Source organism: Nannobrachium achirus (genome assembly GCF_963921795.1).
Source record: "Nannobrachium achirus genome assembly, chromosome: 15".
Classification (NCBI taxonomy): domain Eukaryota; kingdom Metazoa; phylum Chordata; class Actinopteri; order Myctophiformes; family Myctophidae; genus Nannobrachium; species Nannobrachium achirus.
In genome coordinates this window covers 55,702,218-55,774,306 of record NC_137822.1, presented here as the reverse complement: position 1 = coordinate 55,774,306, position 72,089 = coordinate 55,702,218, and the positions used below count along the sequence as shown (strand labels likewise).

The following is a 72,089-nucleotide window of genomic DNA, read 5'->3' as shown; positions in this document are numbered from 1 at the left end:
CTAGTATAGAGCCCTGAGGGACTCCACTCACCCATATGGGGTTTAAGTGGTTATAATCGAATCGTGCTTGATTCCATGCTCTTGATTATAATATTCATTTGGTTAATAATGTTATGGCTGTTCTGATCTCAGGTCCGACTTTTGTTTGTGATTGAGTTTGAGATTTATCCATATGCAGTCTGATGGAGACAATTAAATAAATCTGTTTATTATAACAGTTTGTAAAAAAATATAGCCTAATAGTCATTTTCTATAAAGTTTTATATCATTGCATATTCTATTTAGCATACCATTGACAGACAAATTGTTGATTTGTGGCCGTGGGGAGAGGTTGCACCAATTCTTGGCCATCTGGCCAGTGATGCATATCAGACCAGTTACCCATATATGGAGACCCCTGTTACCCATATATGGAGATCCATGTACTGTATATGGAGATATGTGAGAGCCCAAACATGCTTACTCAGTTATTCGTTTTGTGAAAGTCCTATGATGTCTATGACATCTGACATCAAACCCTTTTATGCCCATACATGGAGATCCCTGTCTGTAGAACCATCCGTTTGGTATGTGGCCGATTTGGCCTCCATTTATGGGCATTCCCATATGAAGTCCTGTTAGATATGGGATTAAGATTGATGACATCAGGGAACTCCATATATGGGCATAAAAGGGATTCTGTTAGTGTGACATCACAGTGAAGCCAGAGCATGATGTCAGAGCGGCAAACCCATTCTGTTAAGATTGGTTCCCCTGACATCACAGTGACATCAGAGCATGATGTCAGAGCGACAAACCCATAGAACCACAGTGTCAGTGTCAGGCGTTATAGACAGAGATACATACATACATACATACATACATACATACATACATACATACATACTATGTATGTGGGGGGTATTAATGGAAGCAGAGGACACATGCTACCTGTTCGTTCAGTCATTTATCATTCAGTGGAGGGTACAAATTACTGTTTTTTTTTTATAGATAACAAACTAATATTTCTTCTCCCTTACGGGGGAAATATTTACTCTCTTTAGAATGGCACTGTTTCCCCTGATAATTTTGACAGCAAGAAAATTTACTTTTACATGCAAAAACATTTTGTGAAAAAAGCATGTTTTCCACAGCACTATCAGGTCCTCTCCGTCATGGCAAGGGGGAAATTCAAGGGGCTTGAAAATATAATGGTCACATGACCACGAATGTGTTCCATTGCCTACAGTCTCAGTTTACCCCGCTCTCCCCCTACATGATTTTCTGATTATTCTTCATTTTATTTGTTGTTGCTATTAAAGACAGAGTAGCAGAATAACATCTACTTTGTCCCAATTTAATTGTTAGGTAGTTGTGAAAATATTTGACATTGCAACCATATAGTTATCTTGACTGTTTTCAGAGTTGTATTCAGACGGAGATTCTAACATCCTACTTTTTCAAAACTCCTCCTCCACGAGCTCGGGAATGGCCGTGCAAAATCATGACGTCTGTAATAAGATCTACATCACGTGATCCCATTGAAAAGAATGGGGAACATGCCTTGGGAATTATAATAATAATAATAATAATACATTTTATTTGTATGGCACTTTTCATTCAGTGAATCTCAGAGTGCTACATACATTTCAAGGAGAACACATACTAAAAGAATAAAAAATTATCAAAGTCAATAATAAACATTAGCAGGTGGATTCAATAATCAATAATCAAAAAAATCAAAAATAATATAATGTTATATGACGATAATATGCAGATTTTAAAATACAAAGATAACTTAAAACTATAAACTAGAAAAGGCCTTCCTGAATAAAAAGGTTTTTAGGCCAGCTTTAAAAGAGTCTAGGTTCTGTGGTGCTCTCAGCTCTATGGGGAGGCTGTTCCACAGGCGTGGTGCTGCCGAGCAGAAGGCCCGGTCCCCCATAGTGCGTAGCTTGGTATCAGGGACTTCCAGGAAGAATTTGTTTGCTGATCTGAGGGTCCGGGTGGAGGTTTGTGGAGGCTTGGTAATTAGTGACTGTAGGTAGGGGGGGCAAGTCCATTTATGCAGTTGTGAGTGATGAGGAGTATCTTGTAGTCAATCCTGGCTGAGACGGGGAGCCAGTGCAGTGTGAAGAGGATGGGTGTTATGTGGTCGTATTTACGGACTCTCATTAGGACCCTGGCAGCGCTGTTCTGTATATACTGCAGCTTCTGCATACTCTTGCCAGGAATCCCAATAAAGAGCCCGTTACAGTAGTCCAGTCTTGAGGAGATAAAGGCATGGACAAGCTTCTCTGCGTCTGACAGGGTTAGAAGGGGGCGGAGTTTGGAAATGTTTTTGAGATGGTAGAATGCGGTTTTGCACAGATGGTTTATGTGGTTCTTGAAAGTCAGTTGAGGATCGAACTTGACACCAAGGTTTGTAACTGAGGGGGAGAAGGGAATGACCTGGCCGTCGAAGGTGAGATGTGACATGGGGCATGACTGAACCTGGTGTGGTGTGCCAACAAGAAGGGCTTCGGTTTTATTGCTGTTTAACTGGAGGAAGTTGGTGCTCATCCATGCCTTTATCTCCCCAAGACAAGAGGTGAGACTTGACATGGCTGCAGAGGGGTTGGGGGATGTTTTAATGTACAGTTGGGTGTCATCAGCATAACAATGGAATGATATTCCATGTCTGCTGATGACACTACCAAGGGGCAACATGTATGTTATAAAAAGAAGGGGGCCGAGAACCGACCCCTGCGGGACGCCACAGGTGACAGGGAGCGATTTGGACTTGCACTCCCCCAGTGCAACATATTCAGTCCTACCAGAAAGGTAGGACTGAAACCACTTGAGAGCAGAGTCTGATAGTCCAATGATGGTGTGTAAACGCTCCAGGAGGATGGAATGGTCCACTGTGTCAAACGCAGCCGTTAAGTCCAGAAGGATAAGTAGCGATGGTGATCCATCATCAGCTGTCATCAACAGGTCATTTGTTACCCTCAGCAGAGCTGTTTCAGTACTGTGGGCTGTACGAAAGCCTGACTGAAATGTCTCGAAAAGGTTGTTATCATTCAGATGTTCTTGGAGCTGAAAAGCAACCACCTTCTCCAACACCTTTGACAGGAAGGCGAGATTGGAAATAGGCCTGTAGTTGGCTAGAACCTCTGGGTCCAGGGTGGGCTTTTTGAGAAGGGGACGGATGACAGCAACCTTGAGAGCAGATGGGACATGGCCAGTTTGAAGGGAAAGGTTAACAGTTTGTGTAATGAGAGGACTGAGGATGGGAATATGTGATTTTAGCAGAGCAGTGGGAATGGGGTCCAGGGCACATGTGCAGGATTTCATTTTGCCGAGAACTTTCTCTATGTGGCTCTGCTGGACCTCAGTGAAATATGAAAATGGCTGCACACTCACCGGTAGGTTGTTGGTGGCAGGAGGAGACAGAGGAGAAGAACTGGGCATCAGGGAGCGAATGCTATCGACCTTGGATTTAAAAAAGTCAATAAAACGGTTACATTGCTCCTCAGTTGCCTCAGTTGAGGAGGATGATTGTGGCTTCAAAAGGTGGTCTATGGTGGAGAAGAACTGTTTAGCATTGCCGGGGTTTCTATTTATTAGGCTGGAATAGAATTGTGATTGAGCATCCTTAAGGGACTGAGCATAGGCCTTCTGATGGTCACGGAACATCTGTTTGTGTACAGTAAGCCCAGAGTGCCTAAAGCGTCGCTCCAGGACACGCCCAGCTCTTTTCATCTTCCTCAGTTCCTCCGTGAACCAGGGAGCGGAGCGGGAGAATCGGACCTCACGTGTCTTTACAGGGGCATGGAGGTCAAAGACACTGCTCAAGGACGTGTTGTAGTGTTCCACTATTTCATCTATTGATGGAGAGTTTGGGATGGAAATGTTCTCTAGGTCCATTTTCATGGCGGCTGGGTCAATGTTTTTGCAATTTCTGAAGGTCATTTGACGCTTGGGTCTAGCGGGGGGCAGCAGAAAAGTCAAGGCCATTGAGACCACCTTGTGGTCAGACACACCCAGACTGTAGACTTGCAGGTTGTTAATTGGAGCAGAGTCAGTGATGACAAGGTCAAGGGTGTGCCCCTTCTTGTGAGTAGGAACCTCAACATGCTGCTGCAGGCCAAGACCCTCAAGCATGGCCAGGAATTCTATTGCAGAACGACAGGTGGGATTATCGACATGAATATTTATGTCACCAATAATCAGTGTGTTGGATGACACAGTGCAGAGTGAGGTGAGTAGATCGTTTATTTCAGGGATGAATAATGCATTTGCTTTGGGAGGTCTATATATGAATTACAGTATTTTACACTCTTTCTAATAAAGTGAACTCATGACTTCCTTAATTGACATGAACAACAACGTGACTGCTATATACTTGCAATCAAACATATAATTTTCCAAACTCACTCACGCTCTAACGCTCTAACGCTCTAACGCTCACGCTTATCTACGTTTATCTATTCACTCGCTTCAGCAACTGATCCCAAAGTTCACATGGTATTGGCCATTAGCATTATACCAACGCTGACGGAGCCCGAATTTCATTTCTCCCAAATTAAAGCTGTTTATTAGCGTTTTCTTTGCCTGTTGTCATGGTTATGGTCCGTTCCTCCAGGCCATGGGATCTGTAGCCCCACACACACCCCTCTCTCACAGTTAGGAATGTGCATTCTCTCTCTCTCTCTCTCTCTCTCTCTCTCTCTCTCTCTCGCTTTTACCAGGTGCGTTTGATGTGTGTCTCATCTTCCAACGGGTATGAAAAAACTATGTGGAGCAAGCGCATTCATACTTCTATTCACCTAAATTTGCTGTTAAATTATTTGCATCATAAATATACACTCCTCCATGAGCTGCTCCTTACATTATGATGCTCCCACATATTCTCACGCACGCACCACAGTAACTTTCCCCACAACCCACACTCTGCACATATTTTGGAGCACATATCTTCGAACGGGTAAGGTCTAGTTTTTTATAAATAATCAACCAGTCGTTTTTTCCGTATCCATAGTAAAAATAATAAAATAAAAAACAAGCCTAGCCAGGGGGCGCTCCTCCAGCGAGTCACGGTGGTTCAGAAAGGCCGACAGATGAACGCTCGTCTGGGGTTTTAACCAGCAACGTTGTGTCGGTCCCTAACCTGGAGGAATTATATTTTTTCTTCTTCTCTTGATGTACTGTATGGGTTCTGTTATGATCTGGACCAAACATGACATTGGTCGTGGACATGTAGTTATTTATAATAAAAAAAAGGAAGAGTTAGCAATAAAAAATATTTTAGATTCCGCCTTTGGAATGGCTCACTCAAGCCACAATATGTGTCCCACTACTTGTCAGTATAACGCGGGCGGGGGAGGGGGGGCTGAACTGAACTGAACTGTTCTAAATAGTCGAGGGAAGCAGAGGGAAGTAGAGGGAGACACTGATTATAACTTCAAATGTGCCTATGTCTTTTGTGTATTTATTTATTTTAAATTTATTTGGACATCCTTAGGGGGTCTTTGAGAGATATGCGCCATTATTTAGATAAAGAAAGATTCCTGCTCCCCCTCCTTTAAGAATGATGATGATTAGCCTACACATTCATTTACAGGTCCACAGCAGATAAGTTACACTTTTGGGATAAGGGTTTATTTGACTGTATATGGTTGTCTCTGGCTATGCAGAGGACAGTGTCACTTGAGGACAGGAGATCAAGTTCAAACTAGATATTTGTTTGGCTAGGTAGCTTTTTAATGTGAAAGACTGAGAACATTCCTGTTCACTCCATGCCTGCAGTAGGTGTGCTGTACGGCAAGTCAAGGCAAGTCAATTTTATTTCCACATTTAAAAAACACCAGGGTCGACCAAAGTGCTGCACAACATAAAAATCAAACCTTGGTTCGAAGTGGAGCGGTGAATTTGAGCAGTTCCAGATCTATGTTTTTGAGTCTATGTGTTCTAGATCTATGAATTCTTTGTGTTCTAGATCTATAAAGTCTATGTTTTCTAGATCTGTAAATTATGTGTTCTAGTATTTTAGAATGATTCTATGTGTTCTAGATCTATATTTTTACATGCTAAGACGTGTAAGACTAAGACGGGACAAAAAGCTAAAGCTGTGTACTGTACTATAATTGCCGCGGCATAGGAATCATTGCCACGGCTGTTGTCGGCAGTTCCGGCGACGCTGCAGCAGGTGCCGGTGCCGGGAAGTGTATTCGCTCTTTCTGTGTCAGAGAGCTTATCTGAGTAGATCTCCTTTATAGCTGTAATGAATAAAAACTGATTTATGGCCATTCTAAAGATCTGTCCCCCGTAAGGGAGAAGAAATATTAGTTTGTTATCTATTAAAAAAAAGAAACAGTAATTTGTACCCTCCACTGAATGATAAATGACTGAACGAACAGGTAGCGCATGTGTCCTCTGCTTCACACACACAAAAGAAAGAACAGAAAAGACCCACATTACAAGTAGTGAACTTAAAACCTGTGTGTGTATGTCATACAGGGATAGATAAATTGCAGCTCAACAAGCTCACAGCGCAACAAGGTAACAAGCTCACAGCACAACAAGGTGTGAGCTTGTGAGACCCTTACATGTGATAATGTCAACATCATCAAATGGAAGGCAGACTGGAGGTTTGGGGACCCTCACTGGTCCAGTAAATCAATTAGAGAATGTACAAACATTTCCATTTTAATCAGAGTTTGACTGTTATCTGTTACGTCCATTTCTATGAATCGCACAGTCTGGGGTAACGTAAGAAGAACGATGAGTATCCGGTTAAAGTGGAAGTGGAGCCTCCTCCCCACTTCCGTTTTGTTTTTAACAACACGCATATTTATCCTAATATGAATAGAAATCATCTAAGCATATTTAGCTTGCTGCTTAGCAGAAATTACATTTAAAATATATTTTCATGAACGGAAATGCCAGTTCCCATTACTCGCCATTCAGGAGCTGTTAAAACAAGAGTGCTAGACAAGTCAAAACTTTTTACACAACAAAAAAAATGACACAACAACACACATAATCTGTGGAAGCATTGGGACATTAGCTTTTTAAAAGGCCAGGGAGAACAAATATGACTTTAATCTGGTTTTAAAAATGGCCAGGAAGGACGCGGCCCTGACGCGTGATTATGGATCCCACTGGGAAAGATGGATGGAAACGGCATAGAGCGCTCGTTTTCACAGTTATTATCCACGACACTGCAAGCGGCGCGAAGGCCAGCGGACCTTGGTCCTGCTCTTCGCCCCCGAGCGCCGCAGGCGCGAGTGGCCGCGTAGAGCGGGCCAGGGCCGCGCGGCCGGCGGAGCGCTGCGCGAGTTACGAAGCCGTGGTGAATGCAATCGTTCTATTTATGCCCAGGCCGTAAGGCCTGGGCAAGCGCACGATAAACGCAATGATAATTGGGGTTTGGTGCACCTCGCGCGGTCCAAGAGACTACAACGGAGCGCTCCCTACGTCCGGTTCAGCCAATCACAAGCTTCAAAATGAGTCCGGGCGTGGTTATCCATCTTTCCCAGTGGGATCCATAATCACGCGGCCCTGACACCCATAGGCTGGATTCTGGATGGTCTTTTTGTGCCATTTCACACCAGAAATATAGCTATAGAACTTAGCATGCTTTCTGGCTGTCTCAAATAAAGTCGTTTGCAGCTGCAAGGTTAACGAGGTGGGAGGGCACTTGAAATCTCTGCATCATAAAAAAAAGAAAGGAAAAATGGCAAAAGTTGGTGCCCAAGCACCCAAAGCCCCCCTCAAGTGGATTATGAATTTGACTGGCAGACAATGGAGGGAGGCTAGAACGGGGCAGTGCTTCTCAACATGTGGGCCAGGACCCCCAGGTGGGTCCCCAAATGCCAAATGAACGAGCATGATTACAGCATGTTGAGCGTGACTGCAGTGTGGAGAGAGGCAGAGAAGAGCACCTCTACATTAGGCTACGGTTTACCTCTACATTAGGCTACGGTTTACAATAATGTTATATCTACAGCGGACACTGTGTACAATGAATCAATGGCAATTTACTGTACAGTATTAGCTATATTTTGGCACTAAATAAATAAATAGAGGGTATGCAAGTGAGATCTTCATCAGTGAGCGGGCACGCCGGGCAGGGTTGGTGACGTGGTTGTGTAGAGGAGCTACAGCTGTTTAAGAACCTGTCACAGGAGGGACAGCAAATACACTTCCCGGCACCGGCACCTGCCGCGGCGTCGCCAGAAGTGCCGACAACAGCCGCGGCAATGATTCCTATGCCGCGGCAATTATACCTAATTCGCCACATAGGAAACATTGCCGCGGCTGTTGTCGGCAGTTCCAGCGACACTGTGGCAGGCGCCGGTGCCTGGAAGTGTATTCGCTCTTTCTGTGTCAGAGAGCTTATGAATGATAAATGACTGAACAAACAGGTAACATGTGTCCTCTGCTTCCATTAATACACAGCCTAGTGTGACCCCCCCCCCCCCCACCACACACACACACACACACACACACACACACGCACACACACGCACACACACACGCACACACACAAAAGAAAGAACAGAAAAGACCCACATTACAAGTAGTGAACGTAAAACCTGTGTGTGTATGTCATACAGGGATAGATAAATTGCAGCTCAACAAGCTCACAGCGCAACAAGGTGTGAGCTTGTGAGACCCTTACATGTGATAATGTCAACATCATCAAATGGAAGGCAGACTGGAGGTTTGGGGACCCTCACTGGTCCAAGTAAATCAATTAGAGAATGTACAAAAAAATCCATTTTAATCAGAGTTTGACTGTTATCTGTTACGTCCATTTCTATGAATCGAACAATGCCCTCCCACTCGAACAGTAAAGCTGGTGGAAGCGGACATTGCAGCGTGCGTTGAGGACACTCGCTCTGTAGTCTTGCGTGGCCAGACTGTTGACTCCGCAATTTGGAAATGCTCCCGTCATACAGTCTGGGGTAACGTAAGAAGAACGATGAGTATCCGGTTAAAGTGGAAGTGAAGCCTCCTCCCCACTTCCGTTTTGTTTTTAACAACACGCATATTTATCCTAATATGAATAGAAATCATCTAAGCATATTTAGCTTGCTGCTTAGCAGAAATTACATTTAAAATATATTTTCATGAACGGAAATGCCAGTTCCCATTACTCGCCATTCAGGAGCTGTTGTTGCAGACTCTATATAGCATTCGGAGATTGTGGAATAGTTGTCTGGCTACGCGAGACTACTCGCTCTGTGCCTTGCTCAGCCGCTTCCGGGCACTGTGATGGCCTTATTTGTTTTTCTTTGTTTTTAATGTGTTTAACTAGATTTTAAATGTTGAGTCTACAATCTATGGTCTGCATTATGCATGCCATGACACGGATAAAGGTGTTCCCTGTGCACTGACCATAAAGCATGGGGTGAACACTGTACACAGAAAACCATCCTATTGACGGGACAGTCAATGCCGCGTTGGCTGAGGGGACACAACTCCTGCTAAAACGAACCGTTTCCTAGGCCACCTTCACCCAGATGGCCATGAGGGCTTGAGAGACAGGGCAGAGAAGAGAAAGTGTGTTTGTTTTTCTTGCTTGTTGCATTTCACAATGATTTCGCAATCAGTTTCATTCTTACAGCCTCTCATAGGTAACAGCATAAAACATGTAGAAAGGTTTAAGGAAAAGAAAGAGCTGCTAAAAACAAAAGAGCAAGGAGAGAATAAAAAGAGCATCATCAAATCTACATGTGCATAATGAACATACTGTGTAGCTACATTCCTCAACACATGACCCAGCCTGGATGGTTGTTTGTGTTTTATCACCAGTAAGACACCTACGGGCGAAAAGCGACCTCACCCTAAAGGGCGAGGTCGCGCCATGTTTTGGCCATCTGGCCAGTGATGTATATCGGACCAGTTACCCATATATGAAGACCACTGGTACCCATAGATAGTCACAGATATGGGCTTAATATTGATGACATCAGGGATCTCCATATATGGACATAAAAGTGAGTTGGTTCCCCTGGCATCACAGTTAGCTTCATATCTCCATATATGGGAATACAATAGATTTGGTAACCCTGGCATCACAGGGATCTCCATATATGGGCATAAAAGGGATTTGGTTCCCCTGACATCACAGTGATGTCAGAGCTATGGAGATCCCTGTGATGCCAGGGGCACCAAATCACTTTTGGTTGAAGGGGTATAGCTCAGTGGTAGAGCATTTAACTGCAGATCAAGAGGTCCCGGTTCAAATCCGGGTGCCCCCTCTAATATTGGGGGCGGCCATAGCTGAATGGTTAGGGAGCCTGCCTGGGCCCTGGTTGTCCCTGGTTCGATTCCCGGCCAGGATAGCAATGTCGATGTGTGTCCCTGAGCAAGACTCTTAACCCCTAATTGCTCACTGCAGCTGGGTTGGGCTGTAAATACTGAATTTCCCCCGCGGGAGGAGTAGGTAACTATTATTATTATTATTACTTTTATGCCCACATATGGAGATCCCTGATGTCAGACCATCACCCACGCCATTCTACGTGTCTCTCGGTCTGCTGTGCAGTTAGATATCTCGCCACAGATGTGTAGTGTGTTGTGTAGCTACGGGGAGGGTCCTTATCAGCTGGCAGCCATACTTTGGTGTGCTCGTGCCCTAAAAGTACAAAAGCTTTATGAAAATATACTTTACTTTATTTGACTGTATATGGTTATCATAACAGGTCTCTGGCTATGCAGAGGACAGTGTCACTTGAGGACAGGAGATCAAGTTCAAACTAGACATTTGTTTGGCTAGGTAGCTTTTTAATGTGAAAGACTGAGAACATTCCTGTTGACTCCATGCCTGCAGTAGGTGTGCTGTACGGCAGTCAAGTCAAGGCAAGTCAATGTTATTTCCACATTTAAAAAACACCAGGGTCGACCAAATTGCTGCACAACATAAAAAAAAACTCAATAGAAGTTAGAGGCAATACAATAAAACAAGAGTGCTAGACAAGTCAAAACTTTTTACACAACAAAAAAAATGACACAACAACACACATAATCTGTGGAAGCATTGGGGCATTAGCTTTTTAAAAGGCCAGGGAGAACAAATATGACTTTAATCTGGTTTTAAAAATGGCCAGGAAGGACGCGGCCCTGACGCGTGATTATGGATCCCACTGGGAAAGATGGATGGAAACGGCATAGAGCGCTCGTTTTCACAGTTATTATCCACGACACTGCAAGCGGCGCGAAGGCCAGCGGACCTTGGTCCTGCTCTTCGCCCCCGAGCGCCGAGCGTACTTTACTTTATTTGACTGTATATGGTTATCATAACAGGTCTCTGGCTATGCAGAGGACAGTGTCACTTGAGGACAGGAGATCAAGTTCAAACTAGACATTTGTTTGGCTAGGAATAGCTTTTTAATGTGAAAGACTGAGAACATTCCTGTTCACTCCATGCCTGCAGTAGGTGTGCTGTACGGCAGTCAAGTCAAGGCAAGTCAATGTTATTTCCACATTTAAAAAACACCAGGGTCGACCAAATTGCAGCACAACATAAAAAAATCAAACCTCGGTTCGAAGTGGAGCGGTGAATCTCTGTGTGTGTGTGTGTGTGTGTGTGTGTGTGTGTGTGTGTGTGTGTGTGTGTGTGTGTGTTTGTTTGTGCCTGCACAACAGCGCCCCTCCTTTAACTTGTGTGGCCACTCAAGGTATTGCCAGGCTACAGACATACCCATCCAGCCAGCCACATAGCCAGCCAGCCAGCCAGCCAGCCAGCCAGCCACGGACATACCTGTCTATTGGGAGCGCTTTCACCGCTCCAAAAACTCAATAGAAGTTAGAGGCAATACAATAAAACAAGAGTGCTACACAAGTCAAAACATTTTACACAACAACAAAAAAAATAATACACAACAACACACATAATCTGTGGAAGCATTGGGGCATTAGCTTTTAAAAAGGCCAGGGAGAACAAATATGACTTTAATCTGGTTTTAAAAACGGCCAGGAAGGACGCGGCCCTGACACCCATAGGCTGGATTCTGGGTGGTCTTTTTGTGCCATTTCACACCAGAAATATAGCTAGTACATAGAACTTAGCATGCTTTCTGGCTGTCTCAAATAAAGTTGTTTGCAGCTGCAAGGTTAACGAGGTGGGAGGGCACTTGAAATCTCTGCATCATAAAAAAAGAAAGAAAAAATGGCAAAAGTCGGTGCCCAAGCACCCAAAGCCCCCCTCAAGTGGATTATGAATTTGACTGGCAGACAATGGAGGGAGGCTAGAACGGGGCAGTGCTTCTCAACATGTGGGCCAGGACCCCCAGGTGGGTCCCCAAATGCCAAATGAACGAACATGATTACAGCATGTTGAGCGTGACTGCAGTGTGGAGAGAGGCAGAGAAGAGCACCTCTACATTAGGCTACGGTTTACCTCTACATTAGGCTACGGTTTACAATAATGTTATATCTACAGCGGACACTGTGTACAATGAATCAATGGCAATTTACTGTACAGTGTTAGCTATATTTTGGCACAAAATAAATAAATAGAGGGTATGCAAGTGACATCTTCATCAGTGAGCGGGCAGTTGGTGACGTGGTTGTGTAGAGGAACTACAGCTGTTTAAGAACCTGTCACAGGAGGGACAGCGAATACACTTCCCGGCACCTGCCGCGGCGTCGCCAGAAGTGCCGACAACAGCCGCGGCAATGATTCCTATGCCGCGGCAATTATACCTAATCTGCCACATAGGAAACATTGCCGCGGCTGTTGTCGGCAGTTCCAGCGACACTGTGGCAGGCGCCGGTGCCTGGAAGTGTATTCGCTCTTTCTGTGTCAGAGAGCTTATGAATGATAAATGACTGAACGAACAGGTAACATGTGTCCTCTGCTTCCATTAATACACAGCCTAGTGTGACCCCACCACCACACACACACACGCACACACACACACACACACACACACACACACACACACACACACACACACACACAAAAGAAAGAACAGAAAAGACCCACATTACAAGTAGTGAACGTAAAACCTGTGTGTGTAAAAATGTACTTGTACAAAGGCATCGGCATCATTGATGAGATGATTGAGATTGTCCTTTATTAACTACATACAAGTAGCTACTAACTATTACAGCATACATCAATACCCTCAAGCCCCTGTTGGTGCAAAAAAAAAAAAAAAAAAAAAAGAAGCAGTCTACCAGTACTCAAAACAAAAGCGCACGGATGGGAAATTTTCATGGCTATTGTGAAATGATCCATTCCAGACTTGAGGAGAGAAATTGAAAGAGGCTTGTTAAGCATCAAAACAAAAACTACAGTGAACAAAGAGCTACAGTGAAGGGGGTGGGGGTCAGAACTAGAGGTTACACAGGACTAATGACAGTGGTGGGAAAAGTACTCACATAGTGTAAAGCCCTTTGCACACAGGCGCGTTTAACCGCACGGATAAAACGGACAATATCATTTTTTGAAAAGAAAACAATGATTCTCTATGACCTCATGCACACCGGCTCCGAATTAGCCGTGCGACGAGTGGCTGCCGCTGTGCGTTTTTTTCTTGATCGAACTCAGTTCGATTCGTGCGTCTTGTCGCATGCGTTGAAAAACTCATCACTCCTTTTATGACTCCTTTTGGGATCCGCAGCGCCGATTCCGCACAGCCTTGCACACCAAATCCAATGCGTTTTATTCATACAGCAAACGGAAGAAACGCAACTGTCCTGTGTGCAAAGGGCTTTAGTCGCCACTTAGAGGCCTGGGAACCACGTGGGCCAGCCCACGTCCAGCCCATGCCCTGTTAGCACACACACACACACACACACACACACACACCGCGCAGGCACACTAACACACTTTTCATACCGTCCGTCCTTCAAACAGAAACAGCAGAAACACTACCAGAAGCAAGTCGCCGCAGCAGATCAGCCGCAGCGTGTTGACTAGGCTACTACTAGCAGTGTGGAGAGAGGGTAAAAGTCAGAGTTGAACATATCCATGGATGGACATGAAACGTGTCGAAGTGACTTGTGTAAAACAAATTCTTTGATATTACTCATTCAGATTTTATCCAAATATCACGCAAATCAGTACACAGTATCTCTACAGTGATGTAATCACGATGGATTTGTTAGATATGTCATATTCTATCCTTATTGGATGACATTGGATTCCAGAGTTTGCAGGATTGCTAATTTTTAAACAAAACGCCTCAAATCATGAATGTAGCCTGCTATGTGCGTGGACATTCCCACTAGGTCAACGAACAGATGCCACCCTTCTCACATTGGCCTGTTATAGCGCCACCAGGAGGCCTGTTCTCAGAAGAAAACTGCTTCTAGTTTTTCTTTGATTTATTTTCCCACTTTTCTAGCTTTTCCTACTTTTTAGCTTTCCTACTTTTTCCTGGCTTTGCCACTTTATCGCTTCTTGCAGCTATATTTGTTATTGTATTTAAAACATATATTTTCCCAAAAAGAAAAAATTAAAATAAATGAAAACTGTAATTGAAAAATCACATCCCCATCACGTATTAGGGCAGTTATATGAGTCACCAGAACCAAGGATTTTGGAAGAATGGATAACATGGAGTTTGAAGTTCTATCTGGAAAAAAATAAAAGAAGGGGATGAATATCAAATTCTAAAATTACTAAATAGAGCAACTTAAAAGCCCTCTGGGAGGGCTCACAAAAGCCTGAGTAGATGATAAAATGACACAAATACTTTTTGAAAGTGAAATATCTTTTTATTGCCTTGCCCAGCCCACTTCTGAAGTGGACGAAGATAACTTCATTAATGTTATTTTCACCATCTGTGCTCATCACGTTACATTTCAGCATGAACTCATTAAAAGGGTTAACAGACTCCTCTCTATTGCATTATTGTGCACACAGCCTCCCTCATGCTCTGCCTCTGGGTGAGAGTTCTACCATTTAGCAAGGGATGAGTTCATATAGTCCCTCTCTGCCAAACACTGTACTTTCCTGGGCACAAATGATTTGTCCCAACCTGTTTGTTTGTGTTCTTATGGTACCGGCCCATGATTACAGATATCTTTATATCTGTGGCTGTTTGAACATGTTGTGATGAACATACTGTGTAGCTTCATTCCTTTCCTCATCACACGATCCAGCCTGGATGTTTGTTTGTGTTTTATCAGTATTATCAGGATAGTCAGGATAAAGAACAGTGAGGGAAGGACTTCCAAACTTTGATGATTTAAATATTAAAGAAACTGCCTCTGTGTAATGTTTTAATGTTTTGTTTTTAATGTATTTTTTAGGTAAGATTAGGAAACTGCATTAATTCGGGTGGCAGAACCCACATCTAGCCTAGTTGTTCATTGCTATATCCATCCATCCATCCATCTTCAACCGCTTATCCGGAATCGGGTCGCGTGGGTAACAGTTCCAACTGAGACCTCCAGATTTCCTTATCCTGAGCAACTTCCTCCACTCCCTCAGGGAATATACCGAGGCGTTCCCAAGCCAGTTTGGAGATATAATCTCTCCATCTGGTCTTTGGTCTGCCACGGGGTCTCCTCCCAGTGGGACGCGCATCGAGGACCTTCCTAGGAATGCGCTCGGGGGGCATCCGTACTAGATGCCCGAACCACCTAAGCTGACTCCTTTTCAAGTGCAGGAGCAGCGGTTCTACTTCAAGTCTCTCTCGGGTGACTGAACTTCTCACCCTATCCCTAAGGGAGATACCAGCCACACGTCTGAGGAAACCCATTTCGGCCGCTTGCACCCACGACCTTATACTTTCGGTCATGACCCACACTTCATGACCATAGGTTAGAGTAGGAACGAAGATTGCTCGGTAGACAGAGAGCTTAGCCTTCCGGCTCAACTCTTTTTTCTTCACCACAGTGCGATTTAGCGACTGCAAAACTGCCCCTGCTGCTCCGATTCCCCGGCTGATCTCCTTCTCCGTCTTCCCCTTTCTCTCATTCGTGAACAAGACCCCGAGATACTTAAACTCCTTCACCTGGAGTAAAGCCTCATTCCCTACTTGGACTGCACAATCCATCGGTTTCCTGCTGAGAACCATGGCCTCAGATTTAGAGATGCTGATCCTCACACTCGGCTGCAAACACACTTAAACCCCAGTATCCTTATTGTGGGGAAGGCTTTCGCAGAAAATAGCAGATCGACAAGTTCACAAGTAACGCACCGCAGCACGGCATGTTGTGAACTTGACGATCGGCTATTTTCAGCTAAAGCTTTCCCACAATAACAGAAAACAGAAAATACACTAGTATAGAGCCCTGAGGGACTCCACTCCCCCATATGGGGTTTAAGTGGTTATAATCGAATCGTGCTTGATTCCATGCTCTTGATTATAATATTCGTTTGGTTAATAATGTTATGGCTGTTCTGATCTCAGGTCCGACTTTTGTTTGTGATTGAGTTTGAGATTTATCCATATGCAGTCTGATGGAGACAATTAAATAAATCTGTTTATTATAACAGTTTGTAAAAAATATAGCCTAATAGTCTTTTTCTATAAAGTTTTATCTCATTGCATATTCTATTTAGCATACCATTGACAGACAAATTGTTGATTTGTGGCCGTGGGGAGAGGTTGCACCAATTCTTGGCCATCTGGCCGGTGATGCATATCAGACCAGTTATGGAGACCCCTGTTACCCATATATGGAGATCCATGTACTGTATATGGAGATATGTGAGAGCCCAAACATGCTTACTCAGTTATTCGTTTTGTGAAAGTCCTATGATGTCTATAACATCTGACATCAAACCCTTTTATGCCCATACATCCCTTACGGGGGACATATTTACTCTCTTTAGAATGGCACTGTTTCCCCTGATAATTTTGACAGCAAGAAAATTTACTTTTACATGCAAAAAACATATTTTTGTGAAAAAAGCATGTTTTCCACAGCACTATCAGGTCCTCTCCGTCATGGCAAGGGGGAAATTCAAGGGGCTTGAAAATATAATGGTCACATGACCACGAATGTGTTCCATTGCCTAGATACAGTCTCAGTCTAACCCCGCTCTCCCCCTACATGATTTTCTGATTATTCTTCATTTTATTTATTGTTGCTATTAAAGACAGAGTAGCAGAATAACATCTACTTTGTCCCAATTTAATTGTTAGGTAGTTGTGAAAATATTTGACATTGCAACCATATAGTTATCTTGACTGTTTTCAGAGTTGTATTCAGACGGAGATTCTAACATCCTACTTTTTCAATACTCCTCCTCCACGAGCTCGGGAATGGCCGTGCAAAATAATGACGTCTGTAATAAGATCTACATCACGTGATCCCATTGAAAAGAATATGCCTTGGGAATTATAGTATTTTACACTCTTTCTAATAAAGTGAACTCATTACTTCCTTAATTGACATGAACAACAACGTGACTGCTATATACTTGCAATTTTTTATAAAGAATCAACCATCCATAGAAAAAAACAAGCCTAGCCAGGGGGCGCTCCTCCAGCGAGTCACGGTGGTTCTTCTTCTTCTTCCTCGTGTCCGGACATCATCTATATCACATCTTTCCAGTGGGTGGCGCAGGCGAGTGCAGCGGCATTTGGCTCGGCCAGGTCATGTCCAGTACATTGTGGAGCATATCTACATCTCATGATGTGTTCCATAGTTTGTGGTTCGCCGCATGCACATGCATCAGAAGCTGCTAATGTCCATTTCTTCATGGATGCTTTGCATCGTCCTTCACCGACCCGCAGACGGTTTAATGTCTTCCAGACAGCCCAAGGTTGGTCAAGGCCAGTAGCGAGACATTCCTCTGGGGTGATGCCTCTCTCTGTCCACTGGGTTGTCCGGCTGCCCAGGCTGTTCCACTGCTTGTGCCACTCAGTGATCCTGGCAGCAGATGGTGTGGTCTCCAGTGTTGCAGTGGTGTCTAAGAAGCTGCTCCTGGACTTGAGTCGTTTCTGGGGGGCATAGTGTTCATGAAGTAGGTGCCGGTTGTCATTGGCCTGCTGTGGCCTACGGTGGTTCAGAAAGGCCGACAGATGAATGCTCGTCTGGGGTTTTAACCAGCAACGTTGTGTCGGTCCCTAACCTGGAGGATTATATTTTTTCTTCTTCTCTTGATGTACTGTATGTGTTCTGTTATGATCTGGACCAAACATGACATTGGTCGTGGACATGTAGACTAGTTATTTATAATAAAAAGAAATGGAAGAGTTAGCAATAAAAAATATTTTAGATTCTGCCTTTGGAATGGCTCACTCAAGCCACAATGTGTGTCCCACTACTTGTCAGTATAACGCGGGCGGGGGAGGGGGGGCTGAACTGAACTGAACTGTTCTAAATAGTCGAGGGTAGCAGAGGGAAGTAGAGGGAGACACTGATTATAACTTCAAATGTGCCTATGTCTTTTGTGTATTTATTTATTTTAAATTTATTTGGACATCCTTAGGGGGTCTTTGAGAGATATGCGCCATTATTTAGATAAAGAAAGATTCCTGCTCCCCCTCCTTTAAGAATGATGATGATTAGCCTACACATTCATTTACAGGTCCACAGCAGATAAGTTACACTTTTGGGATAAGGGTTTATTTGACTGTATATGGTTATCATAACAGGTCTCTGGCTATGCAGAGGACAGTGTCACTTGAGGACAGGAGATCAAGTTCAAACTAGACATTTGTTTGGCTAGGTAGCTTTTTAATGTGAAAGACTGAGAACATTCCTGTTCACTCCATGCCTGCATCAGGTGTGCTGTACGGCAGTCAAGGCAAGTCAATTTTATTTCCACATTTAAAAAACACCAGGGTCGACCAAAGTGCTGCACAACATAAAAATCAAACCTTGGTTCGAAGTGGAGCGGTGAATTTGAGCAGTTCCAGATCTATGTTTTTGAGTCTATGTGTTCTAGATCTATGAATTCTTTGTGTTCTAGATCTATAAAGTCTATGTTTTCTAGATCTGTAAATTATGTGTTCTAGTATTTTAGAATGATTCTATGTGTTCTAGATCTATATTTTTACATGCTAAGACGTGTAAGACTAAGACGGGACAAAAAGCTAAAGCTGTGTACTGTACTATAATTGCCGCGGCATAGGAATCATTGCCACGGCTGTTGTCGGCAGTTCCGGCGACGCTGCAGCAGGTGCCGGTGCCGGGAAGTGTATTCGCTCTTTCTGTGTCAGAGAGCTTATCTGAGTAGATCTCCTTTATAGCTGTAATGAATAAAAACTGATTTATGGCCATTCTAAAGATCTGTCCCCCGTAAGGGAGAAGAAATATTAGTTTGTTATCTATTAAAAAAAAGAAACAGTAATTTGTACCCTCCACTGAATGATAAATGACTGAACGAACAGGTAGCGCATGTGTCCTCTGCTTCCATTAATACACAGCCTAGTGTGACCTCTCTCACACACACACACACACACACACACACACGCACACACACACACACACACACACACACACACACACACACACACACACACACACACAAAAGAAAGAACAGAAAAGACCCACATTACAAGTAGTGAACTTAAAACCTGTGTGTGTATGTCATACAGGGATAGATAAATTGCAGCTCAACAAGCTCACAGCGCAACAAGGTAACAAGCTCACAGCGCAACAAGGTGTGAGCTTGTGAGACCCTTACATGTGATAATGTCAACATCATCAAATGGAAGGCAGACTGGAGGTTTGGGGACCCTCACTGGTCCAGTAAATCAATTAGAGAATGTACAAACATTTCCATTTTAATCAGAGTTTGACTGTTATCTGTTACGTCCATTTCTATGAATCGCACAGTCTGGGGTAACGTAAGAAGAACGATGAGTATCCGGTTAAAGTGGAAGTGGAGCCTCCTCCCCACTTCCGTTTTGTTTTTAACAACACGCATATTTATCCTAATATGAATAGAAATCATCTAAGCATATTTAGCTTGCTGCTTAGCAGAAATTACATTTAAAATATATTTTCATGAACGGAAATGCCAGTTCCCATTACTCGCCATTCAGGAGCTGTTGTTGCAGACTCTATATAGCATTCGGAGATTGTGGAATAGTTGTCTGGCTACGCGAGACTACTCGCTCTGTGCCTTGCTCAGCCGCTTCCGGGCACTGTGATGGCCTTATTTGTTTTTCTTTGTTTTTAATGTGTTTAACTAGATTTTAAATGTTGAGTCTACAATCTATGGTCTGCATTATGCATGCCATGACACAGATAAAGGTGTTCCCAGTGCACTCCCAGTGCAGTCTCAAAGCATGGGGTGAACACTGTACACAGAAAACCATCCTATTGACGGGACAGTCAATGCCGCGTTGGCTGAGGGGACACAACTCCTGCTAAAACGAACCGTTTCCTAGGCCACCTTCACCCAGATGGCCATGAGGGCTTGAGAGACAGGGCAGAGAAGAGAAAGTGTGTTTGTTTTTCTTGCTTGTTGCATTTCACAATGATTTCGCAATCAGTTTCATTCTTACAGCCTCTCATAGGTAACAGCATAAAACATGTAGAAAGGTTTAAGGAAAAGGAAGAGCTGCTAAAAACAAAAGGGCAAGGAGAGAATAAAAAGAGCATCATCAAATCTACATGTGCATAATGAACATACTGTGTAGCTACATTCCTCAACACATGACCCAGCCTGGATGGTTGTTTGTGTTTTATCACCAGTAAGACGCCTACGGGCGAAAAGCGACCTCACCCTAAAGGGCGAGGTCGCGCCATGTTTTGGCCACCTGGCCAGTGATGTATATCGGACCAGTTACCCATATATGGAGACCACTGGTACCCATAGATAGTCACAGATATGGGCTTAATATTGATGGCATCAGGGATCTCCATATATGGACCAGGGGCATAGTTCTGCCGATTTAAAATGACTCCAAAACGGAACTAAAACTTCCTATGATTGGCCGCTATCTGCGCTGTTTTCCCCCCCGGCCGATCACAAAAAGAATTTCCCACCATTGGATCCCATTCATTTTCCCCTTTCGTTTTCTAACCTTAATTAACATTTTCATGAATACTGTATGGTTCCTATCGCTAGTTAAAAAATGCCTTTCAATCACCATCATATTCGTTTTGTCGAAATGTGGTCCAATGTATTTTAAAATAAATGATAAAGTTGCGGGGGGGCGTGGCCAACTAAACTGATAGCAGCCGGCTGTGTTCTTCTTCGTGTGCTGTATTTCGGGAGGCTCCGACCACATTCTCCCATGTATCCCTGTGTTGCACGTGACCGTTGGCAGCTAATAGCATATCTGATGCTTTTACAATTCTATGATGGCGACACCCATTCCAAGGGGTAGAAAGGGCCATTTGCGCTGCATAGAAACCAATTGCTTCGCTTCGTCCATATCTTTCTACAGTCTATGATATGGACATAAAAGTGATTTGGTTCCCCTGGCATCACAGTTATCTCCATATCTCCATTTATGGGTATAAAATAGATTTGGTAACCCTGGCATCACAGGGATCTCCATATATGGGCATAAAAGGGATTTGGTTCCCCTGACATCACAGTGATGTCAGAGCTATGGAGATCCCTGTGATGCCAGGGTAACCAAATCACTTTTATGCCCATATATGGAGATCCCTGATGTCAGACCATCAAACCACGCCATTCTACGTGTCTCTCGGTCTGCTGTGCAGTTAGATATCTCGCCACAGATGTGTTGTGTGTTGTGTAGCTACGGGGAGGGTCCTGCGTGTCACTGGTTATTGGAAGAGAATGCGCTGCGTTTTTTAGAATCCGCTGGCTGCGCACAAAAAGGGTTTATCAGCTGGCAGCCATACTTTGCTGTGATCGTGCCCTAAAAGTACAAAAGCTGTATGAAAATATACTTTACTTTATTTGACTGTATCATAACAGGTCTCTGGCTATGCAGAGGACAGTGTCACTTGAGGACAGGAGATCAAGTTCAAACTAGACATTTGTTTGGCTAGGTATAGCTTTTTAATGTGAAAGACTGAGAACATTCCTGTTGACTCCATGCCTGCAGTAGGTGTGCTGTACGGCAGTCAAGTCAAGGCAAGTCAATTTTATTTCCACATTTAAAAAACACCAGGGTCGACCAAATTGCTGCACAACATAAAAAAAAAACTCAATAGAAGTTAGAGGCAATACAATAAAACAAGAGTGCTACACAAGTCAAAGATTTTTACACACACAAAAAAAGAAAAAAATACCAACCAGAATGGCAGTCTCACAGGCAGCACCAGTGCATGTGAAACAACTCAGTGTTTGATGTGTGCTGAAACCACCGTGAACAAAGACCATGTCGTAAATAACCGCACAATAAAACAATATAAAAGAAACACCGTCCATTTATCACATGCAAAACACTTTCTGTGAACACGAACTTCAGGTGCCCAATGGTACCCACTCTTCTGAGTGCCCACAATTTCCCTAGTGCCCACTCCTCCAAGGTGCCCACTGCCCAGCTTCCCCTAGTGCCCAGAATGTTTTGGTGCCCACCTTTTGCCTTTAGCTGTGGCGTGAACTCAATACGATATCTACTTGAGTTTCTTAGAACTTTTAAAACATATTTATAATTATAACTCTGTGTGTGTGTGTGTGTGTGTGTGTGTGTGTGTGTGTGTGTGTGTGTGTGTGTGTGTGTGTGTGTGTGTGTGTGTGAATCATTCAATTTATATTTTTTATGCTTTATGTGCAGAAATGGCATCCGCCAGCATTCTCCATTCTGAAGAGGAGTTCCTGTGTTCTATCTGTCTGGATGTGTTCACTGATCCAATCACCACTCCATGTGGACACAACTACTGCAACACCTGTATCAAAAAATACTGGGACGGTACTGATGTGTGTCAGTGTCCTCTATGTAAAGAAACCTTCTATAAGAGACCACAATTCTCTGTTAATAAAGTTCTATCAAAGATGGCTGATCAGTTCAGGATGTCAAAGCAGCGGAAACAAACTTCCAGCCCAAACCTGCAAGAACCTGTTAAAACACATGAAGTCTCCTGTGACATCTGTACTGAGAACCAGCTCAAAGCCACAAAGACCTGCCTGGTGTGTCTGATCTCCTACTGTGAGACTCACTTGGAGCCTCATCAGAGACTCACAGCGTTAAAACGACACAAACTCATCGACCCTGTAAAGAATCTGGAAGACTACATGTGTAAGAAACATGACAGACCTCTGGAGCTGTTCTGTAAGACTGACTACACCTGTGTTTGTCAGTTCTGCACTTTGTCAGACAGCTCAGACCACAAGACACATCAAGTTGTATCTCTGGAAGAGGCATATGAAGGAAAGAAGGCTGAGCTGGGAAAGACAGAGGCTGAAGTTCAGCAAATGATCCAGGAGAGACAAGTGAAGATTCAAGAGGTCAAACACTCAGTAGAGCTCAGCAGGAAAGATGCAGATAGAGAGATGGCAGGCAGTGTGCAGGTCTTCACCGCTCTGATCAGCTGTATTGAGAGAAGCCAGGCTGAGCTCATTGATGCGATTGAAAAGAAGCATAAAACAACAGAGAAACGGGCTGAAGGTTTCATTAAAGAGCTTCAACAGGAAATCACTGGGTTAAAGAAGAGAAGCTCTGAGCTCTCACACACTGAAGACCACCTCCACCTCTTCGAGAAGTTCACATCCATCAACACCCACCAAGGACTGGAGAAATGTCAATGTCCATCATTCTTCATATGGGGGGACGGTGAGGACAGCCGTGGCTCAGCTGGAGAAGACACTCATTCAAGAGACGGAGACATTTCTTAAAGACCTGAGGAGGATCCAGCAATATGTAGTGGATGTAACTCTGGACCCTGATACAGCACATCCTAAACTCATCCTGTCTGAGGATGGAAAACAAGTGAAATATGGGGAAATAAAGAAGAACCTACCATACAACGAAGACAGATTCTCTGAAGAGCATGTTGTCTTGGGAAAACAAAGCTTCTCCTCTGGAATGTTTTATTATGAAGCTCAGGTTAAAGGCAATACCGAGTGGTGTTTAGGAGTGGCCAGAGAGTCCGTCAAAAGGAAAGAAGAAATCACTTGGAGGCCCGACACTAGTTACTGGTGTATATATTTGGGAAGCAGTAATAGGTACGGGGCTTCTGGTGACCCTGAACTCCTCGATGTAAGAAAGAAGCTCCAGAAAGTCGGAGTGTTTGTGGATTATGAGGAGGGTCTGGTCTCCTTTTATGACGTGGAGACCAGAGTTCATCTCTACTCTTTCACTGGATACACCTTCACTGACAAACTCCATCCGTTCTTTAGTCCATGTTGGAAAGGTGATAGTAAAAACTGTGCTCCTCTGATCATCTCTCCGGTCAATCACATAGATTAGACTAATTTATTTGTTAACCAGTAATCACTAAAGTTCTTCTTTATACTTAAAGGGATATTCCACTTTCAAAAAAACTTTTGGTCATTTTATCATCTAATCGGGCTTTTATGAACACCCTGAACAGTTTTTAATTTGCTTCATTCAATATTTAGATATTTGATGTAAATGTTATCAGGCCTTCCTCCTCCAGGGCCACTCCACATACACACCCATTGTAACTTCAAACTCCATTTTAACCATGATAGATTCATTAAAAACACACATTATTTTTTTCTGGTGACTCATATTACCCTCCTAATACGTGAGCAGGCCGTGTTTTTTCAATAACTTTTTTCATTTATTTTTAATAAAATATTATTGTATTTAATTGTTTCCATTTTCCCAAAGAATTATTAAAAATAAAATAAAAAAGTTATTGAAAAAACACGGTCTGCTCACATATTAGGAGGGTAATATGAGTCACCAGAAAAAATTATGGGTGTTTTTAATGAATCTATCATGGTTAAAATGGAGTTTGAAGTTACAATGGGTGTGTATGTGGAGAGGCCCTGAGCCTGGAGGGCCAGATAACATTTACATCGAATATCTAAATATTGAATGAAGCAAATTAAAAACTGTTCAGGGTGTTCATAAAAGCCTGATTAGACAATACAATGACCAAAAGTTTTTTTGAAAGTGGAATATCCCTTTAAGCCATTTTAAATGGCACGTCTACAAGTTAAGAATGCACCATGCTGTGAGCTTGTACTGTAGTAGATCTGCTATTTTTGAAACATGGAGGAAAATATCAAATGATAAAAAATAAAAATAAAATAAATCTTTTCTGTTTGCCTATGATGACTTGCCTAAAATAAGAACACCAGCTAAAGTGGTTAAAATGTTATTTCCTCTATGTGATACTGTTGATATCTAGTCTACATTTATTTCTTGGTACAGTAACTTGATTGTATGTCATTCAAGTTTAAAGCAAACTCATCATTGAGTTCCTTAACGAGATGCAATAATGCCTAACTGTATAAGAATATTTACTTGAATGTAATGACTATAGAAGAGTTAATTGAACATAGGTATGCAATGATTGTGATGTTAATGATTAGTTATTTCATGTAGCTGCAATGTGATTCTTTAATATTTAAGAACTCATGTATGCCTGTTAACTGCTTCAATTTAACTCATTAGCGCAAAAATAAACTTTAAAGAATGAAAGGTATTAGTTTATTTATTCCTAGTGTGTAGCGTGATACATTTCAGATCGGTTTTAAAGGAGGGTAGGGATTTACACTCCTTTATGGGCTTTGGTAGGGCGTTCCACATCTTAGCAGTAGGCCCATAGCAGGAGTTTGAGCCGAATCTGGGTTGAACATGATCTGTGGAGCTGCATCTGGTGTTGTATTTGTGGACATTAGGGCTGTCACGATATGACATTTTACAAGACGATTAATTGTCACTCAAATAATTGCGATTAACGATTTAATTGTGTTTTTGTCGTTGATAATTACATTTCTGTTCGGCTTTTAGGCTTTGAAGTTGCACATGGTAGATGTGACACATAACCTAAATGTACAAAGAAATTACTGACATATTTGACAACTTTCTACTTAACAAAATAACATTGATAGATCTACAAGCACACAACGCGTCGCATCGCGACGCGTTGTGAGCTTGTAGATCGGCTATTTCCACTATTTCTGTAAGTGTATGTAAATGCATGAACATTTTTCAACATTCACGATTATGACAAAATATTTGCGATTATGACAAAATATTTGCGATTAGACGATTATGTAATAATTGTGACAGCCCTAGTGGACATCCTTGAAGTATTTTGTCAGGTACATGGGTATCTTAGTAGTGTAGTGTATCCTATACACCAGGCCCATTGTAAGATGCTGTACACCGTCATCTACTGTGAGCCACCCCACGCTTGAAAAGTGATTAGCGGTGAGATGAGCCCGAACAGGAAGGTTAAGCAGGACCCTAAGGCCGGACTCACACATATGCGTGAAACACCTTCTCCGTATCGTCTGAGAATGAGGGGGGGGGGGGGGGGTAGTCCAATGGGTCACCAGCGTCTTCGCCTATAACATTTTCGCCACAACACATTTGGTCTTTTCGCGTGGCACTTTCGCCGTGGAGGAGAATCTTTTCACCAGGCCTGTCTGGTTGATTCACCGCTGTTGAAGAGCCATTTCACCTACCCTCAGACTGTCCATGTTTGCATGCCAGTGGTGTTAGGTCTACCTGTCAAACAACGGTGACGGCTATCCTATGCACTGCCACTCCATAGAAATCACATTAATACAGATTAGAAGTTAGAACTATTGGAATCATTATGGCTTTGCACAGGGCAAAAAGTCCACAGCCCGGTCCTCCTAAAGCACAATGTTATTTCTCTCTGATGCATCCTCTCTTTGAGGTGCATGCAGAGCACAGACTGGGCAGCTCAGAGCGCCAGTGGCGTCAGTTCCGAAAAAGCTAAGGTATGGCAACATGACTGGTGTTACACCAGTCATGTTGCCATACCTTAGCAACAGGCACGATGAAAAGTACATTTTATTATGTCTCCCTGTAGCCAAGGTATGGCAGCTGCCATAGCTTGCCATACCCAATTGACGCCTCTGCAGAGCGCACCACTCACTCGCGTTGATACAGGCAGCAAAGACAGAACAAATGCTGGGCTTGTATTGTAGTTTGATAAAAGCTAATGAATGCCGTTTTACCCACCTACAGCCCCCGTCAGTCACTGTTTATTTTGTGTCGGCGCTCCTTCGCTTAAGCCTACAATCAATCCAAAAACTCTTTTTTTTGCCGGTCTTTCAATCCGCTTATAGGCCTAAAAAACGCACCTATAGTGCATTCCTGATACGCAGGCTAAAAGACCGGCAAAAAGGGACTAAAAATCCGAAACTAGCTGATCTACAAGCTCACACCACGTCGCATTTGTGTCACGTTGTGAGTTTGTAGATCAGCCATTTTCACCACGCATTTCCCCCCTCCTGTAGGTTATGCTATATTTTTTTTTTTATTGTTGTACAGCACTTTGTAACTTATGCAAGGGCTATATAAATGTGTTACTATTACATTGGCTATTTGTCCAGAAATGTAGAATGAAAGTTTATTCTGTTCAACAATATTTAGCCTATTTTTTATTTTAATTTTATTATGAAGAAAAGAAAACAACGTTCTGTCACAATAGGGGTCATCTGGCTTGTGGACATTGTGTCAAGAACTAGGTCTGTAACTGGGTGCCAACCAGTGGTTCTCAACCTGTGATCATAGAGGGTATCTGCAGAAATTGTGAAAATAGCCTGTTATACAAAATGTAATGCCTCAACTCTTCGTGCTCGTCAGGGGGACCATGAGATAAGAGCCATGCACAGAATAATGCACATTCTGTATGAAATGATTCCCAAACACAACACAAGCGGTCAAGTGAATCCAACATTTTAATTTACAAAAGTTAATGTCACTTCTTTAAAATTATTAAAAAGATGACTTACAAGAAGTACACTATGCATGACTACATCTTTAAAATAATTAAAGATGACTTACAATAAGTAGGCTACACTATGCATGACACTATACATTTTTTTTCCCTCACTACAAAAATAACTAAACCCCAAAACAAAATTCAAACATGCAACATTCAAATAGAAAACAATAAAATCGAAATTTGTATTCATGTAAGAATAGTAAAAGAATTACAAGGGTTGTTCAACTAAATATTCTTCAAAAGAAACACAGCAAACGAGCATGCAAAATAAAAACCACTCAAATTAAAATAAAAAGCCAACAATCTCAAATAAGGACAGAAACAAATAATAAAAATTACAAAAAGGGTTGTTCAACTAAATATTCTTAAAAACAGCAAATGAGCATGAAAAATAAAAACCACTCAAATTAAAAGAATAAAGCCAACAATCTCAAATAAGGACAGAAACAAATAATAAAAAGCCAACAAGGACAAAGCACTTCTCCGGCCTTGTTCTTAAGGGAGTGGGAACTTCCCACTGGGAAGTGTAATACAGACTCCGCTTCCTAGTGCTTACAGTTCCACAGGTCTCGCAGGTGCTGTAGTAGGCGTCGGATGGATCACTCGAGCTACCGCCCTCGGCAACTGAGTGATTGACAGATGGTTCCGTTCATAGTCCGTCCATAACTGGGCAAGCATGCCCTGTAGCGCCCTGGTCCGCTGTCGCTGGTAGCGTTGTAGCTGGTACTTGGAGACCAGACGTTGTTGGTAGGAAATTATTGCAGCTTCCTTATGCAACAAGGACACAAGCAGATACAGCTGCACGCTTGGTCGTTTTGCATTGTGATTGAGCTATTATTAAATGCCAGCCTTCCACGTCATTATTCGTCCTTATGGCACGTTTGTACACACACCAATCAACTGGCTGCCACTGGCCATGTATCCAGGTGCGGTTGATGTAGTCAACAAGGGGTTTTAGCTGATCTGTTGCTGAAGATGCAAGGTCTTCAAATGCTCCTTCAATCTCGTGGGCTGGGAGATATGGAAGGGCAATTGCTTCACATACCTTTTGACCTCAGGTGATCTGTAGGCCACTGTCAGACCAAGGAGCTGCAAATGACGCCAGACAGCTTGGGCCCAGTGGAAGACACAGCCATGGACCCGCGTATCAGGGAACACTTGGGCTGAAGCTCCCCAAATTGCCGGTTCGAAATCTGTACACATCTCAACAATGTTCAAGTGCGGGGCAAGGTTCCTGACAGACTTGAACACTTCAACGTAGTCACGTTTCCTCTCGCGCGTCATAAGAACAAACAGCAGAGGCACTTGCTTGACTTCTCGGCCATCGTCATCTACGAGGAACGCATGAAAGCTGAAAAGCTGCATGAAGGGTTTTTTTTTACCACCTAAAAGAAAGAAAAAAGTTAGAAACAATGCAGATAAATAAGTATAAATATTAACAATACATTTTAAGACTAAAACCCACAATATCGGAATACTGATATTATTGATCTCAGCTGTTACAATTCCAAACATGCAAACATGACCTGCTTTAATTACTTCAGTCTATATTAGTTTAATGACTAGTATTAAAATGTTATATTGTCTCTTTTTTATGTCCAATGTATTTTGTATTTAAGATTCCAAGGAAGAAGAAAAAAGCAAAAACAGCAGATCTACAAGCTTTTTTGCCATCCATTTGTGTGACAGAATGTGGCCCTCTGGAGGGAGTGTGGAAATATAGTGGCCCTAGCCATCATCATACGCTGCTTTAAATGGCCAGTTACCTTAAAACCCATCCACGTATACATGCTCTACAGACTGGAGAAGATCCACCTGTTCGCGTGTGGCAAAAACAATGTGGCGCGCTTTGGTGACCTGGTTATGGTCCATAAGCGTGATGTCTTTCTGGAGAAATCCTGGTGGTATGTGATCTTCTACAAGTCTAAAGTCAGGAGATGAGGGGTTTGGAGGCCTGCGGCTCTGCCTGTGTTTATTCACAATTCTTGTCAGAGTTCTTGGGTTGATGATACACTGTGAATCGCCATTCAACTGCTCTGTCATCACAGTCTCCACCACACCTGCAGCTGACGTGAAGACATCCTCCTGTGTGAGTCGCATGACCTTTTTATAGATCTCAACCTAAAATATACAAATAAATACAAATTAGTACTGAAAAATTAAAGGATTAGTTCACCCCCAAAATGTTTGGTGGTTTATAGTAAAAGTAGTGAAGCTAAACTCAAGTAATTGAAATGTACCATTCTATGGAAATTAGGGCTTCTGCCAATTCAGTGTTATTATATCACTTAATGCGGCTGCAGGTTAATAGGCCTACTGGAATACTGATATATTATTGATTTCAGCTGTTACAATTCCAAACATGACCTGCTTTAATTCTGTCAGTCTATATTAGTAGCTTAATGACTAGTATAGTAGTATTAGAATGTATTTTATTATGTCCAATGTATTTGTATTTAGGTTCATAAAGTTAACATGAGGATATACTGTAACTAAATGTGTTTGAAATTAAATCAAAATGTTACATTTCAGGATTCCATTTCAAATACCGGTATAACAAAAAAATAGTTCAGTATTCCAATTCAAAAGGAGAAAAAATAGTGCGATGCGTTTTGAGCGTGTAGATCTGCTATTTTTGCTTCTTTTGTATGAGATACTAGAATGACAAAGTAGGATGTAGCAATATGCAACGTGGCCCAGTCTGGAGTCAAGGTGGATATTTAGTTGCCCTTTCATCAAAGTTGCCCACCCCTGATTTAACACAAATATTGGTATTCCCATCTAAACAAATCTTGCTCTACCAAATCGTTCAATTGGCATTTAGTCGTAAAGGCAGTGATGCTAAAATGAACCATTTTGACGATCTACTTGGAGTAGGCCCATCCTCTTCCTATCTGCAAAGTGTTTGTTTCATAAAAACCCAGCAACATGTAACTTGTTATGAGTTACTTACTATCAATAAATCCGAGCAGACATGTTTTTTTTTAAGTGTTGACTCCACTCCAGCTCTTAGAAAAAAAATGATTTTTATGAAACAAACAATTTGCAATAGAAAGGATACTCCAAGCTTTCCAGCCCCGATATTGGTGAGTTTGGCCGTTTAAGGCCTATACAATCAGATAGCAAAAAAACTGTTTTGATGCATTGGCTGCCTATAGGAGCTATAAGCTATTGCAACCCTTTCATCATATTAAAAAAAATGTTTGCGGCTATAAAATCCCTATCCCCTCGTAATTTGTTTTGTCTCCAATATGCCAAGGACATTATTAATAAATTATGGATCTCTAAATCCATAGTTAAAATAAGACAAAGAGCCAAAGGACTGATCTTAGATTGCTGTATTGAGGAGAGACAGACAAGGTAGACAGACAGTGCGCATATCATCCTAGTGGTATGCTTGATAAATCTCTCTCTCCTCCAAGATGGAGGAAAACATGTATATACAGACATACAGTTTATGACAGTAAGAAGCGTGGAACTCATTCATTTGTTCCCATATCATAACAAGGAAGTAGTAGGAACTCATTGATTCGTTCCCATATCATAACAAGGAAGTAGTAGGAAGAAAGTGCCACGTAGTGTTTTCCACCACTAGTGACTTATATCAGACAGAGGAAGACAGTGAGTCTGGTGACATACAGTATAAACCAAAACATGATTCTATTCAGGGCATTCAAAGTTATTATGACCTTTAATCAGTTTGCCTGAACCTACAGTATGCGACCAAAATGTGGTCTCTTATATACTGTACGTTCAGTTCATATTATGCCTTTATATGGTCATATGAGACTCATACACCAATAACATAATTATGTATCATAATTTATCCTAACAGACATGAAATAAAACCTTTGCTAACCTTCATGGCTTTGCCAGCTTCTCCCTGGTGGCAATTGTGTGCAGCTCCAAGGGTGTAAACAGAACCAACTTGTTTCAGGTGGACAGGGCAGCGCCTCTCTTTACCCCTCACTTTGCAACGCCAGTTCACAGTTTCCGAGCCTGGAACTGGAGGACTGTTATGTACATAGCTGTAGCCGTTAACGGTATCAACTAAAAGTGGTCTACCACGCTGTGTGATGTAAATGGGTTCTTCAGGTAGGCCCACCACGGCCACAGGAGATACAGCGGGTGTCGGCCGGTCTTGAGCCCTGACGAGGGCGAGGCCCACGGGAGATACGGCGGGTGTCGGTGTCGGCCGGTCCTGGAACCCCACCGGAGACGCGGCACCCACGGGAGATAGGGCCCGCCCTCTATCATGCCGCCGGGTAGTCACAATAAAGTCTGTAAAGCGTGCGGGTGCTCTCCTTTCTCGTGGCATGGTCTAGAGACGCCGGAAGCTAAACAACCAAACAGACCAGGCGAGGGCTCAGCTATATGTAGTGGTAGGCTAGGCCAGAGTCGTCTAATCAGAACTCGGGGCTAGGCTAAGGCTGAGTATCAATTAATTAATTATTTGGACGCACCTGATGCCAATAACTCTATCTGTATTGATGTAATTAGGCCTACTATAATGGAGTTCATAGGATAGCTGTGTGTAATGGTGACCGTTTGACACCACCAGGGGCGTCAATTGGGTATGGCAGGGGTATGCAGCTGCCATACCCTGGGTTCAGGGGGGAAAATAAAAGTTACTTTTAAATATAAATACATGAATGTCTCTTTGTCTATCGGTGCTGGTTATTATGTTGTTAAAATAGCCTACAGTAAAAAAGACTACAAATGCAAAATTTTACAAAATGGTCACTTCAACAAGGTTTTATAATTGTATTCTCCACATTTCAGCTCCACAGGTGCAATGCATTATTGTTAATTGTGGCACATTTACTAACATGCCAAGTTTAACTGCACTTGAACAACTGTTCCAGGCTGCTATATCCAACCCCCCAAAAAATGTAGAAATGGGGGGAAAAAAAGAAAATGTACTTCTCAAAATAAATGAATCATGCCTGTTGATAAGGTATGGCAACATGTTGCCATACCTTAGCTTTTTCTGAACTGACGCCACTGACTGGACACCACTGTCACAGTCAATATAATATGTAAATGACAAAGGGGTAATATGGAACCATGGACAGCGTAGGCGAAATGGCTCTTCAACGGCGGTGAAACGGCCAGATAGGTTAGGTGAAAACACTCTCCTCCACGGCAAAAGTGCCCCACCAAAAGACCTGGCGAAAATGTTAGGCGATTATGCCTGACACCGTTTCTAGTGGTGAATGTGTGAGCGTCCTCAAGCCCCCTCTATTCATATGGATATAGCCTACTTTAACACCTAGGTTTCCAGCTGTGACTGCATGTGTCGATGTGTGTGTGTGTGTGTGTGTGTGTGTGTGTGTGTGTGTGTGTGTGTGTGTGTGTGTGTGTGTGTGTGTGTGTGTGTGTGTGTGTGTGTGTTCTTTGGTGGAGAGTGTGGTGTGGCAGAGGAGGTCTCCCCGAACGTGTGCATGTCCAAAGTGTTTGTTTGATTGATTGATTGAAGAATTTATTAGAAGTTTGCAATAGAAGAAAGTACAGTTTCATGACAGTACAAATCACTGGTGCAGGGTCAACTAAAAGGAGATCCTAGAAAGCCGAGGCTTATTTCCACAGGAACCACACTTTAAGTATCTCATACAACATTGAAAGACAGACGGATAGAACATACTTTATCTAGGATAATATCAGTTTCAAAAGCATAACATCAAATACAAAGGCAGAAAAGAAAGAAAAAGGGGGGGGGGGCATGGGGGCTTAGTCTATTTACAAGTCACGGGTAGCAGCTGTCTGAAGGTGACTTTTCATACCAATTTTGAAGGAGGCTAGGGATTTGCTCAATCCCTAGGGATTTGCTAGGGATTTGCTCAACATGTGGAAGGGCTTTCCACATGTTGATGGTATAGCAGGAGAAAGAGTTAGCGCCTTGTTTAGTGTTAAATCTACCACCCCACGCTTTCGTGGTGATGATCGGTAAGGTGGGTCAGATGTGGAAGACCAAGCACAACCCTAATTCGTTTGTTCTGGGCTGTTTGGAGCTTTAACTTTAAGGCAGCTGGGGCGTCGCGATACCAGACAAGGACAAATTAAATGAGGGGCCCGATAAAAGCACCTCCTCCTAGTGTCTTTCGAGATTTAATAGGCCTACTGATCAGCGGGGCAACCCTTTGCAAGAAACGAATTCGTTGGTTGACTTTTTTGATTACCTTGGTAGTAATTTTTTCACTGGATAGGTTAGCCTCCAGGATGCAACCCAGGATTGCAGATGTGTTTTTTTCTTTCAATCACAGTGTCACCTAGGCCTACTTTAATTGTGAAGTTCTCAACTAGGCTAAGTTTCTGACTAGATCCAAAGAGGATACATTCAGTTTTACCTAGGTGAATTGAGAGTCTGTTGTCATTGAGCCAGGTGCAGATCATGTTTAGTTCACAGTTAAGTGTGCTACTGTCCCTCAGGTGTTGTGTCATCCCGGGGCAGGCTAGGAGCCACAGACAAAGGTGTGCAAGCACGCACGCGCGCGCACACACACGCGCGCACCCACGCACGCACGCACGCACCCACACACACACACACACACACACACACACACACACACACACACACACACACACACACACACACACACACACACACACACACACACAGTTGTGTAGGCTGCATGTATTTTCCTAAATCACCACTAGAGGGTAGTATTAACCCATTGATACACTGATCTTGATCAGTCTGCCATTAGGAAAGGGGACATAGCTATGCCATACCCTATCTTTCTTTTTTTCTTTTTTTTCCCCTCATGTCTATCATGTGAATTATCTACAAAATGACCCCAATGTAAAACATAGGCCTAATTATAAAAAAGTCATATCCTAGTGCTTTCTTTGGTTACCTTGTATCTGAACTGTCCTGGGATGTGCATTTCCTATGCAAACTGCTAATAACGTATTTAGTCAGTCAATCAATCAATCAATCAATCAATCAATCAAAACCAGCTTTTTTGTACTTCTGCAGGCCCGGAACTTTGGTGTAGTGTTTCAACCCGGACAAGATAAAGGGAAGGACGAGCACCGTTTCCACCCTCTCTCTCGTCCGTGTTGAAACAGCGTAAACAACACGAAACAACATAGCAGAGAGAGACAGAACATACAGAGAAAGTCTGTTAATAGAGGTTTTCACTTTTCACTCACATACCATTACTTTAGAGCTGCGTTGAAGTGTGTTTTCTACCAGGAGACATTCTATTCTAAACAGTGGAGACCAGAGTCCTAGAGCTGTTTTATACCAGGATACGTTCTCTACCAGGAGAAGAAAGCCAGGTATGTTTTTTGTAGTTTTAAAGAGACCTTAAAGGTTATAAATAATTGCACATTCAGAAAGTGCTCTGTCAAAAAGTATCTTGTAGATCTCGCAGCAGAGCTGCCAACCCTCACGCAATGAGCGTGAGACTCACGCAAATGACCCTTTTCTCACGCTCACGCCACACATCGTATTTCTCACGCCGTCATATCACCAGCCGTCACAAAGTGGAAACCTGCGTCAACTCAAGTGTCACTGAGACATCCACTTCGGCCGCGATTCGAGCAATTAAAGGGCTTAAAAAAATACTGTATCTGATTCTGAAGTAATGATTAGATGCGTCGCAGTGTGCGTGAGCGTCTGGTGTGAGGAACGCTGCGTGCACGTTCCCTGCGCACATCATTCTCTACAGTAAGATCGACAGGCGACAGGAGGATCGCACTCTTAGGTTTTCCAGAAAGTTGGCAGCCAATTATTACATAATCCTCTAGCAGATCATCTGCTAGAGGATTATGTAATAATTGTGACAGGCCTATTGGCGCAGCCATTTTTTTTAAAGATTTGTTTTTTGGGCTTTTTGCCTTTATTGGATAGGACAGTCGACTGACAGGAAATGGGGGAGAGACAGGGAGTGACATGCGGCAAAGGTCGTCCGGATCGGGAATCGAACCGGCGACGCCGACAGGCATTGATGCCGAAATGGCAATGCCTATAGTGTGTGCCAGCGGCTATGTCATTTTAGTCCTTAGCGGCCATTTCTTGGGTCAAACCAAGAAATTGTTTCAATTGTTTGATTGCATATAACTAATGCTATAGCATTAGACAAGACAGATCACTGCAAGTCTAATCAGAACCGATCAGAACACCTGTGTAAGGCTGTGTTTACCCAAGAAATGGCCGCTCTTAGAACTACATTTGGCACACCCTATATGGTATGCACCTGGTCCTCCTGGTCCACTAGGCCAGTGGTTCTCAGCCTTTTCAGGCCGTGACCCCCAAAATATTAATATTTTAACTGACGAGCACTATGAGTTGAGGCATTATATTTTGTATAACATGGTTCTATTGTGAAAATAGCACATCTACATGCTCACAACGCCTAAAAAGCTGGGCAGTAAGTCCTTTGAAAAATTCTAAAAGTGTAACAAATAACCACATAATGCTGTGGTGCTGCTCGGGACAGCATACTACTTCTCTGAGCAATATGTCACATACTTATAGGGCTAGAATACATCCACAATTGTATCAGTTGCCGTGGCGCAGTAGTAGACATAGGCGGCGTGTAATGAAGGCTAGGGGAGGCTATGCCTTCCCAAATGCTGCTGGGTGTTTTTCAAATGATATAGGCTATAGCCTAATATAAAGTATGAACGCATTATTATATAGACGGCGGCGCTGAGAACAGCTGGCTGTACAAGCTTCAGTCATACAGTATCCTACACACTCCTAAACACACATCGCGTCACGGATGTGCCCAGTGTGACTCTGAGCTTGGAAGTCTGCTATTCTCTGCTCGCAACATCCTCGCAGGACGGAGTTAAATTAGGCTTGACCATGACCATGGGCTGCAGCTGATGTGATCATACTCATAGAGCGGCAAGAGCGCTTTCTAGTCGCTGACTCTGTCTCTCCAGTCTCAGTGGAGGAAAACGTACTCAGATTTTTTACTTAGGTAAAAGTATCAATACTGTATTATTGAAATACTCTGTTACAAGTTAAAGTCCGGAATTCAAAATGTACTTGGGTAAAAGTAGGCTACGAAAGTTTTCAATGGTTTCCTATGGAAATAAGCTTAGTCTTTTCTAGGATCTCCTTTTAGTAGACCTTGTACCAGTGAACTGTACCGTCATGAAACTGTACCTTTTCCTATGCAAACTTCTCGCCGTCGTCAGTCGTCAGTCAATCAATGGCATCAAAATAAGCTCACAACGTGTCACAGCACGAAACGTTGTGAGCTTGTAGACTGGCTATTTTCAAATAGTCTATAAAACGGGGCACTATGTTTTATAATATAATAATGTACATCTGCAAAGTAACTAGTAGCTATGTTTTCATATAATTGTAGTGGAGTAAAAGTACAATATTTGGATCCGAGATGTTGTGGAGTAATATTGGAGAAAAAAAAACATACACGTTTGGCTCACCCACCGCCTATGGTGGTGGTAGAGTATTAGGTCTCATTACTAAGGGATTGTGAGTTCAAACCCCTCTGGCTCCCACAATTCTTCACCACTTTCGTCGGCCGTTAACGGCTAAATATAACCGCTCAAATGACGTTGAAACACTGTCTAGTTTCAATCTAGCCGTTGAAAAAACTTGCATTTTTAGACCTGTCAGAGACCTTTTTTAGCTAGATGCCAGGTGACGTCTAAGACGTTATTTAAACGTGTTACAGTTAAGGGCTGTCACGATATGACATTTTACATGACGATTAATTGTCACTCAAATAATTGGCGATTAACGATTTAATTGTGTTTTTGTCGTTGATTACATTTCTGTTTGGCTTTTAGGCTTTGAAGTTGCAGTGTTTCCCCTAGCCAGAAGCTCAAGGAGTGGGGGAGAATTGCGGAGAGCGGGGGGGGGGGGGGGGGGGGGTGAACGGGTCAATTTGCTTCTGCGCTACAGACCCATTGGTTCATAACTATCTATCATTTGGCTGGGGCCTGGGGACCCCCTGGAACTCCCTCAAGGACCCCTCGGGACCCCACTTTGAGAACCAATCCTACTCACCAGTGGTGGAAAAAGTACAGTATCAACATTCTAATGTAGACATACTGTGTTACAACTTACAAGTAGATGTCTGGAATAAAAAATGTAGTGGAATAAGTAAAGGTACAAAAGTATTGGTGTCAAAATAATTAAAGTTTAGTTTAACCTTTTAAAAGTTCTCAGTAATCATAACAGTTTCCAAATGCATAAAAAATTTAAAATCCTATAAAAATTGCAGATCTACAAGCTCACAACACGTCACTTTGTGAGCTTGTAGATCGGCTATTTGCATATAGCCATCATGTCATAAATGTAGTGGAGTAGAAGTACTTAAAGGGGAGCTCCGGTCGTTTTCAAGGGCTTTTGTAATCCCATATTATCATATTCTAACATGGAAACCAAAAGGAATTTTATTTTTGTGGAACATTTGCATTTTTTTGGAAACGCGAAGCTATGACCTCACTTCCTACAGCACCAACCTCACTTCCTTCAGCACCCACAATCCTTTGCGCAAGCAGCGCTTGGAGATGAGAGCCAAAGCTAAGCTAACAGCGTAACCATAATAACATCCTCGCTGCGTTGCTGTTTTAGTTTGTTTGTTGCTGTTGGTTGGAAGTCACGTAGTAAGAAGATGGGATGTTATGACCGCAGTGATGCTGAGCAGTTGTAGAAGTTTTGAAACGTGTGCAACTGTGTTGGTGAAACAACATGGCATTGTTGTTTTACTGTGGTGTGATGATTGAATGAAGCCGAGCGACGGAGCGAGCCCCGGGTGCTGCTGCTGCCTGCAGAACGATGGGACATGAATCTGCGGTTGTGTAGTGATTAGTAAACATTTCACAACAGATGACTTCCACCGAGATGTAATGGCAGGATTGATGGACACAATGCAAAGCTAAGAAAACAAAGACCACAATAAAGGAGAACGCGGTTCCATCTGTATTCCCCCAAATACAGTGAATGGACAACTGCTGAACTGTCCCTTGTAAAGCAGAACATAGGTATGTACTGTATGTTTGGAATTAAAATGCCACTCTACGAAACATAATGTATAATGTACAAGCAAAGGTTGCAACTTGATTCATGTTTGTAACACTTATTTTTATTTTGTTGTCATCTCTTGTCTTTAGAATCATCCATCTAATGGGTGGAGAGGCTTCATATCAAGGTGTATTCTTTCAAGAGGGGTTACTTTTAGGCTATTGTTATTGCTAGCGATGGTTCCAACATTAATGTAAATGTGCAGGGCACCCAAAAGTGGTGAGATAAAAGTCAACAGAGGGGACTGTATTATAATGTATATGAATCGACAAACAACCCCTCCCCCAGTGGCTGCACAGTAATTATGATGTAACGTGAGCTATTATAAAAGATGATGATGATGATGATGATACACTCCGATTCCTAGTGTAGGCAACCAAACGTTGGGTACACAACTGTGAAGTGTGTGAATCACTAGAATATATTGTATTCAGACAAACTCATAAACAAACTGAATCCACATAACTCCACTAAAACACATAGCAGTACTGTAACACTCCCCTTCCCTCATTGACCATACATGAAGCTAGATCGCATTGTTTTTTTTTTTAATGTTTTTTACTGATTAGGTGCGTGGTCTAAATGTTATTGTTTTTCTAGATTGATATTGCTATGCATTTGTTATATTGTTGTTGATGTACTGACATTATCCTATTATATTGATATACTGTATTACCTGCTTATTGTAGATCGCTTTGGATTAAAATCTGCTAAATGCCTAAATTGTAATCATCCAGCACTTTTGCCAGTTACTTTTTATTCTTTTGTACTACACTGTTTTATAAAGTAGGGTTTAAACTTACAAACAAAAAACTGTTTAAATATGGAGATAAGAGGTTTGTGCCCGAGAGCAACCCCCCAACATTACATGAAATATGTAACATGGTAAATGCAGTGTTACTGTTGTTAGCTTATAGATCTGTTCTTTTTTTTAGCAAACTGGTTTAGGATTCTCATTATTGCATGGTGTGATTACTAGAAATGGGGTAAAAGCTATGGCAACATTTTGAAATGTCATTGTAAAAAATCTGTGTACCCTGAAACATTTTTCCTCCTCTTTGTCTATAATTGCATAAGGTGCTGACACATCACATAATCCACCATGTCCAAGATGATGTCCATAGCAGTCCTGCGGGAAGACAGCGGTACAACTGTCTACATCGCCCTCTGAAGAGATGCCGTAGAAGAAGCAGCTTACAAGGAACTCCCAGGAATATTATTTACTCTCTCGATTCATACAGCAATGTGATCTAATTTTTTAATATTAGACTACTCTAAAGCCTCTTTCAACTCTAATGTTGCCTCGCCTGTGCTCTACACCCAGTAATAAGCTTGTTATTTTAAGTCAAATTGGGAAATAAGATAAAAGTGAGAGAATAATTTTCCAAATCCTAGGGAGGAAAATAATCATTTACAAGAATCGTGCTGCCCTTCTGCAGATATAAGTGTCTGCTAAATTTCTAAATGAGATCAGCTAACACAGGGAACATGTCAGAACCCTAAAACATCCGGGACAACCATGTCCTAGCTCTGGTCGAGAGTGTGCGCTGCTCAACCCATTTTCAGTATTGGCTACAGCACAAACTATTAGAATAACGGTTTCAATTTCAGGTGGACTACACACTAAAAAGGCATACAGCAGGCAACGAAGTATCAGGTTGTGAATAAAAACAATATATAACATCATGAGCTTTTTGGTTTCATCCTTGCAATCTGTCATGAAAATATGCATTTACCGGTAATATATTATTTGCTAGAGTAGAGCAGTGGTTCTTAACCTTCACAAGCCGTGACCTCTGGCGTCCCTGCAACATAATCATATTTGAACTGGGGACCCCCCACCCTGATAAGCACTTAGACTGTAGGAGTTGAGGGATTACATTCTGCTCGATTCCGTTCCACAGATAAATATTGTGAAACTAGCCGATCTACAAGCTCAAACTCCCAGACTCAAAGGTTGAGAACCACTGGACTACAGTAATGCTCTGAAACAGAAGTACTTGCCACTGTGTTTGTTAAATTGTACTGTGTTTACTGTGTTACAAATGGCAGGTTCACACAGCACTCCATACTGTGTACATTATATTTCTTACAAGTAAAAACAGAAAAGAAGGAAAATCAAATGTATTGAATCTATTTTATTATCTATTATGACAAGGATCATAGAAATGTTCACATCTCTATGCATTTGTTATGTATAATACAATATAATGATGCCAGGGTAAGAAGACGTCGACTCTCCACTTGCGACGACTCTCCAGGACACTCCAAACGATACCGCAGTGCCTGCAGTGAGAAGAAGAAAATACTGTAACATGTTGCATTGTCTTTGTCACACACAAAGGGTTCATCGCCATGGCAGCTTATCGTGTACATCAGGGTCTGCAACCTTTTTCAAATGAAAAGCGCCATGGTTTTATTTTTTAGATAGTGTGCCATGTCAACATGAATTTTAATGACACGCCATCATAAGTGTGGACATTTTGATTGGAAGGACATAACAATCATTAGACTCTGAGCAATAAGTCACTTATCTCCCAGACTCCCTCCCCAGTCAGAGTTCATAGCTTTAATGAATGTAGAATTATATGCAGGATGTCATTTGCTGCAAATTAGGTGACTTAATTTAATTTACCATGTTTAAAATATATATTTGAAATAAAAATCCTGTCTCACACTTCTGCCAGTGTGCCAGTGATCACCCCCCCCCCCCCCCCCCCCCTGTGCCAATGTTGGCACTCGTGCCTAAGGTTGCCTAGCCCTGGTGTACATTTTTGTCATGGACATACAAATATTAAATATGACCAGAGACAGATCTGCTAGTGCTGTTGTTCTCAGTGTGTTGAGGGACCTTCAGTTGAAGATGGTTCAAATGGATCACAGGTTTATTTTCTGAGAGCAGTGGTGTAAGCAGTACTTGTAAAATGTTGAGGCTTTTGTACTTTGAATTATTTCCAGCTTTCTGTACTGGTACTTGACTCAAGCTCAAATCCAAATATAGTACTTGTACACCATTACAATCATTTGAAAACTTGAGTTACTTTGCACATAAATGATTATATTATAAAACCTAATTAATCAACTTTAGCCCTATTTTATATCCAGGCTATTTGAAAATAGACGATCTACAAGCTCACAATGTGTTGATGCGATGTGTTGTGAGTTTGTGGATCTGCCATTTTCAAACATTTTGTACTTTTAAAGTATATTTTGATGCAAATACTTTAGTACTTTTACTTCTTACAGAACGTTTTCTATATTGCAGTATTGATAGCCTACTTTTACTCAAGTATCTTAGTCCTTTTTCCATCTCTGTCAGAGTGTACAAATGGGACCAAATAGACCCATAGGAGGTACTGGAAAATAAAAGTTTTGAGAGCCACTGTACTAGTGGACTCCTAATGTGAAATACATAGTAAAATCAGTGCCATCATACATATTTTAAAGTAAACTTAGGCCTACAGACTTTACATTCTGTAATTGGGATTAATATAGGAATGTGCATGCCAGGACACAATGATGATGACACTCACATACACAAATAAGTTATACATGAATGAAACATACCATTGGGTCTCGGTTGTCTCTTCCAGTTCAACTTGGGGATCCTAGCAGCATGGAGCAGTAGTCACAACAAACGGGCAGAATAACTTGGGTGCAGAGAATGGTCCTACGACAGTGTGTATGATGTTAGCTTAGTGGAGTCCCAGCTGGCAGAGAGACGCCTCGTCTTTTCTCTCTGGTTCACGTCGCTGCTTTTTTTTTCTTTCTTCCTTCTTCTAATGTAATGCATAGCCTACTCCAGTTCATATAAAAAGTAGTTCTACCGAAGATTCTGCCAGCAAGTCCCTATGTCAGTAGAAAACATGTCTGAAACAAGTAACAACCATACTGTTGTTGCTAACTAGCGTTAACGCTACGGCAACCACACCGGGTCAAACCTACTGTAGTTTCTGCAGCTACAACGGCCTCCCACCACGTACGTCATAGCCAGGCGTTTCATTGGCCGAATCAGTCTATGACGTACGTGGTAGGAAGGCCCCCTACTGTCCACAGAACAGTAATGTAAGGAAATAGACGTGTTTTAGCATCAACGTAGTTGACTAAAAGAACACAGACTTGGTTGAAAACCGGCGAACCACTCCTTTAAGTACAGTACTTGTAAAGTAAATGTAGACTACTAGTTACTTTACACCACTGCTACACACTCTCTGTGTGTGCATAACAGCAAAGTTTAGTCAAAAATGTTTGTTGCCTAATGACAGTGGTGTTGATGCATCCCTCGTTATTCCACATCTAACCAGTGAGTGAATGACAACCGTGTTAGCACTTAGCTCTCATTAGCATGCGACAAGTAAGCCTACTATTGCCCAACAGCGGTAAACTACATGATTCAAACCCGTCGCTGAGGCACTGCTTTTATCCCCACAGCCCAAATCTTCTAATTGTACACACCAGTAGCAAATATGCTAACGAGGGCAAAGACGTAGCCAGCTCAGAATCGACCCCTCAGAATCAGGGGTGCTCAGCGCGACGAGGCAGCTGCCCGACTGACTGACGGACTGACTGACTGGATGAATGAGAGAGGGGAGGGGGAGAAACTAGACATATACATCTCCTTCCAACCGTATGTAAGCGAGAGAAGTTAGAACGCTATGCTTCACATGAGCGCTACATTGTTGTGGGGGAAAAAAATCTTAAAAAAAAAAAAAAAAAATCTTAAAAAAAAAAAAAAAAAAAAAAAAGGAAAATCATACAGTGGCGGCCGGATTTGAAGCAGCGGCTGCTTAATGCATGTAGGGGAAACACTGCGTTGTACATGGTAGATATGACACATAACCTAAATATACAAAGAAATTACTGACATATTTGACAACGTACTACTTAAAACATAATTTTGATAGTGGAAATAGCCGAGCGATTGAGCTTGTAGATCTGCTATTTCCACATTTTTCAACATTCACGATTATGACGATTATGACAAAATAATTGCGATAATGTCAAATAATCACGATTAGACGATTATGTAATAATTATGACAGCCCTAGTTACAGTCCTCAAATTGCTCAGTGGGCTAGGTCTGAGGTTATTAAAGTCCTTGTTGAATTGCTTCATTTCAGACCAGTGTGTGGAGTCCAGACTGCAGGTGAAGATGAACTCTCCAGACTCAGCCAGGGACATTTCTATTAAACAGGAAGAACCTGAAGACCACCAACACTTCAGTAAGTTTAACCACTTGAACCCTAGCATCCCTATGCAGGGGGACCATGTGCTGAAAACAGCCGATATACTAGCTCACGACTTGTCAAGTATTATGTTTTAATATTATTTTATAATTTCATGATTGAAATTAAATATTCGCTGTAAAAGTGTGGTTGCTTAAACTTGTTTTGCATTTATATACATTTATTTGTGAATTAATTTTCTCCATTGACTTTAATTAAAAAATAAACTTTTTCTAAATATGGATATGGCTGACATCATAGGTGTCTGACATCATCATAGTCCACAGGAGACTGACTCAGTATATCCATATATGGGCTTTCCAAGATATGGGCTTAATATTGATGACACAGAGATCTCCATATATTCATTTATTAGTGAATTAATTTTCCCCATTGACTTGAATGGGGAAAATTCAACTGGTAAGACAAAATTCATTTGCGAAATTAGCATCACTGCAACCACACTTGCAAATTGCATCCTTCTAATATGTATTTTGTAAGTCTGTCAAATTATTAAAAATTTAATCAGATTAATCACAGCTTATAACATGTACAAAATATGCCATTTCTTTCAGTATATTGTTATTTATGCATGTAGCATTGTTTTTTTTTTACCATTTATTGTGTATCAGTAAAAGACAATATGTATAAAACACTGGCTTACAGTATTGGAAACTAAAGACATGAATTAAATAAATTAAGATATGTTGACAATAGCCATGTTTCCATAAACTTATTCGAATTAGGGAAGCGAATTATCAGAAATACGCATTAAGACAAAGCGAATTTAGCATGTTTCCATTTGCGGGTGTCATTCGAATTAGCGACGGTCGCAAGAGTTGATCGGGCTGATTTTTTTCTGACCGAACCTGAGCACTGTCTGCACCGTCTGCACCTCTGACTGCTGTGACTCGGTCGCTGTCTAGTAGTGGGAAGAAGGGGTTATCAGTCATCATCATGGCCCCAAATAACTTTTAAATATATTACAATTGGCGACGAGTCGCTTACGAAATTGGCAAAAGTTCCTCTCAATACATAAAGCTACCGGTTCACTGGGAAAACCGCGGTTGCGTCGCTGTACAGTGCTCATCCTGCAAGTTTCAGCGTCCTCTGGAAGGTGGCCGATCTGCAAGCTCACAACGCAGTGCGGAGACATGGATACGAGCTGCTGTGAGCTTGTAGATTGGGCACTTCAGGCACGCAACACCGTGTGATGAGGAAGGGTTTGCCACCGATGGCTTGACTCCGGGAGGTGAAAACGGAAGGAATTTACACACGGTCCGTGTCACTCCGTGTGTAACAAACAACCGCTTCCTTTTGTGGGCTAACGCTATACCATGGACGTAAGGCAGCAGGGGAAATGGACCTAGAACGTCATAATCTATTCGCATTTATTGTCTGACCTGTTTCCATTCACTTATGCGGATTTAGTTTATTCGATAAAGGCTCAAAATCCTCCTCCTCCAAGCGGATAACCTTTTTTGCGGATAATGGAAGTGTTTCCATAAAAATGTTTGCGAATAAACCGTTAATGCGCAAAAAGTGGCTTTATGGAAACGCCACTAATGCCTCTGAATATTGGCTTGCAGTTATTGCACATAGCCAAAATGCAATAATATTAGGCTTGTCATTCAGGATGGAATATAAAGTTGCCCTTTTGATGGGAAGTGGGAAGTAATTTAACTTTAGCACGAGGGGTAGTCAATCACTTGATATCTAGGCTAAAGAGAAAACATTCAGTTGACATTGACACACATGCACAAGACTGACAGAAGACAAATGTTACAGCTGCCATTAATTAGTGCTGTTGATTGCCTATGTGGTAAAATCAGGGTCAAATGCGCATCTCTCAATGAGCCATCGTTAATCTGCTAATCAGTCTGTGTTGAAAACGCATCCACCGCGACCACTACTCTAACCCAAGCAAGCTGGATGGTTTTGATTGATTGATTAATTTATTAGACAAAAATAGAGAACAGTACAAGTATAGTCAATACAATTGAAATGTAGTACAGTACAAGTACAGTTAAACACCCTGCCTAAAAGGATCATCCGAAATAAGACTTTTCACAGTCTTTTTAACGATGGAAGCCCTCTGTATTCAATTCATGGACATAATAAATAGCAAGCAAAAACACTATGTACCGGATATGAGAAACAAAGGGGTGGGGCTAAGGTATGGGGGGCAGTGCTCACTTCTCGCTTGTCTATGGGAGAAGTGATAACTACCTCCTTCTCTGGCCTCCGGAAAGGTGAGTTTTCAGGGCAGTTTTGAAGGATGCCAGCGAGCTACATGTTTTAAGAGGAATTCCACACCTGGGTGGCAGTGATGTTGAAGGAGAATTTACCCGTATATTTGTCTTATGGGTCAATTTGAGATGCAACACAGATAGTAGTAGTCCAAGACATGGTTTTAACAACTTCACTTTGATACGGCAGCTTAGCGTCTTTCTGTCTCTCTCTCTCTCTCCTGCTCTGCAGACTCAGACGGTCTGTGCGAAGGGGGAGCAGAGTTATACTTCTAAATAGCATGGGGGGGGGGGGGGCATTCTGCTTATAAAATAATTACCGCTGTTAATGTGATAATTTTGACAGCTTTAGTATTTAGTTAAAAAAAATCCTCCTAAAAGGTAGTGTGGCGTTGATGCAAGCGGTGCCAACTAAGCATTATGACGCTTCGGTACTATTCACCATGGGCCCTTGAATATAGCATGTCTGTCCAAAATGACAGAGGAGAACAAAGGAGAGGAGATACAGGGCCCTATTGCCTTTATCCTTTATCCCTAAACACTCTTTGCCCTTTTGTACTATTTTCAGTGAGTTTATCAAATAGCTGATCTACAAGCTGAAAACGTGTCGATGTAGATCGGCCATTTGAAGTATAAAAAAATAAATAAAAAAAATGTAAAAAAATAGCAAAGAAGTTTAAGGACGAAAGGCATGGACGAAAATATAGGTCACAGTCTTTTCCCCCAAAGGAATAAACAGGAAGTAAACATGGAGGTAATCTTGTGATCGCGTGATTCCTAAACCCACCAGGATTGAGTTAAGACCCGCCTCGCGGAAACGCGAGGACTTCCAGGAGTGGCTGAAATCCCTGCCTGACACATGGAGGATGGATAAAGTCAGAGGCATGAAGACTTGTACTTGAGAAAAGCCTGCATTTGCACAATGCACAACTATTAATTTCTCACTACAGTGCTCAAAATAAACTGTGCTAAAAAAAACTTGAAACTGACTGTGCTTAATAAAGGGAAAACTTTGTAACTTTGCTAAAGAGAAAAACGTAAGCTATTAATTCGTCACTACTGTGCTCAAAATAAAAACTCTTACTGATTATCAGTTAAATTGTTATGGTTTGGATATGGCTTTGGCCTATTATGCTGCGTGTATTATTGTAATGGATCAGTAGGTAGTAGGTACTTTGCACTTGAGCGAGCAGCACTAACGTTCTCATGGGCACTTTCATACTTAAGATTATCGAGCGGAGGCGGGTCTTAACTCAATCCTGGTGGGTTTGGGAATCACGCCTTGTGATCATGTATGCTCTTGGTTCTCTGTGCTCATATGTTAGCAAAGAGCGCCATCTAGCATAAACTCTGAAGAAACAAAACACACACTTGAAAAGAGGTTTTTGGCAGTAAATGAGCTAAGCAGATGATACCTCATTTTGTACACGGAGGATAGACATGTTTGTTTACACTTATAGGGATAGTTCACCCCAAAAATGTATTTTTATATATCGATTACTCACACCGTGGAGATTTGAATTATTAGATATTTATTTATTTATTTTCTTCTTCTCCTAGACATCCTGCACATGGTTGTGTGTAAAGAGGAGGTTTCTCCTGAACAGGAGAGGAGCTCCAGTCTGATCCAGGAGGAACCAGAGCCTCCACACATTAAAGAGGAACAGGAGGAACCAGAGCCTCCACACATTAAAGAGGAACAGGAGGAACCAGAGCCTCCACACATTAAAGAGGAACAGGAGGAACCAGAGCCTCCACACATTAAAGAGGAACAGGAGGAACCAGAGCCTCCACACATTAAAGAGGAACAGGAGGAACCAGAGCCTCCACACATTAAAGAGGAACAGAAGGAACCAGAGCCTCCACACATTAAAGAGGAACAGGAGGAACCCGGGCCTTCACACTTTAAGGAGGAACAGGAGGAGCTACTTCAAGGACCAGAGGAGCCTGATCGGTCAACATCGACATTACTAGCAATGAAAAGTGAAAACGATGATGAAGACATCTCTTCACACCGTGCTGGAGTTGAAGTCGAGCTTGAATCTGACTCTGAAGTCACTGAAGACAGTGAGGACTGGGAGGAGACCATCGGAGGTGAGTCAGTGTTAAACACAGGGATAGGACTGAAGCCTCTTTCATAGTCCAAGGTGAAGAGCAATCACCTCACCGCGGTGTAGTTTTCTAGCCATCACCTAAAAATGTATAACAAAGCCTAGGTGATAGCTAGAAAACTACACTGCGCTGAGCTCTTCGCCTTGGACTATGATAGAGGCTTTTACAGTACATGTGGGGAAAAGAAACTGGGAGTGGGAATAAAAGAAAAATACAATTAAATCAGAAAAAATGACAGGGAAGCCGTAATTGCTCCTCATTTTATAATTAACAGTTTTAACCTGCCTCTCCCCGCCTCTCTCTCTCTCTCAGGAGACACTGGTCAGAAACTTTTCCACTGTAAACATTGTGACAAGAGTTTCAAAGATTCCTCTAACCTGAGGTGCCACCAGCGTGTTCACACTGGAGAAAAACCTTTCCACTGTAAACATTGTGACAAGAGTTTCAATCAGTCCTCTAACCTGAAGAGCCACCTGCGTGTCCACACTGGTGAAAAACCTTTTCCTTGTAAACATTGTGACAAGAGTTTCAATCAGATATCAAGCCTGAAGACCCACCAGCTTGTCCACACTGGTGAAAAACCTTTTCACTGTAAACATTGTGACAAGAGTTTCAGTATGTCATGTCAGCTGAAGAGACATCAGCATATCCACACTGGAGAAAAACCTTTTCACTGTAAACATTGTGACAAGAGTTTCAGTATGTCATGTCACCTGAAGAGACACCAGCATATCCACACTGGAGAAAAACCTTTCCCTTGTAAACTTTGTGACAAGAGTTTCAGTCATTCATGTAACCTGAAGACCCACCTGCGTGTCCACACTGGTGAAAAACCTTTTCCTTGTGAACATTGTGACAAGAGTTTCAATCAGTTATCAAGCCTGAGGATCCACCAGAGTGTTCACACTGCTGAAAAACCTTTTCACTGTAAACATTGTGACAAGAGTTTCAGTCTGTCACGTTACCTGAAAATACACCAGCGTATCCACACTGGAGAAAAACCTTTTCACTGTAAACATTGTGATAAGAGTTTCAGTCAGTCCTCTAGCTTGAGGAGACACCAGCACGTTCACACTGGAGAAACCCCTTTTTGATGTCACCAGTGTAACAGGTTTTTCAGAGTGTCAAGTAGTCTGAAGGAACATCAGTATATCCACAGTCCCCTGGAGGGGGGGAAAATCCAGTCTACACATTGTGACACGAGTTTCAGTTGTAGTAATATAAAACAACACCAGTTTATTCACACCAAGGGGGGAAAAACATTTTACCATAAAATATCTCAGTGGGAGGATCACTTTAAACAGCCTGTATGATGTTAGGGAGGTGGATGGGAAAGCAGAAGTATTATGGATATTCATACTGATCCTGTCAGAGGCCTCCGTAGCCCTTCATTTCCTCCTTAATTTCTTCAATTTGTTTTAAGTGTCATATATGCATCTTTTATATAGTTTACAGTGTTTCACATAATGTATTGAAATGAATAAAACTCATTATTCTGTGTATTTGTTCCATTATTATTGTTTAGTGTGGTTGCAATTAACTAATGATGAAGAATAGCACGGCTCATTTAACACTTTTTGTGTAACCCTTTTCTATAACCCCAAAAGTCCATTAAGTTCAATGGACATTTCCTGTCCCTTTTCTGATTGGTCAAGCTTCACATGACATTTTTTTCCTCAGTGGATTCCTTGCGACTCGCTTCAGTGGAACCACAATTGCTATTTCCCAGAATTGCACAGATATTATCATTATTCAACTCTTATGTTATGGATGTGAGTGTGCAGTGGAGTGGGTGTTGGAGAAGATTGGAGGAGACTACTTAAGGCCTTCAAACACATGTGGTCTCTGGCAGCACTGGTGTTCACTGTTTGGTGTTATTTAGTTATGTCCTGTTACGGTTTTTGCATTAATTAATGAGACTTCAAGTTAAACTGCTTACGGCCACGGAAGCCTGCTTTTTGTATTCGTCCTATTTTGGTAGTTTATAGTAGAGCAGGTAAGCATTAGGGTTTTGTTGCGACCGTAGGTCGCAGTTACTTGCACACTATCCAAACCTCCACCGGCTGTCCCTCCGTCACTCCCTCCGTCACTCTGTCACACGTCACACGTCACACTTTTGCCCTGCTCATATCTCTGCAACCGTTGCCCCGATCCATGCCAGATTTGGCACACACACTCCTTGCCTGCCAAACTACAACCTCCAAGGACCCCCGGAGTTTCGGGGACCCCCAGGTCCCTGGGGGACCCCCAGGTGTAAAAAATTACCAAATGTGCAAAAATGACCAAATGACCACCCCAACGGGGCTGCTCTCTCTGTGTCACACACACACACACACACACACACACACACACACACACACACACACACACACACACACACACACACACACTCTCTCTCTCTCTCTCAAACATAATGTGTGACCTGCCAAGTGGCAAGGAATGTTGCCACTGTCCTCTCTCTCTCTCACACACACACACACACACACACACACACACACACACACACACACACACACACACACACACCCCTTCACACCAGGGAGTCCAGGAAGGATGAGCCTCCATGCTTAAATAAACAGACCTGGGTCCACTATCAAGATCTGCCTGTGGGTGTGTCTACTTTTAGCAGGAGAGCTTGCATCTTGCATGCTAGTATTGGCATTTCTCCCAAACTCAATGAAGACAACACACAAGATTTGAAGACTTCTAGAAGAAATGAGACTTTTGCAAGAACATACCACAAAGGTTAGTTTTTACTTAACTCTTTGTTTTAAGGTGCATATGCATCTGCTTTGCATATGCATCTGCTTCTATTTCAAGTATTTTATAGCCTTTTTGAACAGAAAAAAGTACTGTTTTTAGTGTCCCATCTAGCGCCACCATCTGGCTGATTTTTAAAAAACACATTTTTGGACACTGCTCCTACAGAATTTGCCCTAAAATCACACACACCACTACACAGTATCTCTACAGTCACCCTGCTCCTACAGATTTTGCCCTAAAATCATGCACACCAGTACACAGTATCTCTACAGTCATGTAATCACAACGCATCTGTCCCATCTAGCGCCACCATCAGGACGATTTTGCACAAACTACTTTTTAGCCTATTTATGGAGATAAGCGACCAACGGTCGCTTATCTCCCGATTAGGGAGTCTTACTGGTTGTAACTTTATTTTGTGTTTGTCAGGTTAGTGTTTAAATGTCAAGGTCAGTATTAGTATGTTTTGTTTATTTCCCTAGGTTGCTCCGTGTGTCTTATGATTTTGTAGTGTCTTCAATTCAAATTCTTGTAAATATATTCTTTATCTTAAGTTTTATGAATAAAAACGGGTTTCACTCCCAATTTATGTTGCATCCCCTTTTTCCCCTAGACGGGGACGTAACATCTTACCCGCTCCTGTAAACCATAATGCTACAAATTAGTTAATAAATTGTAATTTTACATTTCACTTTGACACTGTCACACGGTATGATAGTAGCCATTGGCCACACTGGAAAAGAGGAATAACTTTCTCCTGATAGCAAATTTTATTCAGTCTTTTGAATAAAATGTCCCTTTTAGAAATCTCAAATATTTCAGTATTATTCTTTTAGTAGACTAAAGCTACAGTTAATTTTGTTGATAAAATGTATTTTGGAGGGCCTTGATGGGGCCTTATGCCTGATTTCATACTTGCAGACCTGCCAACCCGTACGCATTTTGCGTTTATGTAAATAGCCTACAATGAAAAGCTATTTTGCAATTTGAATAACAGGATTATATTGATGTATGTTCATTCCTGAAGTCACTGGTGACTGTTTTGCGAGTCTATTGTTAACTAACTCTGAGCAAGTGCAGTTAGTATATTTTATTAAAGATTTGTCAACAATATTGCCAAAGCAACATTACTGTATTGCCTGGTAATACTAGCCTCCAGACCAAATGGCATTTTTATTTAAGAGGTTGTTCTAACATCTTGCCTCCTCCTATTAGTGTAAGTCAAGACATGCAATGTGCTACATTTCTGGTGTGAAATTTTGTTAACATAACTGTAAAGGTCCCACCCAAAAAGGTGCATGGAACCCCCCAAAATATACGCTGTTTTGTGCGGGAAAACAACAAAAATTGCTCCGCGGGCGCTGCGGGCGCATGAGTACTCAAAAAAATTTGCCAGGGTTGGCAGGTCTGTACTTGGTTGCATGCTGAAAACATACATTTCTACATACTGTATGTATTTTAGTTCTACTGGATCTCTTCTCCACTAGGCCCTCCCTAACCTTTTTTGGGGAGCTTTTATTTTATAGGAAAGTATACTGACAAGAAATTTCTGGAGAGATGGGGATTGGGGAGTGCCAGGCGGCAAAGGTCGTCCGGATCGGGAATCGAACCGGCGACGCCGTCAGGCATCAATCCCTATGTGGTAATGCCTAAGTGGTATGCGCCAGGACCAGTAGGCCAGCGGGCGCCCACTTGGCTAGTTTCTTTATTTGCTGACATATTTGTCAACATATTTAGTCTCAGTTTTACTTATCATAGCTTAGTTTTTGTTTAGTTTTTGTCAGTGAAAACAGGTAGTGGACACACCAAACCTTTGAATATATCTTTTTAATAACGAACATTTGCCTCTGGGGGGTTCCTGGAACGACAAATAGCCTACATATAATTGTGGGGGTCCTTGACATGTAAAGGTTTGGGAACCACTGATTTAGAAGAACGATTATAGAAGACTTTTATATAGCCTAATCTGGTCAACATAGGCCTATTCAAGGACAAAAATAGCTGCTATACAAGCTTGCAGAGTGAGCTTATATCTATTTTTCAATAGCTAAAGCATAAAATAATAGTTAATGTAATAATGCATATGATGAGTATTTCCAATTCTAAATATTTTTACTTCTACTCCACAACATCTTGGAGGCAAATGTCGTATTGTTTTACTCCACTGCAAGTAACTTTGGTTATAGTTACTTTGTAGAGACCACTTCAGGCTTAGGCCTATGTATACTTGTCGATCTACACGCTCACAAGCTTGTGGTCATCGCAGCAGGCCCCCAGCACAGACCCCCTAGCCGCAAAGTTTACGTTCAGTCAGGGGCGAGGGGCTGGATGAGTGCTGGACTGAATATATCAAAACTTCCTTTGGGAAACACAAACATCATGGGGCACACAATTGGCAGGTGGTGCGATTAATTACCCCATGCTAATCACAAAGCATCTGTCAATTGTGTGCCCAATACATCGTGATTCCCAAACACACGTGTGTTCTCAAAGGAAGTTATGTTCATTATGTTCAGTCCAGCAGTCATGCAGGTCCGGCCCTGTCACTGACAGAGAATGTCATCCGTGTGAATCTTGTGGAAAGGTGGAGATATTTGACCAATTAAATGCATGTTTTCTGCCAGAACTTTCAAAGGGATATGAAACTAGAGGACAATATCTGTATCCAATTCTGAGGAATTATTATTTACTAGCTCTTACCCGTTCAAAGATATGAGCTCCAAAATGATGTGCAGTGTGTGGGTTATGAGATGTGCACTGTGCATACCGTATATGAGGGATGGAAAGTAACTTTAACTGGTGCTTGCATGATAATATGTAGGAGCATCAATGTAAGAAATACCCGTTTCGTTTAATGGCTACCACCCCCCCCCCCCCCCCCCCCCCCCAGCCCTCCCGCCCAGCCACTGGGGAGAAACGCTGTTTCAGACAGACAGACAGACACTCACTCACTCACTCACTCACTCAGACATTCGCAAAATTATAGTATAGATATGTAGGCCTATATTGTTATTTGGTGAATACACAAGTAGTGCGCACCGCTTCATTGCCGTGGAGATTATCTGCTAAACACCGCGCAATAGGACCGATCTATGGCTGCGTATTTGAAATATCACGAACGTGTATATGTAGGCCTATGTAAGATCACAGCCATTCTAGGGCTAAAACCGACCAGACGAAGAGGTGAAACCAGCCAAGTTCGATGGCTCTGTTATCACTACCTGCAGGTCTGTCTGTCTGTCTCTCTGTGTCTCCCAAGATGTGGAACAAACCACCCACCACCTCCCCATTGCAGTTTTCCAAATGTCCAACCATAGACTGTATAAACGATATGGACAAAGCGAAGCCATTGGTTTCTATGCAGCGCAAATGACACAATATGGGTCCTTGGCATGGGTGTTGCCAGATTGAAATGCAAACGGGGGAGGCTATTGGCTGCCAACGGTCACATGCAACCGCAGGGATACATGGGAGAATGTGGTCGGAGCCTCCCGAAATTCAGCACACGATGAAGAACACAGCCGGCTGGTATCAGTTTAGTTGGTCACGCCCCCCGCAACTTTATCATCAATTTTAACATAAATGGGACCTTATTTTCACAAAACGCATATCATCGTGATTGAAAGGCAATTTTCAACTAGCGATAGGAACCATAAAGTATTCATGAAAATGTTAATTAATGTTAGAACACGAAAGGGGAAAATGAATGGGATCCAAAGGAGAACAATTCGTTTTGCAACCGGCCAGGGGGAAAACAGCGCAACTAGCGGCCAATCATAGGAAGTTTTAGTTCCGTATTGGGCTCATTTTAAATCGGCGGAACTCTCCCCCTGTGTCCAACGTAATCTGAAGACTCATCTCTTCAGATTCCACCTCAACCTGTAGCACTTGGCCTAACCTTGACGACAATCTTAAAAACAAAGGTTAAAATGTTATATGAAAGCAGGTTATTTAGACCAGTGGTACCCACACTTTTTAGCTTGTGACCCAAAAGTGCTTTGTGCCGTGTTGTGATCTTGTAGATCGGTTATTTTCACTACTTCTTAAACATTTGTTTCCTAATTCATGGAATGTATTAGATTTATTATTTATGTATAATAAAATAAGGAAAATCATAGATTTATTTTATTATTGATGAAAAGGCTTTTTGGGGAATGTTTTTGTGTTTTGAAATAATAATTAAAAACTAAGGAAGAAAAACGAATGGGCAGGCCTATGTGCGTGTGACCCACTGTTTGGGAACTAGTGGCCTTTACTGCAAGTACTTCAGTTAACTCAAGTACTTTAACTTGCAGTTGAGTAGCCTATATTTGTGATAATGTGAAGTAGATGATAGAGCATTAGCCTACTTATGCTGGATACTGAGGTAGTGGGCTCAGTCCCTGTAAACTCTGAAATACATTTATGTACTAATTTGACTACATCATCTTAGATGAATGACTGTAAGTAACAGACATGTTTTATCTTGCAGTCAAAACATGATGAGCCTGAAATGATTATCCTTTTACAATATATCTATAGAGCATCGCAGCGGAAGTGGTTTACTGGTGCGACTAAAGAAATCTCCCATTCATTTTCCCCATAGACTTCAAAGATATTTATAACAATTATGTAAAGCCTAGAACCAAGCCATTCATGATTGCAGTGAATCATGACCATACAACCTTTGATCTTATGTGAAAACATATTTTAATATTATATTATTTGATATACTACATTAAATAACTAACTTTTGATTAGCGATTTTCAAAATGTTCTTTTCATAGAAACAAGGGTTTTATGGTCATGATTCACTGCAATCATGGATGGCTTGGTTCTAGGCTTAACATACTTGTTATAAATATGTTTGTGAAAGTCTATGAGGAAGATGAACGGGATTGGTGGGACCAGTATACCACGGCCACCGCGATGCTCATACTGTATATGAAGATAGGACACTAGGACCTAGGAGCAACTGCCACTCTGTGTCTGTGTGCACACCCACTGCACAGCAAAGCAGACAGACAGGCTTGGCTAGCTTGGAGGAGCTAGTGAGTCGTCAAATGGATTGTTGGAGGAAGTACAGCTCATAAAGTCAACCTCGTCAACTATCTATCGCTATCGGTAAGTTTCATGTTTTAGAATTGGATGTGTCGTTTCAGATCATCAAAGCCCTTATGAACGAAAACTAAACTTACTTGTAGTGTAGTTTATATTCTAGGCTACAAAGCGGTCGATCATTTCCGCTTGTTTACTTCTTCAATATATATCATGTTTTGAATGTTTGAATCTAACAGAATAAAGGTAGACTAATATTTCGACGGAGTAGGCCTAAATAAATACAGTGCAGTTGATGTCACTGATCAGAGCTCACATCAAAGGCATCGCCCATTCTAGCCCTAGAATGTCTGTGATTAAAACGAATAAGTATTCGTGTTTTATAGGCTATTATCACGGAGGCGACCGCGTATTTCCTGGTGAACCTATAAGCGCAACTGTGGGGGCTTGGGAGTGTGGGGAACACGCACCACTGACTTGCTGAGGATGGAGAGGTTATATAGCTTAGCCTTTATGTATTGAGAATGAGAGGCACTCTTGCCGATTTAGTAAGAGACTCGTCGCCAATTGCAAGATATTTAAAAGTTATTTGGGGCCATGATGATGACCTTTTCTTCCCACAACTAGACTAAGGATTTATATTGTCTGTGTTATTGTTTACAACCACAATTATTCACGTGTGGCAAGATCGCCTATAACGATATATAGTACCACTGTCGTCTTTGAATACAGGAGGTGGGAATCTGGGCCAGAGATAGTGAGTAGCTAATTTGGGGGGAGAATAGTGGGCACTACTGCCTGTGAGACTGCATTCCTGTGCTGTCACAGTAGTCCGTCCGCTGTAGTTTGAAAAAAGTTTCATTGTAGCCTACCAATGTCTCGGTTTTACATGCTGTATTTATACATTTATAGTGTACCGTTTGGCTATGTTTTCTAGCATTCAGCTCAGCTATTTGACTATTTTTAAAATATATATTTTTAACACTAGGCCTACTACTATTTTGACAAATACATACACTCTTAATGTACTCTTGAAACATGCCCTCAATACTATTTTGGCAAATAAACTCTTAGTACAGAACAGAGAGTTAAATATCACTTACCAACAAGAATGGCTGTCTCACAGGCAGCACGTGAAACAACTCAGTGTTTGATGTGTGCTGAAACCACCGTGAACAAACACCATGTCGTAAATAACCGCGCGATAAAACAATATTAAAGAAACACCGTCCATGTATCACATGCAAAACACTTTCTGTGAACACGTGTGTGTGTGTGTGTGTGTGTGTGTGTGTGTGTGTGTGTGTGTGTGTGTGTGTGTGTGTGTGTGTGTGTGTGTGTGGTTTGTCAATACCATCATATGTACTGTATATATAATATGTCATAATGTAAGGTTGCAGGTTTAATGTAGGCTAATCATTCAATTGATATTTTTTATGCTTTATGTGCAGAAATGGCGTCCGCCAGCATTCTCCATTCTGAAGAGGAGTTCCTGTGTTCTATCTGTCTGGATGTGTTCACTGATCCAATCACCACTCCATGTGGACACAACTACTGCAACACCTGTATCAAAAAATACTGGGACGGTACTGATGTGTGTCAGTGTCCTCTATGTAAAGAAACCTTCTATAAGAGACCACAATTCTCTGTTAATAAAGTTCTCTCAAAGATGGCTGATCAGTTCAGGATGTCAAAGCAGCGGAAACAAACTGCCAGCCCAAACCAAGAACCTGTTAAAACACATGAAGTCTCCTGTGACGTCTGTACTGAGAACAAGCTCAAAGCCCTGAAGACCTGCCTGGTGTGTCTGATCTCCTACTGTGAGACTCACTTGGAGCCTCATCAGAGACTCACAGCGTTAAAACGACACAAACTCATTGACCCTGTAAAGAACCTGGAAGACTACATGTGTAAGAAACATGACAGACCTCTGGAGCTGTTCTGTAAGACTGACCACACGTGTGTTTGTCAGTTCTGCACTGTGTCAGATGGCTCCGACCACAAGACACATCAAGTTGTATCTCTGGAAGAGGCATATGAAGGAAAGAAGGCTGAGCTGGGAAAGACAGAGGCTGAAGTTCAGCAGATGATCCAGGAGAGACAAGTGAAGATTCAGGAGGTCAAACACTCAGTAGAGCTCAGCAAGAAAGATGCAGAAGGAGAGATAGCAGGCAGTGTGCAGGTCTTCACTGCTCTGATCAGCTGTATTGAGAGAAGCCAGGCTGAGCTCATTGATGCAATTGAAAAGAAGCAGAAAACAACAGAGAAGCAGGCTGAAGGTTTCATTAAAGAGCTTCAACAGGAAATCACTGGGTTAAAGAAGAGAAGCTCTGAGCTAAAGCAGCTCTCACACACTGAAGACCACCTCCACCTCCTCCAGAAGTTCACATCCATCAACACCCCTCCACCCACCAAGGACTGGAGAAATGTCAATGTCCATCATTCTTCATATGGGGGGACGGTGAGGACAGCCGTGGCTCAGCTGGAGAAGACACTCATTCAAGAGATGGAGACATTTCTTAAAGACCTGAGGAGGATCCAGCAATATGTAGTGGATGTAACTCTGGACCCTGATACAGCACATCCTAAACTCATCCTGTCTGAGGATGGAAAACAAGTGAAATATGGGGGCATAAAGAAGAACCTACCATACAACAAAGACAGATTCTCTGAAGAGCATGTTGTCTTGGGAAAACAAAGCTTCTCCTCTGGAATGTTTTATTATGAAGCTCAGGTTAAAGGCAATACTGAGTGGTGTTTAGGAGTGGCCAGAGAGTCCGTCAAAAGGAAAGAAGAAATCACTTGGAGGCCCGACACTGGTTACTGGTGTATATATTTGGGAAGCAGTAATAGGTACGGGGCTTCTGGTGACCGTGAACTCCTCGATGTAAGAAAGAAGCTCCAGAAAGTTGGAGTGTTTGTGGATTATGAGGAGGGTCTGGTCTCCTTTTATGACGTGGAGACCAGAGTTCATCTCTACTCTTTCACTGGATACACCTTCACTGACAAACTCCATCCGTTCTTTAGTCCATGTTGGAAAGGTGATAGTAAAAACTGTGCTCCTCTGATCATCTCTCCTGTCAATCACATAGATTAGACTCATTTATTCGTTAACCAGTAACCACTAACGTTCTTGAATGCACCATGCTGTGAGCTTGTACTGTAGTAGATCTGCTATTTTTGAAACACGGAGGAAAATATCAAATGATTTAAAAAAAAAAAAAAGTTTCTCTTCTGTTTGCCTATGATGACTTGCCTAAAATAAGACCACCAGCTAAAGTGGTTAAAATGTTATTTCCTGTACGTGATACTGTTGATATCTAGTCTACATTTATTTCTTGGTACAGTAACTTGATTGTATGTCATTCAAGTTTAAAGCAAACTCAACATTGAGTTTACGAGCTGCAATAATGCCTAACTGTTACTGTATAAGAATATTTACTTGAATGTAATGACAGAGTTAATTGAAAATAGGAATGCAATGATTGTGATGTTAATGATTAGTTATTTCATGTAGCTGCAATGTGATTCTTTAATTATTTAAGAACTCATGTATGCCTGTTAACTGCTTCAATTTAGCTCATTAGCGCAAAAATAAACTTTAAAGATTGAAAGGTATTAGTTTATTTATTCCTAGTGTGTAGCGTGTAAATATAATTTTCAGATCGGTTTTAACCCCCCCTCATTCTCAGACGATACGGAGAAGATGTTTCACGCATATGTGTGAGTCTGGCCTTATAATATTAGTTTGTTTTGGGATGTTTGGACTTGGAGCCTTGTTTTTTGGGCCTTTGAGGCGTCGCAATACTATACATGGACTCCGTAGTCATAGAGGGGCTGAATGAGTGCACTCGCTATAGTCTTTTATTGTTATTGACCAAGGGGGCGATCCTCCTGTAAAACACGAGCTTGTTGATTTCTTTGTCATTTCATCTCTGGAAAGATTAGCCTCTTCTAGGATGCAATCCAAATAGGTATTTTTAGTTTTTTCATGTTATTACATCATCACCCACTTTGACTGTGAAGAATAAATCTCCAAAGAATAAATCTTCTTTGGATCAAATCATAACCTTAGCAAGGTCGATACCTTGCTAAGGTTATGATTTGATCCAAAGAAGATTTATTCTGTTTTACCCAGGTGTATTGAAAGTTTGTTGTCACTGAGCCAGGTGCAGATCTTATCAAGTTCAGAGCTAAGGGCCTTTTCAACCTGCAATATGTCCCTGTCCAGGACAAGGAGAGCCGAGTCATCCGCAGGTTGCAGTCACAAGCAGATGCCATGTCGTTTACATATTAGGAACAATAGAGGCCCTAGTATACTTTTGAGAACATTCATACCACAGGTTCGTTGATTGATTGATTGAAGACTTTTTTTTTTAGAAGTTTGCATAGAAAAAGGTACAGTTTCATGACGGTACAGTTCACTGGTACAAGGTCAACTAAAAGGAGATCCTAGAAAAGCACTTGGCTTATTTACACAGGCAACCATTGAAGTATCTCATATAACGTTGAATGACAGACGGATAGAACACACTATGCAGTATAGTCAGAAAGAAAAAATAAATAAAAAAACAGTGCAAAAAAAATATATAGGCCTACAGTATATATACAGTAATACAAATAAGTCCTGTGAAGAGCTCTAAAGTATCAGGCAAACTGACCTACAGCTGCAAGCCATGTTATTAATCCTAGATCAGCAAGCAACGTTACAAGTCCATAAATAAGTGAGGAGAAGATGGATCAGATCCTAGCTCTACAGGTCACATACTCCCACCGTGTGTCAGTACGGTGTAACTACAGTCATGCCATTAGTCATTAACCTCCATAGATTTTTAGGTCACATTATGACACTGGTGTCTCAAAGGCGGGTCCGGGGACCACCAGGGGTCCAAATGGACCCGTGAGGGCCTGTAACTCTCAGAGTTATGTTGATTGATTGATTGATTGATTGAAGACTTTATTAGAAGTTTGCATAGGAAAAGGTACAGTTTCATGACGGTACAGTTCACTGGTACAAGGTCTACTAAAAGGAGATCCATGAAAAGACTAAGCTTATTTCCACTGGAAACCATTTAAGTATCTCATATAACATTGAATGACAGACAGATAGAACACAGTACTATGTTGAGGATTTTACAGTGTAGATTGGGGTTCCCAGGGATCAAATATGATATCAAATGCCAGTCTGTGTTCTAGATAGACTCGCCATAGGCCTACCTTTATTTTTTAAAGATTTTTTTCAAGAACTAAATACAAACTAAGCTATGATAACTAAAACTCCTTCAACCAATAAAAACAAGACTAGGCCTACAATGTTAGGGAGGAAGTCGAGGGACTAGTGGAGAAAGATTTAGTAGGCTACTGTAGAACTAATAGACAAATCACTTTTTTTTTTCATCATGTGAATTATCTACAAAAGGACTCCAATGTAAAACATAATAATAAAAAAGGCATACCTAGTGCTTTCTTTGGTTTAAATGACCTTGTATCTGAACTGTCCTGTGATGTGCTTTTCCTTTGCAAACGGCTAATAACGTATTCAGTCAGTCAGTCAATCAAAACCAGCTTTTTTGGTACTTCTGCAGGCCCGGAACTTTAGTGTAGTGTACAACCCGGACAAGATAGAGGGAAGGACGAGGACCGTTTCCGCCCCTCTCTCTCGTCCGGGTTGAAACCCCGGACGAGTTTAATATTTATAACTACTCTATGGTTGAAACAGCGTAAACAACACGAAACAACATAGCAGCGATAGAGAGAGACAACACGATACAGAGAAAGTAATCTTTACTGCCTTTAATTCAGAGCTGCGTTAAAGCATGTTTCCTACCAGGAGACGTTCTAAACAGTGGAGACTAGAATCCTTACTTTAGCGATGCGTTAAAGTGTGTTTTCTACCAGGATACGTTCTTGGAGAAGAAGGTATGTTTTTTTCCCCTCCCCCCTTATTGTTCTTGTTGTTCATATAGATCGATTAGAGGGTTAGATCTAACCTTACCCTCCCCCTGATCCTTCTATTGTAAATAGAAATACCATTTATTTTGGCGTGTTGTATTTTTACGAATGTTTTTTTCCTTTTTTCTCCGATGATACCTTCTCTTCTGCTGTCTGCATAGTAGGCTACTGTGTTCTATCTGTCTGTCATTCAATGTTATGAGTTAAAAAAAAAAATAAAGAAAATTAAGCCACAGCTTTCCTGAGCTTATCCTTATTATTTGACTTTACCAGTGAACTGTACTGTCATGAAACTGTTACCCTTTTCTATGCAAACTTCTAATACATTCTTCAATCAACCAATCAATCAATCAAGAATGTAAAGGGCATTTAAAGGTTATGAATTGCATATTCAGGAAGTGCTCTGTCAAAAAGTAACGTAAACCCAAGTGATTTAATTACACAAATAAGTTACTGGTCTGTTCATGCAGCCATTTCTAGTGCTGTCACGATTATGACATTTTATGTGACAATTAATTGTAACAATAATTGCGATTAATGATTTAATTGTGTTTTGGCTTGTAGGCTTTGAAAGTTGCACATGGCAGATATGACACATAAACTAAATATACACATAAATGACTGACATGTTTAACAACTTGATACTTTTAAAAAATAACATTGATAGTGGAAATAGCAGATCTATGAGCTCACAGCGTCGCATCGCAACACGTGAGCTTGTAGATCTGCTTTTTCCACTATTATTTGAAAATGTTTGAAAATATATGAACATTTTTCAACATGGAAACTAGTGATGCACCGATATGGAAATTCTTGGCCGATACCGATACTGATGTTTAAAATAACAATTTAGCCGTTGAGCCGATACTGATATCTTCCCTTTTTCTAGGGGTGAAATGAATACAATATAATAAACAGTTAAAGGTTAAACATTAAAAGCAGATTGGCTACTTTCACTTAATTCACTATAGACCATTATTTTCATATTCTTGACACCACTAGGTGTGAGGTTATTAAAGTCCTTGTTGAACTGCTTCATTTCAGACCAGTGTGTGGAGTCCAGACTGCAGGTGAAGATGAACTCTCCAGACTCAGCCAGGGACATTTCTATTAAACAGGAGGAACCTGAAGACCACCAACACTTCAGTAAGTTTAACCACTTGGAATATCAGTAGTGCTTTCGAGGCCGGACGCAACCGGACGCCTTGTGGCCAATATATTTCCTACATGCACGCGCAGTTTCTCTACTAGCTGCGCTGTATTTTCTAATTGAATTAAATTAAACTAGAAAATAAAATCTCAAGTAACAATAGAAATGTAATTAAGACTAGAAAACATTGTTTTTCTTTTCCCACCATTAGATCTGCTGAGCCTGAGATCTGTTCTTTCTAATAGCCTATAGAGGCGCGTGCGCGCAACGTCAATAAATGACCGTCTGTCCTAAAAAGAAAATCCCAAAGCACCACTTGGGAACATGTGCTGAAAATAGCCGATCTACAAGCTCACAACTTATCAAGTATTATGTTTTAATATTTCATAATTTCATGATTGAAATTAAATATTCGCTGTAAAAGTCTTTAGTGTGGTTGCCTCTCAGGGCAATCAATATTTGTTCGACTTTAATCCGAATTCCATCGTCGTTTTTGCAGCGCTACTCCTCCCGCAGTTTTGACCGGCTTCATCGGGACATGCGTGTTATTTTGCTGATAGATACGTTATATATAGTTACATTTATATACATTTATTTGTGAACTAATTTTCTCCATTTGTTTTCCAAATATGGATATGGAAATATGGCTGACATCATCATAGACCACATGAGACTGACTCAGTATATCCATCCATATATGGGCTTTCCAAGATATAGGCTTAATATTGACGACACAGAGATCTCCCTATATGGCCATTCATTTATTAGTGAATTAATTTTCCCCATTGACTTGAATGGGGAAAATTCGAAAGACGAAATTCATTTGCGAAATTAGCATCACGGCAACCACACTTGCAATTTCCAATTGCATCCTTCTAATATATATTTTGTAGGGCTGTCAAATGATTACAAATTTTAATCAGATTAATCACAGCCTAAAAGTTAATCAATCATGAATCGAACTACCTGTATGTCCAAAATATGCCATTTATTTCAATATATTGTTGCGGGAATGGAAAGATGAAGGCGGAATAAGGCGGATACATTTATCATACACTATGTATGTTTATTGTAATCATTATTATTGTTTATTTTAATTATTGTTATTTATGCATGTAGCATTGTTTTTTACCATTTATTGTGTAGCAATAAAAGACATGTCTAAAACACTGGCTTACAGTTTAACTATTGGAAACTAAAGACTTTAATTAAATAAATTAAGATATGTTGACAAAGCCTCTGAATACAGGCTTGCAGTTATTGCACAGAGCCAAAATGCAATGATATTAGGCTTGTCATTCAGGATGGAATATAACGTTGTCCTTTTGTTGAGAAGTGGAACTTACAAGCACGAGGGTAGTCGATCACTTGATATCTAGGCTACATAGTCCAGGCGTTTTGGGCAGTATTTTGATGGAATCGTGCACTTTATGAAAGAAGCATGAAATTTGGCACAAAGTTAGAACATGCCATATGGAACATTTTTGGCTATAGGGACATTGCAGATTTGTCTTGGGAAACTTGTGGGAGGCAATCTGAATCAAATGCTTGCATTGGATTCAGAATCCCGAAAAACACATGCTAGTTAAAGCATATTTATTATCCGTATTATTTTACTGTATAGTAAAGTCTATGAGAGCCCAACTTTGATTGGCTCCCACAAGTTTCCCAAGACAAATCTGTCCCTATAGCCAAAAATGTTCCATAGGGCAAGTTCTAACTATGTGCCAAATATTTTTGCCTGAAACGCTCGGACTAACAGAGAAAACATTCAGTTGACAGTGACAAGCATGCACAAGACAGAAGACAAGTGTTTGTTGATTTGATGTGGTCAAATCAGGGCCAAATGCGCATCTCTCAATGAGCCACCATCAACCTGCTAATGTTACATACTGTAGCATAGCTGACTGGCAATAGTATATGCAGTCAGAGTGTTGAAAACGCATCCACCACGATCACTACTCTAACCCAATCAAGTTGGAGCCTAAAATCGTGGATTTCACTTTGGCTGGTCAATTTGAGATGACAACAGCAACACAGATAGTTGTAGTCCAAGACATGGTACAGGGGTAGAGAAACCGTTATTAGAGCACGAAGGATTCCCGAAGGGTTCCCAGTTCGAATCCGGGCTCCCCCTGAGTTAATGTCGGAAGAGTCCTTGAGCAAGACTCTGAACCCCTAATTGCTTCCGGTGAGTAGGTTGTGCCTTGCATGGTTTCCTCCGCCACCGGTGTATGAATGTGTGCGTGAATCATAGACTGTATAAAAGATATGGACAAAGCGAAGCCATTGGTTTCTATGCAGCGCAAATGACACAATATGGGTCCTTGGCATGGATGTTGCCATCATAGATTGTAAAGGCACCAGAGGATGCTATTGGCTGCCAACGGTCACGTGCAACCGCAGGGATACATGGGAGAATGTGGTCGGAGCCTCCCGAAATACAGCACACGAAGAAGAACACAGACGGCTGGTATCGGTTTAGTTGGCCACGCCCCCCGCAACTTAACATCAATTTTAACATAAATGGGACCTTATTTTCACAAAACGCATATCATCGTGATTGAAAGGCAATTTTTAACTAGCGATAGGAACCATAAAGTACGTATGAAAGTGTTAATTAAGGTTAGGAAACGAAAGGGGGAAATGAATGGGGTCCAATGGAGAACAATTCTTCTTGCGTTCGGCCGGGGGGGGGGGGGGGGGGGGGGGAAACAGCGCAACTAGCGGCCAATCATAGGAAGTTTTAGTTCCGTATTGGGCTAATTTTAAATCGGTGGAACTATGCCCCTGGCGTGAATGGCTGAATGTAATGCACAATCTATGTTAAGCGCCTTGGATAAAAGCGCTATATAAATGCACCATTTACCGTTAACCATTTATGGCTTTAACAACTTCACTTTGAGACGGCAGCTTAGCGTCTCTCTGTCTCTCTCCCTCCTGCTCTGTGCGAAGGGGGAGCAGAGTTATACTTCTCCATAGCACATGTGTTCTACCGAGAGAAGACTCCTTGGATCAGTGAATGGTTGCGGGTCATTCTGCTCATGCGTTAAATATGTGTCAAATAACGCAATTAATTCCAAAAAATAATTACCGCTGTTAACTCATTGCATGCCAGGCCCGATAGTCCCGAGATTATTTCAATGTCTTTCCCTGCCACGCCCGATAGTCCCGAGAATTTCCGCCATTTTGGAAAGAAAAACATTTTTTTTTTCAAATTTTTTTTTGACCCCAAAAAATGTAGTAGGCATGATAGAAATCACAAAATTGCATGTTTAACCCCCATAGCAACCCCATCTATCAAACATGGCAGCCATCTTTGTTTACATTTTAGGAAAACATAATGGCTTCTATCTCATGAATGCCTGAACGGATTTCCATTCGGATTTTTTTGTTTGAAAGCTGTGAGCAATGTGGACACACGTGGTGCATTATCTAGGCATGGATGTGCATGATCCGTGCACTATGAATTACATGGAAGTCTATGGAGACTGGAGGCATGGTAGAGTACGAAGGTATTGTTAAATGGCGGGGAATGTGTTAATGTGATAATTTTGACAGCTTTAGTATTTAGTTAAAACATCATCCTAAAAGGTAGTGTGGCGTTGATGCAAGTGGTGCCAATTAAGCATTATGACGCTTCGGTACTATTCACCATGGGCCCTTGAATGGAGAGGAGATGAAGGGCCCTATTTCCTTCCATGCCGTATCCTTTATCCCTAAACTTCTTTCCCTTTGTGTACGATTTTCAGTCAATTGTTCAAATCTGATCTACAAGCTGAAAACGTGTCGATGTAGATCAGCTATTTGAAGTGTTAAAAAATAATTCAAAACAGTAAAAAATAGCAAAGAAGTTTAACTCATTGACGGTGACCATCCGAGCAACCCGAAAATAGTTCACCAGAAAAATGTATTTTTATATATCGATTATTCACCCCGTAGAGATTTGAATTATTGGATATTTATGTATTTCTTCTTCTCCTAGACATCCTGCACGTGGTTGTGTGTAAAGAGGAGGTTTCTCCTGAACAGGAGAGGAGCTCCTGTCTGATCCAGGAGGATCCAGGGCCTCCACACATTAAGGAGGAACAGGAGGAGCTACTTCAAAGACCAGAGGAGCCTGATGGGTCAACGTCGACATTACCAGCAGTGAAAAGTGAGGCAGACGATGAAGACATCTCTTCGCACTGTTCTGGAGTTGAAGTTGAGCTTGAATCTGACTCTGAAGTCGACGATTGGGAGGAGACCAGTGGAGGTCAGTCAGTGTTAAAAACAGGTATAGGACCTACATTACATGTGTGGGGGGAAAAGAAATATTGACAGGGAGGCCATAATAGTTTTAACCTGCCTCTCTCTCTCTCTCTCTCTCTCTCTTTCTCTCTCAGGAGACACTGGTCAAAAACCTTTTCACTGTAAACATTGTGACAAGAGGTTCAATCAGTCCTCTAACCTGAAGAGCCACCTGCGTGTCCACACTGGAGAAAAACCTTTCCACTGTAAACATTGCGACAAGAGTTTCAATCAGTTATCTAGCTTGAAAACCCACACGCGTGTTCACACTGGAGAAAAACCTTATCACTGTAAACATTGTGACAAGAGTTTCAATCAGTCAAGTAACCTGAAGAGCCACCAGCGTGTTCACACTGGAGAAAAACCTTTTCACTGTAAACATTGTGACCAGAGTTTCAGTGAGTCATGTTACCTGAAGGCACACCAGCATACCCATACTGGGGAAAAACCTTTTCACTGTAAACATTGCGACAAGAGTTTCAATCAGTCATCTAACCTGAAGAGCCACCAACGCGTTCACACTGGAGAAAAACCTTTTCACTGTAAACTTTGTGACAAGAGTTTCAGTCAGTCATCTAGCCTGAAGAAACACCAGCGTGTTCACACTGGAGAAAAACCTTATCCTGAACAGGAGAGGAGCTCCAGTCTGCTCCAGGAAGAACCACAGCCTCCACACATTAAAGAGGAACAGGAGGAGCTACTTCAAAGACCAGAGGAGCCTGATGGGTCCACGTCGACATTAGTAGCAGTGAAAAGTGAAGACGATGATGAAGCCATCTCTTCACACTGTTCTGGAGTTGAAGTCGAGCTTGAATCTGACTCTGAAGTCACTGAAGACAATGATGATTGGAAGGAGACCAGTGGAGGTGAGCCAGTGTTAAACACAGGGATAGGACTGAAGCCTCTATCATAGTCCAAGGTGAAGAGCAATCACCTTACTGCGGTGTAGTTTTCTAGCCATCACCTAAAATGTATGACAAAGCCTAGGTTATTGAAGTGATAGATAGCTCTTCACCTTGGACTATGATAGAGACATTACAGCACATGTATGGGGAAAAGAAACTGGGAGTTGGAATAAAAGAAAAATACAATTAAATCAGAAATATTATCAGGGAAGCCGTACTTGCTCCTCATTTTATAATTAACATTTTTAACCCCTTCTTTCTTCCTCTCTCTCTCCCCTCTGTCCCTACTCTCCCCGCCCCTCTCTCTCTCTCTCTCTCTCTCTCTCTCTCTCTCTCTCTCTCTCTCTCTCTCTCTCTCTCTCTCTCTCTCTCTCTCTCTCTCTCAGGAGACACTGGTCAAAAACCTTTTCACTGTAAACATTGTGACAAGAGTTTCAATCATCCATCTCTCCTGAAAACCCACACGCGTGTCCACACTGGAGAAAAACCTTTTCACTGCAAACATTGTGACAAGAGTTTCAATCAGTCCTCTAACCTGAAGAGCCACCTGCGTGTCCACACTGGAGAAAAACCTTTTCCTTGTAAACAGTGTGACAAGAGTTTCAGTGTTTCATCTAACCTGAAGAAACACCAGCATGTTCACACTGGAGAAAAACGTTTCCACTGCAAACAATGTGACAAGAGTTTCAGTGAGTCATCTAACCTGAGGAGCCACCAACGTGTCCACACTGGAGAAAAACCCTACGACTGTGAACATTGTGACAAGAGTTACAGTAAGTCATGTCAGCTGAAGAGACATAAGCATATCCACAGCGGAGAAAAACCTTTTCACTGTAAACATTGTGACAAGAGTTTCAATAAGTCATGTCACCTGAAAAGACACCAGCGTATCCACACTGGAGAAAAACCTTTTCACTGTAAACATTGTGATAAGAGTTTCAGTCAGTCATCTAGCTTGAAGAGACACCAGCATGTTCACACTGGAGGAAACCCTTTTTGATGTCACCAGTGTAACAGGTTTTTCAGAGTGTCAAGTAGGCTGAAGGAGCACCAGTATATCCACATTACCCTGGAGGGGAACAAATCCAGTCTACACATTGTGACACGAGTTTCAGTTGTTGTAGTAATATAAAATGACACCAGTTTATTCACACCAAGGGGGAAAAACATTTTACCATAAAATATCTCACTGGGAGGATCAATTTAAACAGCCTGTATGTTGTTAGGGAGGTGGATGGGAAAGCAGAAACATTATGGATATTCATACTGATCTGGTCAGAGGCCTCCGTAGCCCTTCATTTCCTCAATCCTTAATTTCTTCAATTTGTTTTAAGTGTCATATACAGTATGCATCTTTTATATAGTTTACAGTGTTTCACATAATGTATTGAAATGAATATAATTCATTATTCTGTATATTTGTTCCTTTATTATTGTTTAGTGTGGTTGCAATTAACTCATGAATAGCACCGCTCATTTCCCACTGGGTGTAAACCTTTTCTGTAACCCCAAAAGTCCATTGAGTTCAATGGACGTTGTCTGTCCCTTTTCTGATTGGTCAATATAATCAGACGGGATTAGGGGTGTAACGATATAGTTACTGTATCGAAATACCGTTTTTAACTTAAAAAATTGAAGTATATCAAAATGAAAACAGCTGAAATCGAATTGTATCGTTTTATTTTGTATCTTATCGAATCGGTAGTGCAAATAATCGATTGTATCGATACTACCTACTTGTACATTGTATTTAGCATTTTTAAGAAGTAAAAATTAAAAGGAGGGGTTTAATTACTTTTCCTTTCCATATAGCTACACTGGTCTATCGATAAATGTGTGTAATCTCTGGGTTCATGTCAAGGTGCAGGTTTGTCAATATACAATGTCCATGTATTTGGCAGATAATCACTGTTTATATCATCTTTCACACAGATTTAATTTCTTTGCTAAATAGTTACTATATCGATTTTAAATAATTAAATTGTATCGTATCGCCATGAATTAACCAATATCGTCCATGTATCGTATCGTCAACCATGTATCGTGATACAGTATGTATCGAATTGCTATTAAAATGTATCGTTACACCCCTAGACGGGATTGGTCAAGCTTCACATGACATCGCATCACTTTTTTTTTCTCAGTGGATCCCTCGCCTCTCGCGACTCGCAACCACAATTGCTATTTCCCAGAATTGCACAAATATAATTGTTCACCTCTTACCTGCTCCTGTAAGCCATAATGCTAGACATTGTTGATTTGTTGTAATCTTACATTTCACTTTGACACTGTCACATGGTATGATAGTAGCCGTTGGCCACACAGGAAAAGTGGAATGACTTTCTCCTGAAAGTCACAGTGATGGCTTTGCAATTAGATGGGATTAAATCACATTTTACTACTGTGGACCACTGTTTATTTTGATAGAAAAATGTAATCTTAGTCATAGTCTTTTGAATAAAATGTCATGTCACATTTTAGTAATCTCAAATGTTTCAGTGTTATTCTAGTTTTAGTCGCCTCAATATTATAGGATTTTAGTAGACTAAAGCTACAGTTGATTTTGTCGATAAAATGTATTTTGGTGGCCCTTGATGAGGCCTGATGATATGCCTGATTTTACACTTAATTGCATGCTGAAAAAAGACCTTTCTACAGTATGTATTCTCTTCTCCACTAGCCCCTCCCTAACATTTGTATCTAGTTTTTTATTTGTTGACAAAATTGTCAATATATTTAGTCAGTTTTAGTCATCATAGCTTAGTTTTTGTTTTCGTCAGTGAAATAAGGTAGTGAACAAACCAAATCTTTGAATATTACTGTATAGTATGCATACTGTTGACTGTGCCAGTAACCGTGGCCTCTGCCGAGAGAAGCTTTTCCAAATTGAAGCTCCTGAAGAACTACATGAGGTCAAGCATGTCTCAAGACTGTCACAATGGACTAGCAGAAATAGCTATCGAGCACAAAGTAACTTTTTATGGATGACTTTGCTGCAGCCAAGTCAAGAAAGGTCCACTTCTAAGGGGGTGAGTAAACCTGTTATTTCATCATGCATAGGCTATGTGTGTGTGTGTGTGTGTGTGTGTGTGTGTGTGTGTGTGTGTGTGTGTGTGTGTGTGTGTGTGTGTGTGTGTGTGTGTGTGTGTGTGTGTGTGTGGAAGCATATGTAACGCCAGTCACCCGCCCTGCAATAAAGAATGTGCAGACCAGTCGAGTGCTCCATTATTTGATTTGGGTAGTCGTTTATTAAGTGCCTGGGTAGCATGCTTTTTGAGTTTGTCCTTGTTGAACACGACTAGTCCTTCTCCAGACTGTTGGCTGAAGCGCGCAGACACCACATGACTCCACTCATGTTCCTTCTGCTGTTGTGGGCTAGTGAGTAGGGCTGCACCATTAGCACATTTTACTTCACCATTAATTGTCACTCAAATGATTGCGATTAACGATTGAATTGTGTTTCTGTCTTCGAACACTGGAACATTAAATCAAATTGCATTTCTGTTTGGCTGTATATGTAAATGTGTATTATTTTAAATGACAGCCCTACGTATTCTTTAAAAGTGTTTCTCTTGGTCTAAAACTGTCATTGTTCACTTCTGCCTTTATTATCGGTAATCAGCTGCAGTAGGCCTACTTTTCAAATAGTACAATTGAAAGTTGTGCAGTTAA

General features: G+C 41.6%; 1 protein-coding gene, 1 long non-coding RNA gene and 1 pseudogene across 3 annotated transcripts; 2 read left to right on the top strand and 1 right to left on the bottom strand.

The window, feature by feature from the left end:
* Positions 1–22,813: 22,813 nt before the first annotated feature.
* On the top strand, positions 22,814–24,227 carry LOC308299974 (E3 ubiquitin-protein ligase TRIM39-like; annotated as a pseudogene). The gene has a single exon. The product of its transcript is annotated as an E3 ubiquitin-protein ligase TRIM39-like (transcript).
* Positions 24,228–40,857: 16,630 nt separating this feature from the next.
* LOC308300082 lies at positions 40,858–42,644 on the bottom strand. Its single transcript, XR_013962797.1, has 2 exons — positions 42,302–42,644; positions 40,858–41,020 (listed from the first exon to the last, which is right to left on the bottom strand). It is a non-coding gene; the product is annotated as an uncharacterized lncRNA (long non-coding RNA).
* Positions 42,645–56,099: 13,455 nt separating this feature from the next.
* Positions 56,100–59,308, top strand: LOC308298872 (E3 ubiquitin-protein ligase TRIM39-like). Its single transcript, XM_080742565.1, has 2 exons — positions 56,100–56,186; positions 57,572–59,308. The coding sequence occupies exon 2, from the start codon at positions 57,574–57,576 to the stop codon at positions 59,215–59,217; it is 1,644 nt and encodes a 547-aa protein (XP_080598691.1). The 5' UTR covers positions 56,100–56,186; positions 57,572–57,573; the 3' UTR covers positions 59,218–59,308.
* Positions 59,309–72,089: the final 12,781 nt, after the last annotated feature.

Bases quoted from the DNA above. Each gene is read 5' to 3' on its own strand.
- LOC308298872 (XM_080742565.1), top strand. From the start codon at position 57,574: ATGGCGTCCGCCAGCATTCTCCATTCTGAAGAGGAGTTCCTGTGTTCT.